This window comes from Arachis ipaensis, chromosome B8, assembly GCF_059453495.1.
Source record: "Arachis ipaensis isolate K30076 ecotype BB chromosome B8, ASM5945349v1, whole genome shotgun sequence".
Lineage (NCBI taxonomy): Eukaryota > Viridiplantae > Streptophyta > Magnoliopsida > Fabales > Fabaceae > Arachis > Arachis ipaensis.
In genome coordinates this window covers 30,305,418-30,377,506 of record NC_142443.1, presented here as the reverse complement: position 1 = coordinate 30,377,506, position 72,089 = coordinate 30,305,418, and the positions used below count along the sequence as shown (strand labels likewise).

Below are 72,089 nucleotides of genomic sequence, written 5' to 3'. Positions count from 1 at the left end.
ATGGAGGATCCTGTCAAAGATAGAGCAGAAGGAAGAGTCAAGGGGCAATGAGGTAAATGCAAAGCGCATAAGGGAATACATGCACAAGGTGGAGTTGGAGCTCTCGAAAATTTGCAGTGACATTATGATTGTCTTAGATGAGCATCTTATCCCATCCACTAATGTTGCTGAGTCCACTGTTTTTTACTATAAAATGTAATGTAATGCCTTCTTTTTAGTGTGTGTAAAATTTTTTGGCTGGTTTTCGTGTATGTTTGCGTATTAGTTTGTGATATCAATCCATGCCTCTAGAATTGATTCTGTCAGAAGTGAAAATATTTTATTTTATGTGGGAACCACTTTTTAGAGGAGCTAACAAAGTAAATCACTTTTCATCAAAATTAAAATTTTAACTAAATTGGTTCTGCCAAAACTTCTACTTAAGCAGAATTGTTTGTGGTGGAGTGGTTTTTTAAGTTGTTATGTTTTGTTATGTGTTAGATTATGGCAGTTTATGTACTGTTTTTGAGTTTTGGATTTGATGCAGGAAAGGAGACTACTATCGGTATTTAGCGGAATTTAAAGATGGTGATGAGAAAAAAGAGGTGGCAGATCAGTCACTTAAAGCATATGAGGTATTCTATTCACTTAATTAGGTTGGAATGAATTTCCGAATTTCCTTTTTTAGCACAAGATGTAAAATTGAAATGATGTTTATTAGAATATGAGTTGAAGGCAAAGCTTCATAGTCCTGAATTTATCAGAAAAATTGTCATCCTTTCACAGCTTTGTGTTAGAAGGTTAGAGAGATATGATTTCATTTGGAAATGGATTTCCTCATCTGAAAAGTTCAGATGATTTGATCATGTTTTGATTTTTATTAGATTCTCTTATCATCCCATACTTGGACTCCTCATTAATGGTTAATAGTGAACATCAAAATAGGACCAAGTCATGTGAAATCTTCACGAGAGGATCCATTTCCGATTCATCCGCATTTTGGCTCATAAGATCCTGCCACTTGGGATTACCTTGTACACCATGCTTTAATTAAGGCTTGAGTTTATCTGAACGTTTTTGTGTTTATATTGAAATATTGAATTAGGTATGATGTAATTGGCGTATGATATGAATTAATCCTCTGCAAATTTGAAGTTACTTTCAACGTTTTTATTGATCTATGCTATTTGCCTGATTAGGGAACTCCACACGTTTGTTTATTTAACTTTGCAACTAGTACTGAATTCACTTTTCTTTATGCATTATGAGGGTGTGGTCCATATGTTAATCTTTCATAATTTTCTCAAGTTGTTTGGCTGTTATGGAACTGACGCTGCCCCCTCCCCGAACAACAGCAAGAGTCAAGAGATTCTTTTGTTTCTCCCCAATGAACCTTTTGCTTAGCTAGTTGATATCTTCTAGACCGAAGTAGGACTTCACATGATACAGAAAGCTATTTGCAGTCTCAGAAAATCAAGCTCCGATTATACTGATGGAATGAGTAAACTACCTCTGTTTGGGAGGCAGATTAGGTGTAAGAGACGTGATAGTTTCTATGCCAAGTTTTCATATTTTTATGCTAATGGAAATTAATCTTCAATCCAGAAATTTTCAGGTAGAGAGTTGGCAAACATTATCAGTGGTGCACCGCTATGTTTCTAACTACCTAAGTAGAATCACTTGTAACATTATCAAACATACATTAGAAGCTCATTTTCCTCTACATCAACCTTGATTATACTTTCAATTCCCCATTCATATTTTTTGCTTATTGGAGAAGGTTGGATGTTCTTCATTTTCCTTCTGCTTAAGTTTGATCTGTTTAATTGAGTGCACTGAGCCACCATAAGATTTGCAGTTAACAGTTATAAGTTAATTTAGTATTTGGGTATATTTCTTAAATCTGTATTGGTTGGAAATATTTGCAAGTCCATTCATCAGGCTTACTTCTTGTCATAATTGTTGGAGTTTGCACCAGCTTTTCATTTCATGCTATGTTTGTCTGGGTTCTTTTCTTGTTCCCAAACAAGGTCGTATTTCAAATTATTCGTGAATAACGGAGAAAGCTTCACAACTTTCAGCACTGAAGACTGAAACTATTGAGTTAACGATTATTTGCAGGCAGCTGCTACAACTGCCGAGAGTGAATTACCACCTACGCATCCTATCCGACTGGGTCTAATTCTAAATTTCTCAGTGTTTTATTATGAGATAATGAATTCACCTGAAAGGTATAGTGAAATTGCTCTGCTTATGAGAACAAACAAAAGTAGTGGCAGATTCTTATGTTGTCTATCTTTGTTTCTCCAGGGCATGCCACCTTGCGAAACAAGCCTTTGATGATGCTGTTTTGGAGCTGGATTCCCTGAATGAGGACTCTTACAAGGACAGTACCTTGATCATGCAACTTTTAAGAGACAACCTTACTTTGTGGACTTCTGATGTCCCAGAAGATAGTGGTAAGACATATCCTTATACATACATAGGACTGTAGGAGTTGTGTTATTTGTGCCGATTCTTATCTTGTACATTGAGCTGAGTAGCTGACATACACCCTTATATGTCGGTCCCATACCCCAATTAATGGTGGAAGAGTGTGTGTTGGCTTCATATACCAGGCAAAATAAGTGCGCAAAAGATTTCTCGATACATAGCCGTAACACAGTTTCCATTTATTTACAATGTTTTGCACAACCTGTCTTTTGAGATGCAAAGGACATCTAGATTTCTAACATTGCTAAACCTATTAAATTTATATCACTTCTTGCATCATATCTGAAAATCTTTTAATTAGAAGGTAGAATCTAGTTTTGGCCTTTATCGACATTTTCAAATAAGGCCTTTTCCTTCTGAGGCTCCAGTTAGTAGAGTCAAGAGTGGATCTGGGGGAGGGTAGTCTTCTAGGTAGAGGTAGAGAGATATCCAAGAAAACTTTAGAGGAAATTATTAAAAGAGATATAAATGTGAATGATTTAAACCCATATATGATTTATGAATATGATAAAACATTTAGACATCATTCGTTTCATGTAACCAACCCCATCTATTGAGACAATGCTTAAAGAGTGATGCTGCTTTCAATACTTATTTATGTGGCCTTGATAATTTTTATTTTACGCCTTTGAAGCATAAACTTTTATCGGTGCTTAATTATAGTTACTTTGTCATAACTTTTTAAACTTGCATTTTCAGATGATCAAAAGTTGGAAAGCACAGCCAAGGGTGGTCAAGCAGAAGATGAGGTTGGCTGCTAAATAGTTTGTTCTTGTCAACTTTGGGTGATGCACCTCACAAACATTCATTGAGTTAATTGTTATTTTAGCTTGAGAGAACATTTGAATCATTGCTATTGTTGGCTAAGTCTTCTTAAGTTTCTGCAACAAACAACCCTATTGATTTGGAACACATTGTGATTCCACTTTTTTTTTTCTGCTTTGTTATAAATTAAATTGGTTGATACCACCAAAGATTAGCCCTTGAAAAATTTTATCATGATGAGCCTGTCCTAATATTCAGATAGGTAGCATAATAGTTAGACTATTAGAGCCTGTCCTAATTTGTGCAATACAGTATTAACGTAGTGAAAAAAAAAATATTTTTTAAGTTAAAAAGAAGAGTGGTGCAAGAAAAGGATTTTGAATAAACAAAAAAGAAAAGTATAACATAATTTAAGTTTAGTGCATTACAATAGGCTACTAAAAAAAAATGTTATAAATCAACTTGGATTAGTCTAGTGGTTAATTCATTAGTCTGTTTTAATAAGTGTTAGGAGTTTGAATTTTATCTTGTGCATGTACAGTGAAAAATCAAGAAAAAAAAGAATATAATCATATTTAATCACTGTGATCAAGCTTTTGCTGCTAGATTTCTCTTTTTTTTTTCTAATTGATTTTTTATGTATGAAATTTTTTTTTAAATCACAATAGAGCCTCTTTCTTTTAAAAATATTTATTTTTTCTCGCACTCAGAATGTTTCAAGTTGTAGAACCCAACAGAAATGAAAAATGGCATAAGTCTGATTTTTTCAAACTGAACAGGTCATCATAAGGTGGTAACATGGGAAAAAAAACATAAGTTGGTAATAAACCTGAAAAGTACAAGCCATATTTTAGAAATATCAAGGCCAACCAAGAAAGTGTGCAAATTTCATAGTTAATAAAAGGGCTAAATGATAAATCAGAAATTAACAATCCAGAAAAGTCTTCAATATATACGTGGTAGGCAGGGAAACTGTTGAAATTTGAAACCTCTTTATGAGAAAATGTCCTTGTAATAGAAATCATGATATTTATACTATATCATTCCTAGGATCTTAGGTGAAATTAGCTCACCCCATATTGCATTTGATCAAAAATTCATTATTAGTGAAAAATTAGGCCACGTCAGATTCCATTTTGATCAAAATAATGTCCAATAGTTACCAAAATAGAAAAATAATGATATCAAATGTCACTGCACTAATATCTTCAATAGATCTGTTGCAGCCTCAGCTATGCTAATTCGAAGCGTCGCCAATGAATTCGTCCTCATGAGGTCCTAAGCTTTTTTTCCTCACAAATTCATGGCATTAAACAACATTTCTCTTCCCAACTCAGCATTGTGATTGAAGAATTTCAAGGGCTGTCAAAGAACCAATTATATGAGGCTGCAGAGGCCTATTTAGGAAGCAAAGGCACCCTCTCAGTGTTACCATGGTACAAAGAGTTTTAGGAAAGAAACGAAGAATTATTTAGAAAAGTATTATTTTTATTATTCATATTTTTTCATCTGTGATTACAAGATTCTTACCAATATATAGACCAAGAGTACGCTAAGAGTACATTGATTTTTTTTTCTAATCTTTCTTTGATATTTTCCTGATTTTGTTTCCTAATTATGATATTCTAATAATCAGCTCATAGAGTTAAAGCAGGAAAATCTGAAGATGATAAGAGACTCGCATTCGTCATTAATAAAAACCAAGAAGTATGTGATGATTTCGATGGAGTCAAAGTGAGGTGGAAGCTTGTCTGTAATGTATACAGATACCATAATAGTATGAGCGAAAACTGAGACCAGAAATAAGGTCTTATGAGCTAAGCTTTCACAGGAAACACAAAGAGAAGATCTTGAATTCTTACTTGCCTTATGTGTTGGAAAGAGGAAAAGCCATCAAAGAAGGTAACTTGGTTGCCAAGCTTCACAAACATGAATGTGAAGGTTATTGGAAAAGAGAAGCTATGAATTTCAATCACCCCATAAGTTTCAAGACAATTGCAATTGATTCTAAGCTTAAAAAGGAAATAATTGATGATTTGGACAAGTTTTTGAATGGCAAAGAGTTCTATGAAAAAACTGGGAGAGCTTGGAAAAGAGAGTACTTGCTTTATGGTCCTCCAGGGACCGGCAAGTCTAGCCTCATCACGGCCATGGCCAATTATCTTAACTATGATATCTATGATCTAGATCTCGCTGGTGTAGATGACAATTTGGACTTGAAGAATCTAATGCTTCGGATGAATAACCTTTCCTTACTTGTTGTGGAAGATATTGATTGCAGTATAGAGCTGCAGAACAGAGAAGAAGGAGAAGAAAATAAGGTTTGCAATTTTTATTTCATTATATAATTACTCATTTTTGGTAATGAAGAATGAAATAATTGATAATTTCAACAGGTAACACTTCCAGGGCTATTGAATGCAACAGATGGTCTATGGTCATGCTGCAACGAGGAACGAATCATCGTGTTCACGACAAATCATAAAGAGAGGCTTGATCCTACTCTTCCAAGGCCTGGAAGAATGGACATGCACATTCACTTGTCATACTGCACTTTCTCTGCTTTTAAACAATTGGCATTCAACTACCTTGGAATCTCACATCACAATCTCTTTCAAGAGATTGAAGGGCTCTTAGGAGAAGTGCGGGTTACTCCAGCAGAAATTGCAGAAGAACTAACAAAAAAAGATCAATTTCAAAGAGCCCTTGCAAGAATTTGTCAATTTCTTGCATAACAAGGTACTAATGTCGGTGTCTTGGGAGAGTTCCTGTGACAGCCGATCACAAGAAAGCCAAAGCTCGTTCGCACATAAAGGCAGTAGACAGAGTTGGGTTGGCCGAGGCCGGAGGAGCAGATAGGTGTCGGTAGTGTAATTAACCTTAGTGCTAACGACCCTCTTCAAGAGCTTGTCAGCTTTCTTGAATCACAAGAAACCAATAATGCTATTCATGAATGTTGTTCATGACTTGTGTATGTAAGTTTTGATTTTGGAGGTAAAAAAATAGAGTAATGCTACACATCCAACTCTTTTTATGAATTAAGTCCAACCAAATTAAATAATAAGACTTGAAATAATGCTAACTATAAGTCTATAATTGATTTTTGTTATGTTAGACCAATTTAATTAGATTTGATTAATAAAAAGTCTTGGATATGTATTATTTAAAAAGATGAGACTTGGAGGTGTAAAGTTTTAAGTTCCTTTCAAGGATATTAAATTCATAGGAAAAGTTTAGTGTTACTTTGATTTTGCCATGTCATTACGTTTTTAACGCTTTAATTTTGCGCTACGAAAGTCACGATCTTATATATATATATATATAGTGTGTGTTGCCTTGGGATAAAATTTTCATAAATTTGATCTCTAATATGTGTAAAAATTCTTTTTATGCAATTTTTTTAAAAAAATTAGAGAAAAAGACAAATAGGTTATTGACTTTTTGTTCTGTTGATATTTAAGTCATTGACGATTTGAAAATGAATTTAAGTTCCTGACATTTTTAAAATTTGGATATATCGATCCTTTATATTTGGTCTGTTAGACCCAACGGAAAAATCAAACGTGACTCTGTTCTATTGACCTAGTTGATACGGATGCAGACGTGAAAGAGTTTTTAAAATGGGACAAATTAAACTTAGGAATCGATGTGTCCAGATTTTAAAAAAGTTAGGAACTTAAATATATTTTTAAATATTTAGGGACTTAAAAATGTCTGCAGATAAAAAAATCAGGGATCGATTTGTCATTTTCTCTTTTTAAAACGAAAACAACCTCATGTAAACCAGATATTAGAAAATTTCTTTGATACAATCATCAAATAGAAAAAAAAGTAGTCATTTGTTTAATTTGAACAATGTATTTTAATTTAAACTAGAATGAGACCCGCGCATTGTAAGATCCAGAACCTTTGAAAAGTCTTTTTATGATCAAGTCTCAAATCATATGGTTATTTATAGCCTTAATTTCAGAAATTATTTTATTAAAGATAATTAAGGCAAGTTTCGATTTATTGAATTTGAGATAAGTTATGATTATTATCCAATTTTATAATTATTGGATTATTTTCTATATTTGAATTATAAAGTTGATAGTTATGAAATAATAAGGATTTTATACGATTTGGATTAGATAAGTAATATTTTAAATATTACTTTTGCTATTTTGGAAAAATGAAGAAAGTAAGTATATTATTTCTAATTATTTGATTTGGACATTTTATTAAAAGTAATTTGTAAAAAATTGATGAGCAAGTAGTATTTTCTATATACCTCTAGTGTTGGATTTAATTTGGGTTTCAATTACCATATTATTCCCAACTTTATTTGAAATTACCAAAATGCCCCTAACCCTAATTTTATTCAAAAATCCTAACCCTAAAACCCTGACCCAGTACCCGTTTCCCCTCTCTGAACCAGCAGCAGCAGCTGCTGCCCTCTAACCTAAACACACACACAGTATCTGAAGGAAAAGAAAGGGAAGGTAGAATCAGGAAAAAGAAGAAGGGGGGAAGGGGGCTTATACCGCCGTTCAGCTTGCCGCCACTATGTCACACCTTGCCGCCGTGCCTCACGCCTCGCTGCCATCATCCTCGCGGGCATGGAGGAAGCCTTTCTACTGCCAATGCTGCCAGTGAAGGCGACGCCGTCGCGTCAGAGCTCAGGCGAGAGGGAGAAGGTCGCGAAGGAGGAGGGAACCGCGCTGTTCTGCTCCGCCGTCGCCACTGAAGCTGCACCCAGTCCCTAGTCGCCACCGCGCCAAACACAGGAGTGGCCGCCGTCGCTGCAGAGGAGTCGCGTGGCCACCGTCGCATCCTCGCACACAGAGAGAGGGATGCGCGAAAGGGGACCCTTTTTCGCCGCTGTCGTGCCGTGAGCGCCGATTCGGTGTTTGCCGCCGCCGAGCTTCCATAGCCGCCGCGTTTCACCGCGGTTGAGGGCGTTTTCATCGTCGCACCTTGGCCGACGGCATTGCCGATTTGCTGCTCCGCGGTGCCTAGCTGGAGCTCCTGTTGCTGATGCCGGAGATCGGTGGTTGCCGGAAAACACCACTATTGTTGTTGCCAAAGGAGGGAGAAGCCGTGCCGCTGTTCTGGCCGCCGGAGCTTCTGGCCGAGCCTCAACCGCCGGGAACGCCACTGCCACCACCGAGCTCCACTGCCAGTAAGGCTTTTAAGTTGAGTTTCCCTTCTGTTGAGTTTCCTGGAACTTCATCGTCGCTGCGTGTGGTCCAGATCACCGCTGCTGCTTGGGGCTGACTGCCGGGGGCCACCACCCAACCGGTTCAGAGGACGCCCCGGTTCAGTTCAGCCGTTCTCTCTTAGTTTCAGTAAGTATTCCTGTTTTGAGAGCCTCGCTTTAGTATTTTGTTGTGTATGGTTAATGAATGAGTTCTGATAGCGTGGGGTCGAGTCCTGATTATTGTATGCTGCGATTAATGTCGCTATGGTTATTGCGGATGTGGCTTGAAGCTGAGGTTGCGGTTGTTGATGATTTCGGGTTGAGGCAGAAAGGACTCTGTGACGCGTTTGAGTTATGGAATTCACGTTTTGAGTTAGGGGCGCTTTCCGAAAACTATAGTTATTATCAGAATTATTAAATATTGATACTGATGTGAGATATGGTGTATTTAGTGATTGTATCTATCTTATGTATTATTTGATTGACTCGAATGATTATGGATGTGTGTTTGGCTGAATTGTTGTGCGGCTTTGTGAAATGTAATATTTTGAAGTGATTCTTTAAAGATTTGAAATCTGAGTTTAATCCCTTGAGGATTGATTTGATTTGAGTCAATTATTTGATGATGTGAAAAGTCGAATACACTTTTGAATTCAGCCTGGTTTACTTTAATTGACTTGATCTTGGACAAATGATTTGTTACTGAACCGTTTCTTTAAAGCTTTAGAAATGAGTTAAATCAGTTGATATTGAGTTGACTTTGAAATGGTTTTCTTGAGATATGCCACTGAGGCGACTGTTGGATTTAGCTTGCTTTGAATTGATTTCTGGTTTTGAGCTGTTGAAAAGGAATGAGAAACGGTTTAGTTGGGACCTGAACCGGGTGGCAAAAGTTCAAGTTTTAGGGGAGGTGCTGCCGAAATTTTTACAAAATCCTAGTCTTGTTTAAAAAGTTATTTAAAAAGGATTGGATTTGAGAAGTTGTATTATTTGATTTATTAAGAGAATATTTATATTTTCAAGCTTAATTTATTTAGTGAACTTTATGCCTTGAGTTTGACTTATTTAGAAATGAACTATTTTTACCGTTTGAATCACTGAAGGAGAGAATGATGCTCTAATATTGATTTCAATATAAAAAGGAGCTTTTAGTGATTTCAAAGGAATCTAGACTTTTGATTGAGTAATTAAGTTTGAGGCATTTTGGAAGAGTTAGAAAAATGGATTCCAAAAAGAAACCTGAAAGTGGTTTGATTCAAATGAACCGGTTCCTTTTCAAATGAGTTGATTTTTGGACCGGGTTGGAACTTGTGATTTTGTATGGTCGGTTTCATAATAAATTCAGTTTTATTTACTTGAACCGAGAATCCATGATTTTAAGAGTTTCAATGAATTTTAAGGAATTGATATAGGTTGACCTTCCCTAAAGACTTGGGACACTGCCGAGAAACTTTTGTTATAAAATCCCATTGTTGTATGGGTGATTTTGAATACTTTGAAATAAATCCTTAAGTTGCCATGGTTTTGGAAGTTTTGGAAAGAGAATGCCGAGAGTGGCTTTGTTTTAAACAAGGAACTCATTTTGAGTAAATTTGGCTTATGAGCCTGAGATGATTTGAGAAATGAGATCTTTAAAGCCAAGGCTGAAAAGAGTTAAAATTTGATTTCAAAGTGAAATGGCTTGAGAAAAGTGATTTGTGGCTTAAATGCCGGTTTTATGAATTTGATGATGTTGAATGGTTGAAGTGTTGTTTTGTTATGGGCCGGAATGGCTGTGTATGATTATGAATATTGGCTGGTTCTGGATTGAACCGTGAGCCGAAATGGCTGTGTATGATATTGATTTATGGCTGATTGCCGAATGAGTTATGGGCCGTATGGCTGACTATGAATTATGAATTTAAGCCGTATGGCTGAGATGGATGTTGATCGATGGCTGGAACTGAATGAATATATGCTTGAGATACCTGGGTAGTAGCAAGGGTTGTGGTTCGTCCCACTTGCTCCAGGTCAGAGACTATGACGCCTGGGTAGTAGCGGTAGTAGTGGTGATTTCACTCGCTCCAGGTTGAGCTTTTAAACACCCGCCTGGGTAGTAGCCGCAGTAGTGGTTATTCCACTGGCTCTAGGTTGAGCGGGTAGTAGCAATGGGGTTGTAGCTCAAACCTACTTGCTCCGCGATGGGTGTTTCTGTCCATGGTTAGCTACCAGGACGTGTCGGGTTGGCTACATAACCGAAAGATGATATCATCAGCCACTAGGGACAGGCATGCATCATATGCATCTATGTGACATTGTTTGGGTGTGCATATTATACTTGGTTTGCCTATGTGATTAATTGCTAACCGTTCTACTTGCAATAACTGTTTGTTTGTGCTTGCATCTTTCTATTTGTGTTTGCTACTGGGACTCTGTTGGACTGTGGTGATTGGTTGTTGTTGGATTGTTTGGGCCTAGGGCCGTGGTTGGAATGAGATGAATTGATGGTTGATTTCGGTTTTGTGTTTCTGGTTTGGAATAAAATATGAAAGGCTATTTTGGTTCCGCATAGATAAACCGTTTGAAAGGCTTTTGAATTTTTGAAAATTGGACGGTTCTTCTTTCAGAAAATATTTCCGTCTTTACTTTTATTGTAAACCGTTGTTTTTGAAAAGAGGCATAAGACAGTTATTAATCACTGCTGCGGTTATCTTCACGTATCCTATTACAGTAATTCCCAAAAACCCTCTACTGAGAACCCTTTCGAGGATGATATTCTCACCCCCCTACATTTTTCCCCTTTTAGGACATGGGCACAGAAGTTACGAAGATTTTATTTAGTTGTTGTTGAGATGCTCTGTATTGCTTTAGATTATTTATTGTACCCTCGCCTGTATCTTGATATATTCTGTAAGAGGATTAGAGATTGTATTGGTTAATGCTTATAATATAATATATATATATATATATATATATATATATGGATGTATCCTTTATGAGTTTTTGTAAGTTGTATGGTATCTATGGATATATGTTATCGAACGAAAGTATTTTTGGAAGCGGTATTGCGGTTTAAAGTTTTAAACAGGCTCATATTTTAGTATTAAATAATATAAAAGTCATCGTAATGTCCGAGCTATCGGAGTCGCGCAGCCGGAAGTGTGAGCTTTGGTAGTTAGGGTGTTACATTATGGTATCAGAGCGGTCTTTCCTATAGAGCCTGAGAAATGGACCGACTATGCTTTAGTTGCATACTCTGAGTGTCTATCATGCAATAGTCTTATCGAATGACGAGAATTAGAGCTTTATACACATGACGATCTATTGATTAACACCGTTAGTCTTGCATTGCATAATTCTTGGTATTAAGTTTGGCCGGCTTAATACTAGTGAATTATGTATATGAGAGCACTAATGGGTTATCATAGATGATATACGAGTTTTGAGTAAAGCGAATTGCGAGTTTGGGAACGTTAGAAACTATTTCTCGAGGCTATTCAGTTGTGTCTTGAATTCTGTTCGAGTCGACCTGTTCCTTCATGTCCTAACTTGAAGTCCTTGTTTGCTAATCCTTTTGAAAAGTAGTTTGATTCTTCAATTCTATTCCTCTATTCCTATGCATTCTTGTTTGATCTTAATTGCATATGCTTGTTTGCAATCATTGTTACATCTATCTTTCTCTGTTTGAGTTCTTCTTGATTCACGTAATCTTTGATATAGCTTTGAACTTGTCTTAATGCGCTGTGCCTTTTAACTCCTGATTTTGAGTACATTCTTAGAGAAATTGTTGATTCAGTTTTTCTCTTATTTGATAGTGATCACAGCCAATTTTGAGATTTTTATGAAAATTGCTGTTGAATAGATGTATACTTATCTATATGTGAATCTTTGAAGATTTCTTATACAGTTTAATAACTATTTATCTCTAATACCTCGCATGTACTTTTACTGGTTTACGGAACTACACTTACTTTAAAAGTAAATTGACTTTCTAGTAATTCTACTATAGCTCCAGTGCACATCTTCATTTGGTTATGTATTTGGATATTTTTCAAAATTTTGAAAAGAAAGGATTTACCACTTTTGTCTCGGTTGAGTTTCGTTTGATAAACTTTACTTAATTCATTTTTATTTGAGTTTGATTTAGCATACTACATGGCTTATGCCATTGTTGTTCTTTTGAAAATGTTGGACTCATGGCTTTCTTCTTATGAGCGAACTTGTTCTCTCTTAAGCTTTCCATCTCCATGAATGTCATGCTTGACCTTGTTTTTAACTGATCTCTTACATCTTGTGAGCATTACTATTGATCTTGGTTTTTCCAACCTTGTGAATCTCATTCTTATGTGAGTTAGTTTGATTCGTTTCAAAATAGTGCATCGTTTATTCTCTCATTGTCTTTACAAGAGTTTTTAGTCAAAGATTTATCCTTGGGAAATTACTAATGATTGGGTTGTATTTTCCTATGACTTTCGTATTCTTTTGAATCAATTGAAATCTTGTTTGATGCCTCATGCCTAGTGGATCTTGTTTGAACTATCTTGATTTAAGATCCTTTCTGGTATGGCTTAACTCCTTTTAAGTACATTCTAATCTCCTTGAATATCCTTCTGAGATGGTGATTTCAAGAACACTTTTGGAGTCTTGTTTTGAATTTTTTAAAGAAGTTTTGAATTCTCTTTAAAGTAGTTCTAAACTAAATTTATTTTTCAACTGCTTGATTGTAATGGAAACCATCGTTCAACTTTGACAAAGTTATTTTAAAATGGCATGCGCTATTTTAAATGAGGTTTTGGAAAGCTTCCTTGTTTAGTGGAAATCGGTTCGTTTGTAACGCACTACTTATTTCCTTTACCAAATTGTAAGCAAATTTTTACTTCGGAGTTTCTTTTCTAAAAAGAGTTTAACTTCCTCTTTCGTACTTGCTATAAATGTTATACACGCTTGTTTGAATATGAAATTTTGAGAATTTTGAACAAGCATTTGATTACTTCCGAGTTTTTATGAACTGCTTTTGGTTAAGTTGTGCATCTAATTATCTTTCTAAAATATTTGAGGAAATATTTTAGCTCTTAGCCAAAGTTGTGTGCATTTGTTTTTGGAACTCTACAAAATCTACTTCAACATGAAATTGTATTGAAGTAAAGCCACATTTATGCTTTTGCTACTCTCTTGAAGAATGTTTGTTGTTTAACTTTTCTTCTAGACTGCAAAGTGGTTTTTCCGCAAGTTTTCGACTCTTTCATGAACAATGTATCCGAAAGTATTTGTAATCGTGCTCTTGAGTTCTGTGAGCTTTGTCGTGGGTTCGAGATATTCTTTCCTGTAAACCTCCTACTTCTTCGACTCAATTTGAATTTGTTTCGAACTAAGGCGCTGGTTCTCTTCTTATTGGTCCTATTGCATTTCTTGGATCCAAGGGTTATCTTTGAAGTTGTCAATTGATTTATTTATAGCAAACTTCATTGCTTGAGCGTCTTTGTTTATCTGGGAATTGGATACATTCTCTTAAATCATGAGCATTATCCTTGATATTGTTTCTCCGTTCTAAATCTTGTATCCTTCTGAGTAGACTCGAGAATTGTTTGATATCACGTGCGACTTGTAGACGTATACGTAACGCGATGCGTTAGTTCTTTAAGACGTGATATGTGTATATGGAAGGTGAAGCAGTATGTGTGTAACGTTATGATGAGTTGTGGGTATTTTGTCCCTTGCAAACGAGCTTGCGGGTGTTAGGCTTATGATTGGCTATGAGGTTGAAAAGTGCTTGACGAAGTTGGAAAGTTGAAGCCTTGAGGTTGATATGAGATTAGTGTGTGGATGTTAAGCATGCCGTTTTAACCCCATCATGTTTTATAGCCTTCGATGCCTTGCTTTACTATCACATGTTTGAACCATGTCATCTTTGCTTTGTGAACGCCTATCTTGATTTGCACCCTATTTTGGCACCTCAAGTTTTTGTGAGGCATTGAAATCATATGACCTTGTGCATTGAGCCTATCTTATAACGTTTGCTTCACAATCACACTCCTGCCTTTGTATCTTTATGCATACCACCATCCAAGTATTTGAAAACCGTATATATGTTTATATGTTGAGATATTTTTGCTTCTTCCTTAAATGTGTTCAAGGATAAACTGTTATGAGATTTCTTTCGTTTTGTATCAATTTTCGAGGACGAAAATTTTTATAAGGTGGGTAGAATGCAAGACCCAGAACCTTTGAAAAGTCTTTTTATGATCAAGTCTCAAATCATATGGTTATTTATAGCCTTAATTTCAGAAATTATTTTATTAAAGGTAATTAAGGCAAGTTTCGATTTATTGAATTTGAGATAAGTTATGATTATTATCCAATTTTATAATTATTGGATTATTTTCTATATTTGAATTATAAAGTTGATAGTTATGAAATAATAAGGATTTTATACGATTTGGATTAGATAAGTAATATTTTAAATATTACTATTGCTATTTTGGAAAAATGAAGAAAGTAAGTATATTATTTCTAATTATTTGATTTGGACATTTTATTAAAAGTAATTTGTAAAAAATTGACGAGCAAGTAGTATTTTCTATATACCTCTAGTGTTGGATTTAATTTGGGTTTCAATTACCATATTATTCCCAACTTTATTTGACATTACCAAAATGCCCCTAACCCTAATTTTATTCAAAAACTCTAACCCTAAGACCCTGACCCAGTACCCGTTTCCCCTCTCTGAACTAGCAGCAGCAGCTGCTGCCCTCTAACCTAAACACACACACACAGTATCTGAAGGAAAAGAAAGGGAAGGTAGAATCGGGAAAAAGAAGAAGGGGGGAAGGAGGCTTATACTGCCGTGCCTCACGCCTCGCCGCCATCATCCTCGCGGGCATGGAGGAAGCCTTTCTACTGCCAATGCTGCCCGTGAAGGCGACACCGTCACGTCAGAGCTCAGGCGAGAGGGAGAAGGTCGTGAAGGAGGAGGGAACCGCGCTGTTCTGCTCCGCCGTCGCCACTGAAGCTGCACCCAGTCCCTAGTCGCCGCCGCGCCAAACACAGGAGTGGCCGCCGTCGCTACAGAGGAGTCGCGTGGCCACCGTCGCATCCTCGCGCACAGAGAGAGGGATGCGCGAAAGGGGACCCTTTTCCGCCGCTGTCGTGCCGTGAGCGCCGATTCGGTGTTTGCCGCCACCGAGCTTCCATAGCCGCCGCGTTTCACCGCGGTTGAGGGCGTCTTCATCGTCGCACCTTGGCCGACGGCATTGCCGATTTGCTGCTCTGCGGTGCCTAGCTGGAGCTCCTGTTGCTGATGCCGGAGATCGGTGGTTGCCGGAAAACACCACTATTGTTGTTGCCGAAGGAGGGAGAAGCCGTGCCGCTGTTCTGGCCGCCGGAGCTTCTGGCCGAGCCTCAACCGCCGGGAACGCCGCTGCTGCCACCGAGCTCCACTGCCAGTAAGGCTTTTAAGTTGAGTTTTCCTTCTGTTGAGTTTCCTGGAACTTCATCGTCGCTGCGTGTGGTTCAGATCACCGCTGCTGCTTGGGGCTGACTGCCGGGGGCCACCACCCAACCGGTTCAGAGGGCTCTGTGGTTCAGTTCAACCGTTCTCTCTTAGTTTCAGTAAGTATTCCTGTTTTGAGAGCCTCGCGTTAGTATTTTGTTGTGTATGGTTAATGAATGAGTTCTGATAGCGTGGGATCGAGTCCTGATTATTGTATGCTGCGATTAATGTCGCTATGGTTATTGCGGATGTGGCTTGAAGCTGAGGTTGCGGTTGTTGATGATTTCGGGTTGAGGCGGAAAGGACTCTGTGACGCGTTTGAGTTATGGAATTCGCGTTTTGAGATAGGGGCACTTTTCGAAAACTATAGTTTATTATTGGAATTATTACATATGGATACTGATGTGAGATATGGTGTATTTAGTGATTTATCTGCCTTATGTATTATTTGATTGACTCGAATGATTATGGATGTTTGTTTGGTTGAATTGTTGTGCAGCTTTGTGAAATGTAATGTTTTGAAGTGATTCTTTAAAGATTTGAAATCTGAGTTTAATCCATTGAGGATTGATTTGATTTGAGTCAATTATTTGATGATGTGAAAAGTCAAATGCACTTTTAAATTCAGCCTGGTTTACTTTAATTGACTTGATCTTGGACAAATGATTTGTTACTGAACCGTTTCTTTAAAGCTTTGGAAATGAGTTAAATCGGTTGATATTGAGTTGACTTTGAAATGGTTTTCTTGAGATATGCCACTGAGGCGACTGTTGGATTTATCTTGCTTTGAATTGATTTATGGTTTTGAGCTGTTGAAAAGGAATGAGAAACGGTTTAGTTGGGACCCGAACCGGGTGGCAAAAGTTCAAGTTTTAGGGGAGGTGCTGCCGAAATTTCTACAAAATCCTAGTCTTGTTTAAAAAGTTATTTAAAAAGGATTGGATTTGAGAAGTTGTATTATTTGATTTATTAAGATAATATTTATATTTTCAAGCTTAATTTATTTAGTGAACTTTATGCCTTGAGTTTGACTTATTTAGAAATGAACTATTTTTACCGTTTGAATCACTGAAGGAGAGAATGATGCTCTAATATTGATTTCAATATAAAAAGGAGCTTTTAGTGATTTCAAAGGAATCTAGACTTTTGATTGAGTAATTAAGTTTGAGGCATTTTGGAAGAGTTAGAAAAATGGATTCCAAAAAGAAACCTGAAAGTGGTTTGATTCAAATGAACCGGTTCCTTTTCAAATGAGTTGATTTTTGGACCGGGTTGGAACTTGTGATTTTGTATGGTCGGTTTCATAATAAATTCAGTTTTATTTACTTGAACCGAGAATCCATGATTTTAAGAGTTTCAATGAATTTTAAGGAATTGATATAGGTTGACCTTCCCTAAAGACTTGGGACACTGCCGAGAAACTTTTGTTATAAAATTCCATTGTTGTATGGGTGATTTTGAATACTTTGAAATAAATCCTTAAGTTGCCATGGTTTTGGAAGTTTTGGAAAGAGAATGCCGAGAGTGGCTTTGTTTTAAACAAGGAACTCACTTTGAGTAAATTCAGCTTATGAGCCTGAGATGATTTGAGAAATGAGATCTTTAAAGCCAAGGCTGAAAAGAGTTGAAATTTGATTTCAAAGTGAAATGGCTTGAGAAAAGTGATTTGTGGCTTAAATGCCGGTTTTATGAATTTGTTGATGTTGAATGGTTGAAGTGCTGTTTTGTTATGGGCCGGAATGGCTGTGTATGATTATGAATATTGGCTGGTTTTGGATTGAACCGTGAGCCGAAATGGCTGTGTATAATATTGATTTATGGCTGATTGCTGAATGAGTTATGGGCCGTATGGCTGACTATGAATTATGAATTTAAGTCGTATGGCTGAGATGGATGTTGATCCATGGCTGGAACTGAATGAATATATGCTTGAGATACCTGGGTAGTAGCAAGGGTTGTGGTTCGTCCCACTTGCTCCAGGTCAGAGACTGTGACGCCTGGGTAGTAGCGGTAGTAGTGGTAATTCCACTCGCTCCAGGTTGAGCTTTTAAACACCCGCCTGGGTAGTAGCCGCAATAGTGGTTATTCCACTGGCTCTAGGTTGAGCGGGTAGTAGCAATGGGGTTGTAGCTCAAACCTACTTGCTCCGTGATGGGTGTTTCTGTCCATGGTTAGCTACCAGGACGTGTCGGGTTGGCTACATAACCGACAGATGATATCATCAGCCACTAGGGACAGGCATGCATCATATGCATCTATGTGACATTGTTTGGGTGTGCATATTATACTTGGTTTGCCTATGTGATTAATTGCTAACCGTTCTACTTGCAATAACTGTTTGTTTGTGCTTGCATCTTCCTATTTATGTTTGCTACTGGGACTCTGTTAGACTGTGGTGATTGGTTGTTGTTGGATTGTTTGGGCCTAGGGCCGTGGTTGGAATGAGATGAACTGATGGTTGATTTTGGTTTTGTGTTTTTGGTTTGGAATAAAATATGAAAGGCTATTTTGGTTCCGCATAGATAAACCGTTTGAAAGGCTTTTGAGTTTTTGAAAATTGGACGGTTCTTCTTTCAGAAAAGATTTCCGACTTTACTTTTATTGTAAACCGTTGTTTTTGAAAAGAGGCATAAGACGGTTATTAATCACTGGTGCGGTTATCTTCACGTATCCTATTACACTAATTTCCAAAAACCCTCTACTGAGAACCCTTTCAAGGATGATGTTCTCACCCCCTACATTTTTTCCCTTTCAGGACATGGGCGCAGAAGTTACGAAGATTTTATTTAGTTGTTGTTGAGATGCTCTGTATTGCTTTAGATTATTTATTGTACCCTCGCTTGTATCTTGATATATTCTGTAATAGGGTTAGAGATTGTATTGGTTAATGCTTGTAATATATATATATATATATATGGATGTATCCTTTATGAGTTTTTGTAAGTTGTATGGTATCTATGGATGTATGTTATCGAACGAAAGTATTTTTGGGAGCGGTATTGCGGTTTAAAGTTTTAAACAGGCTTATATTTTAGTATTAAATAATATAAAAGTCGTCGTAATGTCCGAGCTATCGGAGTCGCACAGCCGGAAGCGTGAGCTTTGGTAGTTAGGGTGTTACACGCATCGCGCGGACGACAAATTGATGATGATAATATATAATAATTATTAAAAATTGCTATGTTTTGTAAAATTAAATTAAATATATGTAAACTAAAGTTAAATTTTAAAGATGTTTTATTTAAAATAATTTGTAGTACAAAAGATTTGGATGTTGAAATTGTACAAAGTGACCTTTTTATTTGGTAATTTGATTTTTGCATTTGTTTTAGTTAATGGACTTAGTCTTCTTATGTGGCGCTCATCTTTCTTTTTCTTTATTAGTTGTTGTTAGAGTTGTTGCTTTTTTCTTTCTGTCATAGGTTCTTGGAAAGGCATGTTCTTTATGAATAGTTGAGTTGTATGCACTTTCTATTTTGTTGTTTGTTCAATCTTTATATGTATATGTTCTTCTTTCGAAGATGTGTCTTGAATTTGTATGATTTTCTTTCTCCTTAATCTCTTGATGAATATGTAATCTTCGTCTGATAATATTAGTGTTGGCGAAGTTGGTTCCTATAATCATGAATAATTTAAATTAGAAATAAAAATGATGTCTTGAATGTATTATATAAAATATAATTCTTTGAACTAAGAAAAACAATAGATTTAAATTTTTTTGAAAAAGTTCGTACCTTTGTATTCACTAACCAATGTTGATGTGAGTGCAACAATTTTTTGGCCATTTGTTTGTGTTGTAATTTCTTTGTTTATTTGACGTGAGAGATTTCTCTACAACGTGACTTTTAACACGATATTCCTAAAATTATTAGTATTTTGTTAAATGAAAAATGAATTGCTTATATATATATTTTTTACTCTTTTAAGTATCAATTCCATTCTTTGTATTTTTGTGGTTTTTTTTAACATCTATTTGTTCTTCTCCTAGTGCATGCAGTTTTTCAATGACATCTATAATAAAAAGAACAAAAATGTGTAATTTTTTTTTTGAATAAGTTAATTTTAATAAGAATAATTGAAATAGTATAAAGAAAAATTACTTGTTAATATTTTTCTTTGGCCCACTCTGTCAAATAATGTCCCAAGTGGTACAAATTCAAAATAGTGTTGGAAAATGTTTAAAACTCAATCTTTAATTTCTGTTACAACAGTTGTGAGTAAAAAATTTGTTTTCATTGTACCTTTAATTGGTCTATACAAATCATTTGCATCTTCTATTTTCAAAATTTTTATAGTATAGACTTTTTCTTCTTATAACAAATGTTTGAATTTGTTCACCATATTTTTCTTTACAACTACATGAAGAGATGTTTGATGGAGAAAAAATATCGGTAAAGATTTTCATAAAAATGATCACGTTGCAAGTATAGTTCTAAACCGACAAGTAAACCTCAATCAATGTTTAAATTATTTGTCACTTAAGCAAACCCAATAAAATTAACAGAAGTATTTAAATCTCGGGTCGTCTCTCAAAGAATTACAGGGAAGTGTACTTATAATTGGTTATGGAAAAGTATTTTTGGAGTTTTTGTGATAAAAGACAAGTAATGTAAATAACAAAGAAATAAAATAACAACTAAGAAAAGTCCTAGCAAGGATTGAGAATGGGAATTCCTATCCTCGTTATCATCATCAATTGTGATGGTAATTGCCTTTTGCTTTCACTTAGTTAACCTCTAACAATAAAAGAAAGTCAAGTGAGTAAAATCAACTTAAGTTCACAAGTCCTAATCGAAGACTAGATTTATTGAAGCCTAAGCCAACCAGCAAGTCTCAATCACCAATCAACAAAAGAATTTCGATAACTCAAGAGTCTCTAATTGATCAATCCAAGTTAAGAACATAAAAATCTAATTTAAAATCCAACCAAGCATTTTATCAAAAACTTGGAAGGTATAAAATAAAAACTTAGAAAACTAACAAGACATAGCAAAATCTAAAACTAACCAAAGCAAAGAAATAACAATAACAAAGCAATTGAACAATAAGAAACGTGAAACATAAAATGCATTAATGAAAATTGAGAGTAACACATGAACTCATAAACTAAATTAGCAAAATAAAGGAATCAGTGAGAGAAGTAAATAACTAAAGTACTAGAACAAATAAAAGTAGAAGAAAACTAAGCTAAAGTAAGATGGAAAGCTGAATTGAAGAAGAAATAAACCTAAAAATCCTAAACCTAGAGAGAGGAGAGAGCTTCTCTCTCTAGAATTCTACATCTAAACCTAAAATGTGTATGAAAGTGTGAATGATTGATTCCCCCTTCCAGCTCCACTCTGCAGCCTCTATTTTGTGTTTTTGGGTTTGAAACTGGGCCAAAAACAGTCCAAAAATTGCCCCCAGTGATTTTTGATATCTGCAGCACGTGACGCTTTGTCATGCGTACACGTCTGCCATGCGTACGCGTCACTAAACTTTTCACTGGCCACACGTAGGCGTCGGCCACGCGTGCGCGTCATCTGTCGAATGCACCAGTCACGCACGCGCGTTCTCCTATGCGTGCGCGTCACTACCAGATTCTGAAATACTTGATTTCTTGCGTTCCTTCCACTTTTGCATGCTTCCTTTCTATTCTCTAAGTCATTCCTGCTCTGTAAACCCTGAAAACACTTAACAGACATATCACGGTATCGAATGGTAATAAGAGAGGATTAAAAATTAGTAATTTAAGGCCAAAGAAACATGTTTTCAATCACAGCACAAAATTAGGAAGGAAAATGTAAAACATACGAATTCTATGAATAAGTGTGAGAATAATGGATAAAATCCACTCAATTCAGCCTAAAATATACCACGAAATAGTGGTGCATCAAATCTCCCCACACTTAAACATTAGCATGTGCTCATGCTAAGCTCAAGAGAAGCTATAAGGAGTGAAGAGGAATGGTAGAATTTATAAAATGTAACCTATCTATATGAATGCAACTAAATGAAAAATACTTTTTCCTACTTGGATAAAAGTAAATCAAATTCTCCAAAAACAAATATGAACTAGATTCCACTAATTCAAATCATAAAATAAAGTACACATAGACTTGCAAGAAGAAAGCTCGTGAAAGCCGGGAACAAAGAATCGAGCATCGAACCCTCACCGGAAGTGTATACACTCTAATTGCTCAAGTGTTTAAGGTTCGATTCTCTCAATTCTCTACTAACCTTGCTTTCTAAGGCTTGCTCTTCTTCTACCAATCAATAAAAATTTAATGCACAAATACACATATCAAGAGATCTTTTAAGGGTTGTAATGAGATTAGGGTCAAGGTAGGATTGTATTTGGTTAAGTAGACTAAAATCTGAATCCTTAATTAACCTAAACTTCTCACCTAACTTAAGACAATCCATGTAATCAACATACAAAATCTAACTATCCATTAACTATGTTTCCCATATATTCATGCATCCGAATTTGAGTACAACTCATATGCATTGCTATCACCATTTACTTTGGGGCATTTTGTCCCCTTTTATTATTTGCTCGTTTTCTTTTCTTTTTTTTTTTCTGTTTATTTATTTTTTCTTTTCTTTTATTTTTCTCAATGTATATGACTAAGGTATTGAATGTATGAACATGTCCTCAATATTTTTTTCACATTTTTATAAAAATATACAACATCTAATTCTCAAACCAAATATCTCCAAACCCAATTTTTCCACAATTAAATCATGAGCACTCTCACTAGTCTAAGCTAACCAAGGATTCAAATGAAGGACATTATTATTTTCTGCTTAGAGTTAATGATGTGCTAAAATAAAGAATAAATTGGGTTAAAAAGGCTAAACATTAGTTTGCAAAGGATAATGAAAGGTTAAGGCCATATGGGTATGTGAGCTATAGTGAAACAAATGCCTCAATCATATAAGTGTATGCATACATCAACCAATGAAAATATAGAATCAAGTAAGACAAAGATCACAATTTTAGAGAGAACAACACACACCAAAACAAAATATTGGTTGATAAGATGCAACCAATCAAATAGGTTCAAAATCTCACTGGGTTTTGTGTGTTTGAGCTCTAAACTATGTTCCAAAATAAATTTCTTCAAGCAAGTTCAACAAAAATAAAATTTTTTTTATTCAAATTAGTGAAATGCTATAAAATAGTTTCTTTGAAAAGAATTCATCACTTCAATCAAGTAGTACATACATGCAAACAATTAACTACATATACAATGTATTATGCAATGCAACAATGAACTAATAAAGAAAACTAAACATTGATGTTGAAAAGAAAGTGACTAACCCATGGAAGTCGGTATCGACCTCCCCACAATTAAAGATTGCACCGTCCTCGGTGCATGCAAAGATGTGCAAGTGGACGGGTGGCTACAACTGATGTTTTTTCTCCAAAGATTGTGTGGAGAGACTTGTTGTGGCCCAATTAGAAATTTTTCCTTCTCCCTCTTGGTGGCCAGCCTGAAAGGAGAGACGAAGAAAGAAGAAGAAGAACCCACAAAAAAAGATATGCAAATAAATAAAATATGGGTGCGCTAATGCCAAGTAATAATGAGGTTCTCAACTACATGGTAAAAACAATGCAAGAAATATGCAACAGTTGAGTAAAAACAATCAACACCAATAGTATAATATCAAACTTAGAAAAGGAAATAAAAACATGCACAAAGTAAAAATGCAACGAATGATGGTATGCAAATGCAATTTGTAAAAGAAAATGAAGGATAAGAAAAATGATAAGTGAACTTTTGAAAAGTGAGAGAAGAAGAATGTAAGAAGGAAAGAAGAAAGGAGAAAGAAAAAAAAAGAAAGGCATAAACAAGGCGCGAACGCGACACGTGCGCATAGGTCACGCGTGCGCGTGAAAACAGAAACAGGCATGCGACGTGTAAGCGTCGTCCACGCGTACGCGTGGATGGCCCAAAATGAAAAGTGACGCGTGAGCGTCGGACACACATACGCGTGATTACTCGTTGTGCTAGCCGCACGATTCCAGCATTATACCAGCACAACTCTCTGTTCAATGTATCAAAGTGTGCCGAATTTGCATACCACGCGTACGCTTCACGGACGTACACGCGTGGAGTGGCAAAATAGCTAGTGATGCGTACGCGTGGGGTGGGTTGTGCGCCAGGCACCCCTTGCGCACAGTTCCAACGTAACTCTCTGTTCACTATACTAGAGAGCGAACCTACATATGACGCGTGCGCGTCATTGACACTTACGCGTCAGCCACAATTTTTTTTTAATTTATTTTTATAAACTAACAAGCTACCAGAGTAAAGACAAACTTTATTAAATAAGTAAAACCACAGCTTAAACTCAATAATCCTAACTGTTACGGATCCAACCCACGGATCCCACATACCCGATTACCCGGGGACAACCCGTTTCGACCCGAAGGCCCAGAACCGGCCCTTCAAAGCTCCTAACCAACTTTCGAATTCAAATCTCTCTCTTATCTTAATCAAACAAGATAAGATAAGATAACGACCATCACCTATAAAAGGAGGACCCAAGTCCCCTCAGGTATGATTCATTCCACACACCTCATACCTCTCAGATCCATTCTGACTTGAGCGTCGGAGTGTCTTTGCAGGTACCACCCCCCCACCGCTCCAGTCAAGCAATCCGGTTCCAGCCTTGCCCGCGGGTTCCCGATCCACCCTTCAAACCGTACCGGAGACATCTCTACCGGAGACATCTCGTACATTGGCGCCGTCTGTGGGGACCCTGCACCAGCTGGGCCCGATGGGGGACGTCCTGGAGGAAACCCCCTCAAGCCAGGACGACTCTCAACCGATTAACCCAACCCCCGAGCACCGAGAGGTCACGAACCAAGCGAGAATAGCGAGTACTGTCCAAAACGCGAACGACCACGACGTCACGGACCGACGACATCCTGAGAAAGCCAGGGACAAAGCGGCGCAGATCATCCAGGATCTCTGCCTCCGGGTTCAGGAACTCGAAGGCAAGATAACCAACAAAGAAAAATACAACAACGAACACGGAAGCCATGCAACCTCCAGATCAAGGTCTCGCCGCGGTAGGTCGCCAACCCGACGACACGACAGAAGAGACGGTCGCAGCTCCTCACGCGACCACAGACACGAGAAATCGCCAGAACGGCGATACAACAAGAAACATAACCGTAGCGCTTCTCGAGATCTGAGTTATCAACACTACTCAGACGAAGATCGGAGGGACCGAAACACCAAACGCACGAAAAATGACCATATAATAATGGGAGCTACACCCTTTACAGAAAGAATCCTAAGAGCAAAACTCCCCAAAGGCTTCGACAAACCTACCGATATGAAGTACGATGGAACTAAAGATCCCCAAGAACATCTAACGGCTTTTGAAGCCAGAATGAACCTAGAAGGAGCGGTCGACGCGGTCCGATGCAGAGCCTTCCCGGTAACCCTCGCCGGGCCAGCGATCAAATGGTTCAACGCCCTCCCAAATGGATCCATAGCCAGTTTCCACGATATTACACGAAAGTTCATGGCCCAGTTCACTACTAGGATTACTAAAGCTAAACACCCCATCAGCTTACTAGGGGTCACACAAAAACAAGAGGAATCCACAAGAAAATACCTCGACCGCTTCAACGACGAATGCCTAACGGTCGACGGACTCACGGATTCCGTCGCAAGCCTTTGCCTGACCAATGGGCTAATGAACGAAGATTTTCGCAAACACCTCACCACCAGACCGGTATGGACCATGCATGAGATCCAGAACCGCCAAAGACTACATCAACGACGAAGAAGTCAGCCAGGTCGTCGCGGCCAACAAGCGGCAGCACGGCAACACCCAACGCGGCAATTTGGCTTCTCTCCATAACCCAACACCCAAAGAGAATCAACGGGACCACCCCAGGCCAACCAGCCGACCACCGAGAATAGGCAAATTCTCTAATTACACGCCCCTGACAACACCAATTACCGAGATATACCACCAAATAGCAAATCGAGGCATCATTCCGAAAGCCCGACAACTCAAAGAAAGGACAGGAGGCAACAAAACCCTCTACTGCGAATACCACCAAGGTTACGGTCACAAAACACAAGATTATTTCGACCTTAAAGACACCCTTGAACAAGCCATACGAGACGGCAAACTCCCAGAATTTGCCAAAATCATCAGAGAACTGAGACGCACGGAGAGAGACAGGTCGTCGGAAAGAGAAGGACGCAACCCGAGAACCCAAAAGCAACCCCCCAGGGAAAGCCCAGAGGAAGATCCGACCATCATAGTAAACGTCATCACAGGCAAGGACGTATCGAGCAAGTCAAAACTAACAATGAAGAAAGACCTCAAGGTAATGGCTGTAAGGAACCAAGCCCCAATCTCCGCGGCCGACAATACGATAACGTTCTTACCAGAGGACTGCCAACACGGCACCTCAGCCGAGGATGCCCCTTTCGTCATCTCAGCTAGAATCGGAACAGGACTAGTACGAAGGATACTGGTAGACACCGGGGCAGACTCAAACATCCTTTTTCGAGGAGCCTTCGATAAACTCGGACTCCACAACGACAACCTCCAAACACACCGCCACGGCGTCACGGGACTCGGAGACAACTTTCTCAAACCAGATGGCTCAATCACACTTCCCATCACCATAGGAACGAGCAGCCAGAAGAAGACAATCCTATCTGAATTCGTAGTCCTAAAAGACTCCGCAGCCTATAACGTGATCCTCGGAAGGAAAACAATCAATGACTTCTCCGCAGTCATCTTTACCAAATACCTCCTTATGAAATTCAGAACCGACGAAGGCTCCGTCGGTACCATCCACGGGGACCGAGAAGTCGCAGCCGAATGCGACAACACCAGCCTAGCCCTAAGGAAGAAATCCCGAGATGTGGCCGAAGTATTCCTAGCCGATCTGGATGCCCGACAAAACGGCCAACTCAGGCCAGAGCCAGAAGGAGATATGGAAAAACTACAAATAGGGCCAACCAAAGATGAATACACCTTTATTAACAGGAACCTCCCATATGACCTCAAAGAGGAACTCTCTCAACTCCTGAAACAAAATAAAGACCTGTTTGCATTCACACCAGCCGACATGCCGGGAATAAACCCCGACCTAATGTCCCACCGTCTAGCCGTGGACCCCAAAGCTAAACCAGTAGCACAAAGGAGAAGAAAAATGTCATCAGACCGAGCCACCGAAGTCAAAAAACAAGTTAAAGCCCTACTCGAGGCCAACTTCATCCGGGAACTCCCCTACACGACCTGGCTAGCCAACATCGTACTAGTGAAAAAATCTAACGGGAAATGGCGAATGTGCATCGACTACACGGACCTCAACAAAGCTTGTCCGAAGGACGCCTTTCCCCTACCAAACATCGACGGATTAGTAGACGCTGCATCCGGTCACCGATACCTCAGCTTCATGGACGCATATTCCGGATACAACCAGATTCCGATGCACCGTCCAGACGAAGAGAAAACAACGTTCATCACCCTGGACGGGACGTACTGCTACACAGTAATGCCCTTCGGCTTGAAAAATGCTGGAGCAACCTATCAAAGACTTGTTAACAAGATATTTCGAGACCTGTCCGGTAACAAATTAGAAGTCTACATAGACGACATGCTCGCCAAGACCGAATCCGGCGAACAACTAACCGACGACCTCAAAGTCATAATGAACACCCTACGAAAGCACCAAATGCGACTCAACCCGGCAAAATGTGCCTTCGGAATGGAGGCAGGGAAGTTCCTCGGCTTCATGATTACGCAACGCGGAGTTGAAGCAAACCCAGAGAAATGTCGCACCGTCCTCGAGATGACAAGCCCCAAAAACCTTAAAGACATCCAAAAGCTTACCGGCCGACTGACGGCATTATCGCGCTTTCTCGGGGCATCGGCTCAAAAAGCGACCCCTTTCTTCAAACTAATGAAAAAAGGAGCCCCTTTCAAATGGGAGACGGAATGTGAAGAAGCATTCCAACACTTCAAGAGGGTCCTAGCGGAACCACCAATCCTCGCCAAACCCCAAATAGGGGAAACACTTTACTTATACCTCTCCATAACGGAAGAGGCACTCGCAGCAGCACTCGTCCGTGAAAACGAGAAAAAGGAACAAAAACCCGTATACTTCATAAGCAAAGTCCTACAAGATGCGGAAGCTCGCTACTCACGCTTAGAAAAGCTAGTTTTCACACTCCTTACAGCCTCCCGACGCCTACGACAATACTTCCAAGCTCATCCCATGACGGTTCGAACCGACCAGGCGGTCAAGCAGGTGTTGCAGAAACCCGATCTAGCGGGAAGAATGCTAGCGTGGTCCATCGAACTATCTCAATTCCAGATCAAATTCGAACCCCGAAATGCGATCAAAGCACAAGCTATGGCCGACTTCATCGCCGAGATGACTCCGGGAAAGCTCACCCCCGAATCATGGAAACTACATGTCGACGGCTCATCAAACTCCACCTACGGAGGCGCCGGAGTCATACTCGAAAACCAAGACGGGATCACGATCGAACAGTCGATACGATATGAATTTCCAGTATCAAACAACCAAGCAGAATACGAGGCCCTCTTGGCAGGCCTATCCTTAGCCCGGGAAGTCGGAGCAAAGGTCCTAGAAGTAAATACCGATTCACAGGTAGTCAGTTCCCAAATTAACGGAGACTACCAGACACGAGATCCCCTACTCCAACAATACCTCGCCAAGGTAAACAAACTAAAAGAAGGATTCGAACACGTCACCATACAGCACATCCCTAGAGAACGAAATGCCAGAGCAGACCTACTCTCCAAGCTAGCCAGTACCAAACCTGGACACGGTAACAAATCGCTAATCCAGGAAGTCGTTAAGACACCCTCCGTGTCAACAACAAACAACGCTCACCTGACAATCTCAAACCAGGGTTCTTGGACCTACCCTATCCTGCAATACCTCCTCGATGGAACACTGCCACCAGACCCCAAAGAGGAAAAACGAAAAAAAGGGGAAGCCACCAACTATACCATTGTCGCAGGACAGCTATACAAACGCGGATTCTCGCAACCCCTGCTCAAATACATCGAACCCGAGAACACGGAGTACATACTCCGTGAAATCCACGAAGGCTGCTGCGGTCACCACGTCGGAGGCAAAACATTAGCCCAAAAAGTCATCAGAGCAGGCTACTTCTGGCCCACGGTTATCCGGGATTCCATACAAATAGTTAAAAACTGCGACAAATGCCAAAGGCACGCCAATATCCACCAAGCCGCGCCGCACCAGCTCAGCACCATATCGGCAGAGCGGCCGTTCGGCACTTGGGGCATCGACCTCGTCGGACCCTTCCCTACGGCACCCGGCCAGCTTAGATACCTCATCGTCGCCATAGACTACTACACTAAATGGATCGAAGCCGAACCCCTGTCCTCCATAACGGCAACCCAATGCCGAAAGTTCCTCTGGCGACAGATCATCACCCGATTCGGGATCCCCGAGATCGTTATCTCGGACAACGGAACCCAATTTACCGACAAAAAATTCAGAGAATTTTTAGAGGGGCTACGTGTATCTCACCGTTTCAGCTCGGTAGAACACCCTCAGACAAACGGACAGGTGGAATCCGCAAACAAAATAATCGTCAAAGGACTTAAAAAGCGGCTCGACGAAGCCAAAGGACTATGGGCCGACGAACTCGGGTCGGTCCTATGGTTGTACCGAACCACACCTCAAACGACAACGGGAGAAACACCTTTCCGACTAACATACGGTGTTGAGGCGGTCATCCCGGTAGAGATCGGAGACCCAAGCCCCAGAAAAATGGTCGGAGGTAACGACGAGGAAGCAGAACGAGACCTCATTGACGAAACAAGAAGCATAACCCATCTCAGGGAGCTAGCCCTAAAGCAAAGAATCAACCTGAGATACAATCACGGAGTCATCCGGCGAGAATTCGCAGCCGACGATCTCGTCTTACGACGAAACGATATCGGTCCCCCGACCCCAGGAGAAGGGAAGCTCACCCCCAACTGGGAAGGACCATACAGAATCAAGGCTGTAATCGAAAAAGGAGCGTACAAACTCGAACGGCTCAACGGCGACGAAGTCCCGAGAACATGGAACGCCGCCAACTTGCGACGATACTACGCCTAAACCAACCTACAAAGGTCGCACCCTTGTCCTCATTTCTGTTTTTGTACTTCTCCTACCAGTTTACAAATTCTAAGGTTTTATTTCTCATCTAAGTTTTAAACTCGGCTACTCTTTCCCGCCACCAACGGAGGGTTTTAACGAGGCCCAACCATCAATAAAAATTCCATTAAAACAAGCTATTTCTATTTTCCTAAGTGTCCCAAATACGGAACAAAAACACGGCCGCAACTGGGGGACTGATCACCCCCCAGGCCCAAACACGCGGATATCCACAAAAGAACCCGACCAAACGACGGTCCGAGGAAACAAACGGAATACACACGGAATACACACGGAATAGCCTAAAACGGAATGTATGATAGGCCCGGACGGCCCAAAAACAACGTAACAACGAAATATACAAAACTCCCGAACGGCCAATAAGCACTATTAAAACGAAAATAAAGTGTTCCGAAATCAAAATACACGGCCCTTGGCCATCCGAAAATATCCAAAACACAGTTCAAAGAAAAATCCAAAGAGATAAAGGTAAAAGCTACTCGAGGTCAACGATCTGGCCATCACGAACAGTCTTGAAGGCCCCCATCACGGACATATCCACACCAGGAGCTAGCACTGAAGCTTGAGCCCTCATCGTTTCCTCGGTAGCCGCAATTGCATCCTTCGCATCAGCTAGCAACTCCGTCTTCTCCCTCTTCAAGGCAGCAACCTCAGCCTTTAGAGCCTCCGACTCGGCGAGAAGCATGGCAGCCTGAGAACCCACATCTGAAGCCCGCTGCCGCTCCTCTGCCAACTGAGAGAGAAGAGAAGTTTCAACCTCGGTAAGTCGGAGAATCTCTGCCCCGGCCTCCTCAGAAGACTTCACAGCCCTCTCCCTCGCAGCTTCGGCAGCCTCAAGTTCCCCCTTCAACTTGGCTACCTCAGCATGAGAATGACGAAGCTTCTTATCCAGCAAACCAACCTGAGCCATCACAGGCTCATCCTTCCGAACAACAACGGCAGACCGGAGGAGAGCACGATACACCGACTTGGCCTGGAACGAAACATCGCAGCCATAAAAAAACGGCTCCGTTCCAGGCATCAAGTGTTGATCAATAAACCCTGGGGCATCGAAGCGTCGATCCATCACGCTGGGCACAAGACCCTCATCCTCAAAAGTCTCACTGCTCGGGTCCTCAGGCCTCTTTCTCTTCCGAGAAGCCTCAGCAGCCGTCACCACGACGACTTCAGGAGAGTTCGCAGGGCCAGGAGAAACTTGAGCATCGGCCCGCGCACCCGAGGAAATCACCTCCTAAGAAACCGGCTGAGAATCCACGGTAGGATTAGAAACAGGAGTAGCCGGGGACGACGACCCCTCCTCCTGGGCCATCGCCGCCTTCAGACGCGCCAAGGATGTCAAGCCACCAGCCATTTCAACTGCAAGGAAACAAGAAACAAAAATCCCAAGTTACGAAAATGGGAAACAAAACATAAAAACCAAGAAAAGAACAGACACACACGACACACACCAACATACGACCAGCAAGCAACCGGATCACCCATCACGTCCCGAGGATTAAGAGGACGCTCCCCAAATAACTGCCACAGAACAAGAGCGATATCCCGCTCCTCCGAGGACAGGAACTCCTTCGAAACCCGAGTAAACACGGACGGACCAGCCTTAAAGTTCCAGTAAGTAAGGAACCGATGTTCACCCTCCAGCGTCAACCAAAAAGGGTGATGCCCCCTCGCGGGACGAACTTTAAAGTAACCACTTTTAAAACCATGGAAGGAGTCTTCATACAAACCAAAAACCCGACGGTGGGGCTGAGCTCGGAAAGATACATACCCCTTCTTATGCTTCCCCTCCTTAGTCGGAAGAGTACACAAGAAAAGGAAGAGAAAAACATTTACTGAGGCAGGTAGCTCTAAAAAATCACAAACAAGTTCAAAAGACCGTATCGCCGCCCAGCTGTTCAGATGTAGCTGGGACGGTGCCACGGAGCACCGATTCAACAACTGCTGAACAAACTGAGAAAAGGGAAGCCGAACACCAAGCCGGGTAAACATCGCCTCATACACCCACATCCAATCCGGCACTATCGGGGAGTCGAGATTGGTATAGCAAACCCTCTCGTCAACCCAGGGAGGGCAAGCTCGTAGTGGCGTTCGGCATCGCCACCCCCACAAACAGCCTCTTCATCACGGAGCCGTTGGAGGTCCGCCTCCGTCATCCCTGACGGCGTCCCCCAAACATCACTGGTGACCCAAGAAAAAAGGTCAGGGACACCCCCCGCCGGGGCCACCGGAGCCCTCACACCCTCCGTCCGTCGGCGAGCCATACCTAAAATATCGACGAGCACCACCGTCAGCCAAACCTCACGGCAGAAAACGACGGCGAGTAAAAAACCAAAAACAAACACCGCCACCGCACACCACCAATTATACGGTGGCACTCGCCCCAACCCTTTTCTAGAAACCCAACAGAACTATCTAACCACCATACAAACACCACAAAACTACTCTAAAACTACACTTAGCAAAAACAAAAACAAAATACTGCAGAAAACAAAGCAGAAGAAGCAAAAAGAAACAAGAGAAATGCTAACCTGATAAATCAGAGGAAGAAAATCCGAAGGAAAGATGCCGCAGAAGAAGACCAACCGAAACCACAGAAAGCAAAAATGGAGAATGGGAAATGCTCTGGTTGGAAAAAGAAGCAATAGAGAAGTAAAAGCAGAACGAGGGAACTGAAGGAGGAAAGCCAAAATGATTTTTGAAAAATGCAAAATGACAAAAATACCCTCAGAAAGCAAAGCAAACGCAAGGACAAAAAAGGAAAAGCACAGCTTGCAATAAATACCCCATCGAAAGAAGGTAACGCCTCAAAGAACGCAACAGACGCGACTGATACGGAAGAGTCACGTCAGACCTAAACGGTCAGACGAATCTTCCACGATACGAAAACCGAGGCACCGACCTCATCTCAAAGAAATCAAACGGGCACCCGAGAAAAAATCGAGCCCATAACAAACGTCTCCCAACGACAGACCGAACTCGCTCGCTCTCCCGCTGCGGGGGCAACTGTTACGGATCCAACCCACGGATCCCACATACCCGATTACCCGGGGACAACCCGTTTCGACCCGAAGGCCCAGAACCGGCCCTTCAAAGCTCCTAACCAACTTTCGAATTCAAATATCTCTCTTATCTTAATCAAACAAGATAAGATAAGATAACGACCATCACCTATAAAAGGAGGACCCAAGTCCCCTCAGGTATGATTCATTCCACACACCTCATACCTCTCAGATCCATTCTGACTTGAGCGTCGGAGTGTCTTTGCAGGTACCACCCCCCACCGCTCTAGTCAAGCAATCCGGTTCCAGCCTTGCCCGCAGGTTTCCGATCCACCCTTCAAACCGTACCGGAGACATCTCGTACACTAACTAAAAATAAAAATTCAAATTATTACCAATATAAATAAAAGAGAAAATAGGAAGAATTTACCATGGTGTGGTGTCTCCCACCTAGCACTTTTAGTTAAAGTCCTTAAGTTGGACATTTGGTGAGCTCTTTGTCATGGTGGCTTGTGCTTGAACTCATCTTGAAACTTCCACCAACGCTTGGACTTCCAATAAGCTTCAACATTTTCAAGTGAATTCACCAAGCCTTGATGAAGGTCTTCATAAGTTTTGAGCTCTCAAAGTTGATCCTCTTGTATCCCGGGATCCCAAATCTTGTTTCTACACCCGTCTTTAAGTTGATCATCATTGTTCCAACCGGGTGGTAAGCTATCTGAATTCTCAATGATGTACCAAACTCTTCTTTTAGATCCAACCAAATTATCACCAGTCCAGCCCTTGCATCTAGCTCTTTAAATCTCAACCTTGATGAGCCTTGATTTGCAACTCCAACCACTAAACATCCTTCTCTTACGCTTAATGCCATAAAGCCTCCTAAGTTGGCCATCCGTTTCAAGCATACCATACTCAAGTGGGACAATAAAGCTAATAGAGATAAGTTTTACCCACTCAAATGACGGAGTAGACGGTAGCCTAGGTAGAGAAGTCTCCAACGTTCTTGACAAAGCATATTCAACTCTCGTCCACCTTTGCCGAAAGACTTCCACCTTTTGAAAAGATTCTTCACTTTCAAGCTCTTCCTCACCAAATTTATCCAACTCTTCTCCGTCACTCACATCATAACTATAAGGTTGAGAGGAATCTACTTCAACGTCGCTTCCAATGTTATTGGGAGAAGGCTCTTCTAACTCAAGGGGTTCGCTTGTGGATGCAAATTCATTACTAGGATGGCTTGATTCATGATCATCATCACCAAGGGAGCTTGCCTCTTGATCTATCATGTCCAATTCTTCATAAGGAATATGCCTTGGAGGTTGTGCACTACCCTCCTCAACATCAATTTCAAGCTTCTTGGAGGAATACTCTACAACTCTAGATTCCCATGGAGGTTCAGCATCTCCTAACTCTTCAACCACTTCTTCCTCTGCAACAATTACAGCTTCCTCTAATTGTTCCAGTACAAATTAAGTCACATTCCTTACTTTCCACCGGCATTCCTAGTCTCTCCTTCATGCTATGTTCTTCATTAGATTTCCCACATGTAGCCATTGGAGTGCCTTGAGTATTGATGTGCAGTGAGGCTAAATTACTAGTGTCATCCTTTGCATCTCTCTTTGCCCTTGAAGAAGAACACCAAGAGTGTCATCCATTAAAGAGTGGAGTAGATATGAGGGTTCATTGCTTGGGAGGAAGGGTTCATGATAGGAGGGTGGTTCATCATGATATGGATGTGGCGGTTTAACACTCTCCATCTTTTTTACTTGTTGTACAACATACTGCAGTCCCTTGTTCTCAAGTTGAGATTTGTTAGCCATGAGAGTTTCGTGTACTTTTCAACTTTTCTCTCGCTCTATTTGGTGGATGGTTTCTTGAAGTCAATCCATTGCTTCCTTAAAATGATCCTGTGGCACTTGTTCCACTTGGCTAACATAATTGGATCATATTGTGGTTGAAAGCTCGCATACATTGGAGGTGGTGGTTCTTGGGGATAATTATATTGGAATTGGGGTGGTTTTGTGTATGGTTTATAGGGCTCATAGGGTGGTTGGTATGGTGGATATGGGTTAGGGTCATAAGGAAGTGTTTGATTGTAGGTGGCTTGTGAGTATGGTGGTTCAAAGCTATGTTGAGGAGGGGTTCATAGGCATATAGTGGGACTTGTTCGTAACTACAAGGGGGTCCACCATAGCTATTGGATTGATATGCATCCTAGAATGGCTCTTACTCATAGTATGTTGGTGGAGGTTGTTGCCAAAAAGGTTGATCATATGCTCGAGGCTCCTCCCACCCTTGATGGTTCCATCCTTGATGCATATCCTCATTGTAGCTTTCATTCCCTATAACTTAGTTGTAACCACTCTCATAGCCAAAGGGATGAGAATTCATAATAGCAAATAAAAATAAAAACTAATAAAAATAAGCAACAAAGTCCTAAACTAACAAAAACTAACAAACAAGTAAAAGGTAAATATATACAATAACAAATAATAAGGCACACGTTTGCAATTCCCCGGCAACAGCGCCAAAAACTTGATGGAGGAAAATGTCGGTAAAGATTTTTACAAAAATGATCACGTTGCAAGTATAGTTCTAAACCGATAAGTAAACCTCAATCAATGTTTAAATTGTTTGTCACTTAAGCAAACCCAATAAAATTAACCGAAGTATTTAAACCTCGAGTCGTCTCTCAAGGAATTGTAGGGAAGTGTACTTATAATTGGTTATGGAAAAGTATTTTTGGGGTCTTTGTGATAAAAGACAAGTAATGTAAATAACAAGGAAATAAAATAACAACTAAGAAAAGTCCTAGCAAGGATTGAGAATTGGAATTCCTATCCTCATTATCATCATCAATTGTGATGGTAATTGCCTTTTGCTTTCTCTTAGTTAACTTCTAACAATGAAAGAAAGTCAAGTGAGCAAAATCAACTTAAGTTCACAAGTCCTAATCGAAGACTAGATATAGTGAAGCCTAAGCCAACCAGCAAGTCTCAATCACCAATCAACAAAATAATTTTGATAACTCAGGAGTCTCTAATTGATCAATCCAAGTTAAGAACATAAAAATCTAATTTAAAATCCAACCAAGCATTTTATCAAATACTTGGAAGTAGGGGTGGCAAGCGAGGAAGCCCGCCCCGCCCCACCTAGTGACGCGGTCCCAGAATCCCAGCCTGCCCCGCCTAATGGTGGGCTGGCGGGTCCGCGGGCTAAGCCCGCCAAATATTCTCTTTTTTTTTTACTTTTAACTATTAAATAATATATATAAAAGCATAACAAAATTTCTTTTGTTTTTTACTTTTAACTATTACAATTTCTAAAAGTATAAACAAATTATAATTTTTATATTCACAAACATTAAAGTCTTTATAATTATAAATATTGTTCCCAAAGCAAAATAAACATAATTCAAAACATAATTATAAATATTGTCTCTAAAATAAAATAAACATAATCCAAAACACTCAATTTTCATCTTCATTCTCTTGTAAGTTGGGTTGGGGGAAGTTGGGTTTTGGCAAAAAAATTGTAAAAATACCTCTTGCCAAAAAAATACTAAGCTCGGCGGGGAAGTCAGCTCCGCCCCGCCAAAGCCCGCAGTTTAAGAGGTGCGGGTTAGGCGGGCTTTTGCTATTTGGCGGTTTCAATTTTCCAGCCCAACCTGCCTTTTTTGGCGGGTTACGCGGGCTGACCCGGCGGGTTTATGTCCGTTTGCCACCCCTACTTGGAAGGCATAAAATAAAAACTTAGAAAACTAACAAGACATAGCAAAATTTTAAACTAACCAAAGCAAAGAAATAACAATAACAAAGCAATTGAACAATAAGAAATGTGAAACATAAATTGCATTAATGAAAATTGAGAGTAACACATGAACTCATAAACTAAATTAGCAAAATAAAAGAATTAGTGAGAGAAGTAAATAACTAAAGTACTAGAACAAATAAAAGTAGAAGAAAACTAAGTTAAAATAAGATGAAAAGTTGAATTGGAGAAGAAATAAACCTAAAAATCCTAAACCTAGAGAGAGGAGAGGAGGAGAGAGCCTCTCCCTCTCTCTAGAATTCTACATCTAAACCTAAAATGTGTATGAAAGTGTGAATGATTGATTCCCCCTTCCAGCTCCACTCTGCAGCCTCTATTCTGTGTTTTCGGGCTTGAAACTGGGCCAAAAATAGCCCAGCAATCGTCCCCAGTGATTTCTGATATCTGCAGCACGTGATGCTTTGTCATGCGTACGCGTCGGCCATGCATATGCGTCGCTGAACTTTTCACTGGCCACGCGTAGGCGTCGGCCACGCGTGCGCGTCATCTGTCGAATGCACTAGTCACGCGCGCGCGTCGCCCATTCGTGCATGTCGCTACCAGATTCTGAAATACTTGATTTTTATGTTCCTTCCACTTTTGCATACTTCCTTTCTATCCTCTAAGTCATTCATGTCCTGTAAACCCTGAAAACACTTAACAAACATATCACGGCATCGAATGGTAATAAGAGAGGATTAAAAATTAGTAATTTAAGGTCAAAGAAACATGTTTTCAATCACAGAACAAAATTAGGAAGGAAAATGTAAAACATGCGAATTCTATGAATAAGTGTGAGAATAATGGATAAAATCCACTCAATTCAGCCTAAAATGTACCACGAAATAGTGTTGCATCATTGTTCCCTACAGTGTTAGTAAATCATAGTTAATAATTAGTTAAACAAATTTATTACATTTATTTTTTTAAGTTATTAAAAAAAGAACAATGAATAATATATTGAAAGAAGTATAATTTTAATGATATTAAAATACAATTAGATATAAAGTATTATAAAATAATATAAAAAGTATAAAAATCAAAAACAATTAAAGTATTTTTTTCGTAAATTCAATTTAAAAATACAATAAATATGTTTGTTTTGTATATTTTCATCTAATATAATCATTTCTAAGCAAAGAGACTCCTTTTCATTTGTGGGTGTTAATGTTTTTCAAAGACGAACCACGCGAACTTTGATAAACCAATTGTCTGTGTGTTTGGTGATATTGTCCAAAAAATGATGTTCCATTGAGTAAGTTTGAGATGTTGTATAGTTCAGAAATAATTTTTTTGTGCTAAATTTGATGTTATTTGAAGGAATAGTGATAAGAAACTTATATAAGTAGTTCAAATAGTATGGAATTTGAATATTTGTAACGTAAAATTTATTATAATTAATAATATTATCATGACATTTGTAATATGGATGTTTATTATATTTAATAAGTTATTTATAGAAATTAATAAATTAATTATTGGGGTTATAAATTTATTGTATTGTTTATAATTGTAAGATATAATAAATATAAGGATATGAATTTAGTGTCTTTGTAGATTACAAATTTGGTTAGACATTATTAATTTCTAATTATTGTCATTGGTAATTTGCTGATTTAGAAATAATAGTTGATTCGGCAAAATTTGAGTAGTTGATTTTAAAATTTTGCCAAATAAGTGATGTTGCTGACATAACATTAATAGAAGAAGAGATATATCTTAAAAATAACGTGGGTAAACTTATTCATTTATTTTTATATATTAAGAATAGATGTGACCAAGACTTTTATTGCAATATATTTTTTCTCATTGGTCAAGGTATAAATTAAGTTGGTAAAAATTCAGTAGGATTTTTCCCATGGCTTTTAACCAAGAAGATACAAGTTCCAAACCTATAGAATAGGACTGGAAAAAAAAAAAGGAAGAAAAAACTGAAATAAATATGAACTTCTCTAACTTAACGGTTCACCATGCATAATTGCATATGCAGTTATGCATGGTAACCAGGAACGTATTATACTTTAGAAACGTCAATACTCAACACTCGGTAGGATACTGCGACGGAGACTGGTGACCAACAAATGGTCAAATATAATGCATCAACTTTCCTAAAGACCTTTTACATTAGGCACAAGAAAAATAAAAGTCACATAACATTGAATTCAAACGTGGTATTACAAGGAAATTCTTCTTTGTGTTCTCTAATATTTGAGTTAAATTTTAATTTTAAATGATTAAAATATTTATAGTAAATATTTTATTTTATTTTATTTTAGTCTATTTTTTTTAAATATTATTTTTTTTTCTTATTATTCTAACACTTTTATTCTCAAATTACTACGATGACCATCATGTGACTACTATAATTTTTGTTGTTATTTAAAAAAATCATAACACAAGAAAATATATTTTTTTTAAAAAATAAAGAATTAAAATATAACAAAATACGACAGTTGAGATAAAAGTAGAATATTTCAAAATATTAAAAGACGAAATTAGAAATTAGCCCAAACTCTAAGAATTAAATCAGCACTTTAATTTTTTTTTTTCTTTTACAAGGTTCAAATGAGAAAAGTCTTCATATATACTTGGTATGCAAGGAAACGTTGAATTTTCATTCTTTGTAGAAGTTATCTCAACAAAAACTCAAAAGTGAAAATAATACACAAATCATCATCCCTATCACTATTTGTTAGTCCTAAACTCCTAAGCTATTATAATAAGCATATTAAGATTCCTTAGAAAAAATGTCCAATAATTACCACAAAGGAAAAATGATATCAACAGTGGCATCCATTGCAGCCACGGCTATGCTAATTAGAAGCATTGCCCATGATTTCATTCCTCATGAAATCCTAGACTTTTTCTCCTCACAAATTCATGGTATTAGACTTCACTTCTCTTCCCAATTCACCATTGTCATTGAAGAATTTCATGGGGTCACAAGGAACCAAGCGTATGAAGCTGCAGAGGCCTATTTGGGCAGCAAAGGCACTCTCTCAGCTCTAAAAGTTAAAGCAGGCAAATCCAAAGACCATAAGAAACTCTTATTTTTCGTAGATAAAAACCAAGAAGTCTGCGATGAATTCGAAGGGATCAAGGTTAGATGGAGAGTTTGTTGTGAATTTGTTGAATCTTCTGGCAATGGATATGGAAATCGGAGCTATATAAATGCGTCTTTGAGATCTGAAGTAAGATCCTATGAGTTAAGCTTTCACAAGAAACACAAAGAAAAGATCTTGAATTCTTACTTGCCTTATGTGTTGGACAGAGGAAAAGCCATCAAAGAAGGTAACTTGGCTGTCAAGCTACACACAGGTGAGCATAGAAATTGGAATGGCGACGCTTTTAAATTTGGCCATCCAATGACTTTCAAGACTCTCACGATTGAAGCCGAGCTCAAGAAGGAGATAATGGAGGATTTGGACAAGTTCTTGAATGGGAAAGAGTTCTAATAAGAGAACAGGGAAAGCTTGGAAAAGGGGTTACCTTCTGTATGGTCTTCCTGGGACCGGCAAGTCAAGCCTTATCGCGGCCATGGCGAATTATCTCAACTATGATATCTATGATTTAGATCTCACTGGTATATATAACAATATGAACTTGAAGGATTTGGTTCTTGGCATGTCTAACCGTTCCATACTTGTCATAGAGGATATTGATTGTACTATAGAGTTGGAAAACAGAGAGGGAGATAAAGAAGCACACAGAAAGCAAGAGCCTAAGGTTTGAGATTTTGTTTTCATTGCATCATTCAACTTCTAAAGTTAAGTCCATCAAAACCTTCAGTTCATGATAACTGAAAGAAGTTGATAACTTTAATCTTTTCTATTGATTTTTGAACAGGTGACACTTTCAGGACTATTCAATGCAATAGATGGTCTATGGTCAAGCTGTGGCGAGGAACGAATTATTGTGTTCACGACGAATCACAAAGAGAGGCTTGATCCTGCTCTTCTAAGGCCTGGAAGAATGGACATGCACATTCACTTGTCCTATTGCACCTTTTCTGCTTTTCAATAATTGGTATTCAACTACTTTGGAATCTCAGATCACAATCTCTTTCAAGAGATTGAAAGGCTCTTGGGAGAAGTGCAGGTTACTCCAGCAGAGATTGCAGGAGAGCTAACAAAGACAAGAAGTTCCAGTGACTCCCTTCAAGACCTTGTTAAGTTCCTTCATAGCAAGAAAATTTTGCAATAGCCAAACTTGATCATGATTGTGTAGATGAAAAATACTTATTGTTGGATCTATTTAGAAACAAGGTCAAAATGATTGACATAGTAAAAACCAACCTTGTATCTAACAAGCACCCAAATTTGATTTCTGTTATCGATATGGGCTCGCCACTTTGTCAAATGATATAAGTACATGACTTGAAAAAATGATTTAATCTCATCTTAGGTGATTTAGACGATGTGAGGAAAAGACTAGTAGAGCATTCAATTAAGATAGTAGATCAAATGTAAACACAGATCAGTGGTTAGAGGTCGAGGAATTCCTAAAAGGACTCTGTTAGGAGCTGGTCAAGTGAGGTCGTTATTCAAGATATGATCCATGTTAGGACGCAATGGTATTGTTTGATCTATATAACCGACTTCACCTACTAGGATAATGCTTTATTGTTGAATCTAAGACTTGATATCAATTGTCAATTCTACATAAACTTTTTACAAGAATAAACAACTTTTTAGTCCTTTAAATATCAATTTCTGATTAACTTCTCCAGCTTTTTTTATGAGGATTCATATGATAACTAGAGGCAATAACAACTCAGTTCCTGTAACCGAGAACCAATAACTGCAAAGAGAAGCAAATCCTGTGAATGAATTCCGTTAACTTACCATTATGGAAAAAGAAATAGAAGCTTTAAAAAATTATTGAGGCTTATCTGATACAAAGATCTTCCAAATATGAAATAATAAATCCATAAAAGTAAAGAGAAATTCTCCATTAAAATGATAGTTGTGCATATTTCTAAAGTACGTATTAAATGTGCTTCAAGAACATACGGAAATTTCTTGTGGTTCTTGCACCATATCCTTGCTGTGCAAGAATCTCACAAGTTCTTGTAAGGGTTCTTTGGAATTGATGTTCTTTGTTAGCTCTCCTGAGATTTCTGCAGGGGTAACCTGGACTTTTCCTAGCAGCCCTTGAATCTCTTCAAAAAGTTTGTGTTGTGAGATGCCAAGGTAGTTGAATGCCAATTGCTGAAAGGCAGAAAAGGTACAGTATGACAAGTGAATGTGCATGTCCATTCTTCCAGCTCTTATAAGAGCAGGATCAAGCTTCTCTTTGTGATTTGTTGTCAATACTATGATTCTTTCCTCACCGCAGCATGACCATAGACCATCTATTGCATTCAACAGCCCTGAAAGTGTCACCTGTTCGAAAAGAGAAGGAAAAGAGTCGACCTTGAACTTTAAAATTGATCGTTTGTTAATGAGTCAAGTCGTGGCCAACCCTAGTCAAGTTCGTCTCAGCTTGCCTCGCTTCCATCACTAATTAAGACATATCTAAATTCAATTCATGTATGATCTATGTAATTAACTCCTAAATCATGTCGATTTTAATGAATCATAAAATGCAACAAATCAATGAGACAAACCTTGCTATCTTCACTTTTATCTGCTTCCTTATTATTATTATTATTATCTTCTTTTTCTTCTTCTCTGTTGGGAAGCTTTATAGTGCAATCAATATCCTCCATTACAAGTATGGAACGGTTGGACATGCCAAGGATCAGATTCTTCAAGTCCTTATTAGTACTAACAGCAGTGAGATCTAAGTCATAGATGTCATAATTAAGATAATTCGCCATGGCGGCAATGAGACTCGATTTGCCAGTCCCCGGAGGACCATACAGCAGGTAGCCTCTTTTCCAAGCTTTCCCAATCCTCTTATAAAACTCTTTCCCATTCACAAACTTTTCCAAATCATCAACTATCTCCTTCTTGAGTTCATCATCAATTGCAAGTGTCTTGAAACTCATGGGGTGACAAAACTTGACTTCTCCAACCCAATAATGATCATAGTCAATTGTGTGAAGCTTCAAAGCCATGTTCCCTTCTCTAATAGCCTTTGCTCTTTCCAACACAAAGGGCAAATATGAATTGAAGATCTTGTCTCTGTGTTTCATGTGAAAGGTGAGTTCATAGGATCTTACCTCTGATTTCAAAGAAGCATTGATATCATCAGGGTGTTCTTTGTTACCTGCTGAAGCAACATATTCACAGCATAGCTTCCACCTCACCATAACTCCTTCATAATCATCACAAACTTCTTGGTTCTTGTCCATAACAAATGCAAGATTCTTGTCCTCCATTGATTTGCTTGCTTTAACTCTAACCGCAGAGAGTGTGCCTTTGCTTCCTAAATAGACCTCTGCAGCCTCATAAACTTGGTTCTTTGAAACTCCTTTGAACTCTTCGATCACAATGGTGAGTTGGGAGGAGAAGAAACGCTTCATGTCATGAAACTTTAAGTTGAAAAAGTTTATGATCTCATGAGGAACGTAATCGTAGACAATTGTTCGAATTAGCATAGCCGAGGCTGCAATGGAAGCCACTGTGGATATAACTGCAGTGCCATTGTTGTTGTTTCCATGATCTTGGAAACAGTTGTCCATGATTTTGATGAGAAGAAGCAAGATATGGGAGGAGAAGATAGAGAAGAGGGTCTTGTTGACCAAAACAAGTTTAGGCTTTATTATTGTGAAAACTCATATCTAAGTGCAGAGGTGGTGATGGTGATAGAGTAGAGTTGAGAGAGAGAAAGGCTAGAGCATGCAAAGATCAGAAAATGAGAGAATGGAATTAATAATGAATCACATCTGATTCAGTTACACAAGGTATTCAGAACAAAAAACAGTAACTAACTTCTAATTATGGCTAACAAACTCTGGTTAGCTTCTAACTCAAGTTAAGTTAATTAACACTTAAATATCTAGCTGCAACAAACTAATAGCTTGTTTGGGTGGGCTTTTAAAAAAATATCTTTTTTTGAATTATCTTTTTTTAAAAGATCTTTTTTCAAAACATAAAATTACTTTTTATTTTCTATAAGATCTTTTAAAAAAAATAATTTAAAAAAAGATCTTTTTTTAGAAGTTCACTCAAACAAGTCCATTTGGATATAATAATATAAAAGTACTTTTTTATTTATTTATTACATGAAAAACATCTTTTTTTAATAAAAAAATATCTTTTAAAAAAAATGTAAATTTGAGATTCTCAGAAAATATATTTTTTTAATTTTTTATTTTTACTATTAAAAATTTACCAAAAACATTATAAATAAAAAAAATCTTTTTTATTAATAAAAATTTTTTTTTATCAAAATAATAATAGCCAAACAAGCACTAAGTGAACCAGCAGCTAGTTGCAGCATAACTAACTCCGCACACACAGTAGTTAGTTATGCATGCATCAAATCAACTCCTCTATCACTACTGGCTGAGTTCTATTGTCCACAATTATTACAAGTTTAAATTCGATGGAAGACTATTTATTTTTAATATATAAAAGTAAATGAACAAGTTTATCACGTTACTTTTAAAATATTTTTCCCCTTTTATTAATGTCATGTAAGCAACATTGCTTAGTTGGTAAAATTTTAAAATAAACCACTCAATTTTACCAAATCAATTATTATTTTCAAATAAAAAAATTACCAATGACAATAATTAGAAATTAATAGTGTCTAACCAAATTTGTAATCTACAAAGACACTGAATTCATATTCTTATATTTATTATATCTTACCGTTATAAATAATACAGTAAATTTATAACCTCAATAATTAATTTATTAATTTCTATAAATAACTCATTAAATATAATAAACATCCATATTACAAATGTCATAATAATATTATTAATTATAATAAATTTTACGTTACAAATATTCAAATTTCATACTATTTGAACTACTTCTATAAGTTTTTTATCACTATTCCTTCAAATAACATCAAATTTAGCACAAAAAAATTATTTTCGAACTACACAACATCTCAAACTTACTCAGTGGAGCATCATTCTTTGGACAATATCACCAAACAAACAGACAATTGGTTTATCAAAGTTCGCGTGGTTCGTCTATGGAAAACAATAACACCCACAAATGAAGAGGAGTCTCTTTGCTTAGAAATGATTATATTAGATGAAAATGTACAAAACAAACATATTTATTGTATTTTTAAATTGAATTTACAAAAAATACTTTAATTATTTTTGCTTTTAATACTTTTTATATTATTTTATAATACTTTATATCTAATTGTATTTTAATATCATTAAAATTATACTTCTTTCAATATGTTATTCATTGTTCTTTTTTTAATAACTTAAAAAAATAAATGTAATCACTTTTTTTAACTAATTATTAACTATGATTTACTAACACTGCAGAGAACATCTCTTCATGTAGTTGTGAAGAAAAATATGATGAATAAATTCAAACATTTGTTACAAGAAGGAAAAGTCTATACTATAAAAATTTTGAAAATAGAAGATGCAAACACTACAACAAACAAGGCTTTTCGCAACGGTCAAAAACCGTTACCGTAGATTGAAAAACCGTCTCCAAAATTTTAGGCAACGCTTTGGCAACGGTTTTTGACCTGTGGTATATGCGGCCGTTACCAATACTCAAACGCAACGGTTTTTTACCTAAGGCAACGGTAACAGAAAAACCGTTGCCACAGTTAGTGGCATAGACAACGGTTTTGACGAAAAATTTTAAACAACGGTTTTGATCCGTTACTCAATAAGCAACAGTTTCGAACCGTTCCTATTAACATGACAACGGTTTAAAATCGTAACTGGATAGGCAACAGAAATCAGAAAAGAAGACCACTTACCACAGATGACAACCCACAAACGGCCAATGCAGCGAAGCAGCAGCAGCAGCAAAGCAACAACAGCGAAGCACAATCACAATCATCCAAGACAGTGACGCAGAAGCAGCGAGGTAGAAACAGAACAGGGGAGAAGCAAAGACGCCGTAGAGAAGCAGTGAAGCCTCGGAGAGGGGAGAAGCAACGACGCCGCGGAAAGACTCAGCGACGCCGGGAAGAAGGAGGCAGCGACGATGATGGTGCGACGATGGTGAGTGGCGATTTGGGGCTTCCTGGTGACTTGCGATGATGGTGCGATTTACGGTTTCATGGAGAGCTGCGGTGCGATGACTTCTCTGATTCTGAGGCGTGGGTTAGGGTTCGGTACGGTGGAGGGAGGAAGAGTAGCATTCTCTTTGGTTTCGAAGAGAAGGAGGGAGCTTTCTTAGTAAATTTTGCTGTTATGTATTCCTTTATTAATTAGGAAAAAATTACTAATCAATAATAGATATATAATATTTATTTTAAAATTATTTTAATTTTATTTCTTTATATTAATATTTATTATAAATTTATTTTAGCTATATGTGTTAAAAATATAATATTTTTTATATATTTATAATAATATATAATGTTAATAATAAATTTATTTCAATTTTATTTTTTTAAAATAATATTTATAGAAAAAATAGTTTCAATTTATATAATTATCTGAAATTATTTTTATTAGTATTGTTTAATTTGTATAATTATTTAAATAATATTAGAAAATGGTTGTTTCATAAATAATTGTTGTAATAATTGTAAAACCATTCTTTAAAATAGTTAAAGAGAACGATTTTATTTTATTACTATAGCATAATGAAAAAATGAATTTCAACAGTAACACTGTAAAAATTGTTGTCTAAGACCATCTAATGGAACGGTTTTAAAGTGTAGCATTTCGGCAACGGTTTTAATGCGTTTTCTTTGTGCAATTCTTTAAACAACAATAAAAAATCGTTGCTTAAAGCCAAATCATGGTAACGGTTATAAAACCGTTCTTTAAAGTAGTCAAACAGAACGGTTTTAATTTATTGCTAGAAATTGATGAAAAATTGAATTCAACAGTAACACTTTAAAAAACCGTTGTCTAAACCTATCTAAGAGAACGGTTTTAAGGCATTGTAAACTTTGGCGTTGCTAAAGGCCATATTTGTTGTAGTGAAGTGATTTGTATAGACCAATTAAAGGTACAATGAAAACAAATTTTTTACTCACAACTGTTGTGAAAGAAATTAAAGATCCAGTTTTGAACATTTTCCAACACTATTTTGAATTTCTATCACTTGAGACATTATCTATCAGAGTGGGTCAAAAATAATATTAACAAGTAATTTTATTTTATACTATTTCAATTATTCTTATTAAAAGTAACTTATTAAAAAAAAATTTACACATTTTTGTTCTTTTTATTGTAAATGTCATTGAAAAACTGCATACACTAAGAGAAGAAGAACAAATAGATGTTAAAAAAAATCCACAAAAATACAAAGAATGGAATTGATACTTAAAAGAGTAAAAAAGTATACAAGCAATTCATTTTTCATTTATATATAGTTATTAACAAAATACTAATAATTTTAGGAATATCGTGTTAAAAGTCACGTTGTAGAGAAATCTCTCACGTCAGATAAACAAAAAAATTACAACACAAATAAAGGGCCAAAAAATTGTTGCACTCATATCAATATTGGTTAGTGAATACAAAGGTACGATCTTTTTCAAAAAATTTTAAATCTATTGTTTTTCTTAGTTTAAAGAATTATATTTTATATAATACATTCAAGACATCATTTTTATTTCTAATTTAAATTATTCATTGATTATAAGAACCAATTTCACCAACACTAATATTATCAAACGAAAATTACATATTCATCAAGAGATTAAGGAGAAAGAAAATCATACAAATTCACGACACATCTTCGAAAGAAGAACATACATATAAAGATGGAACAAACAACACAATAGAAAGTGCATACAACTCAACAATTCATAAAGAACATACCTTCACAAGAACCTACGACAGAAAGAAAAAAGCAACAACTCTAACAACAACCAATAAAAAGAAAGGAAGATGAGCGCCACATAAGAAGATTAAGCCCATTAACTAAAACAAATGTGAAAATCAAACTACCAAATAAAAATGTCACTTTGTACAATTCTAATATCCAAATCTTTTGTAGTACAAATTATTTTAAATAAAACATCTTTTAAATTTAACTTTAATTTATATATATTTAATTTAATTTTACAAAACATAGCAATTTTTAATATTTATTATATACTATCATTAATTTGTCGTTCTGCGCATCGCGCGAGTCTCATTCTAGTGTATTTAAAAAGTAGGTAATTTTGATGATATGATATTATTAGATTATATGTATGTGTAATACTAGTTTATATCGACAATATTAAATTCTATTATTATACTCAAAATATATCAATATTTTTTTAATTTAAAATTTTCAAATTTTCTAATTTTAGTTATTTGTTATTATACGGTTATATTATACCACAAAAAGGAATTCAAACACATATATAGAAACATATCTAGCAACTTGGAAAATGGAGAGTTCATTTGTAGTATCTAGCAATATATCTATTATGTGGCAGCAAATCAGCAAAGTATAATTTGCCTCTTAAATTATAGTGCATAAGCATACAACTAATCGTCCAAATAAGGTGGGAAATTGCTTCTTGAATTTATTTTTCTTGTCATGTGCCGGCCATAAATGTGAATGAAATGGCAGCATCACTGCTTCACAAAAAAAAAATTTAAAATTTACTTAAGTGAGTTTTTAAGAAAAAAAATATTTTTTTAAAATTTTTAAAAAAATAAAAATAATTTTATATTTAAATATTTATATAATTTTTTTTATTTATCAATTATGTTTAGATATAATAATATAAAAATATTTTTTATAAAATAAAAAATATTTTTTTATAAAAAAAACTTTTTTAAAAAAATATAAATTATAATTTAAAAAAATATATTTTTATTTTTTAGTACTTTTATTTTTATTATTAAAAATTTGTCAAATATACTAAAAATTAAAAAAAAATCTTTTTTTAATAACTTAATGACACACTCAAACAAATTCTTAGTCTATGGATACCAAATGAAGGTAAAATATTCTTCTTTAGAGTACAGCAACATATTCTTTAGAGTAAATATATCATTAAATATAAACCCTTTTTTATTTAAAATTCAAAATGCTATGATTTGAGTTTGTCAGTTTATTTGATTTTGAAAAAAAAAAACTTAAAGAAATGAATAATTAAACAAAAATTCTTTCTTAACAAAAGGGGTGAAATTAATTTTATTTAAAAACATTTGAGGTAATTGAAACGATAATTTTTTAGGACTAAATTCGCATAATTCAGTAACATCAAGAGTAAAAAATTCATGTAAAAATGAACCTACCAATATCTATTAATTATTTATAAATTTGTATTCTTTTAATTTAATTATCTTCTACTATTGTTGAAATGAGTTTTTAATTATTTGAATAAATATTTAAAAATATTTCTTCCTAAAATAATAAAAAAGCGACTGATCATGTTGAGTACTAGTGTAAATAATATGAATAAATTTGGCACAAAAATAACTTATAAGAGATATTATTTAATATGGTGAGATATTAACTATATCAAACAAAACTTTCCTAAACATTAAGCTTGTTACAATAATATCGCGAAAAAATAAAGGAGGCCACTCAGATAAACACGCCTAAAACGTCTTTTTTTAAAGATGTCTTTATGTTGTGTTTTAATTGGTTTTGGTATAATTTATTCGGTATTCCTCATCACATATTATTAAATTCCTCAAAAGATTTTCTTTCCAAAAACAATAAAAAATATTTAATTTGGACTAAAACAAAAAGGTAATAGATTAACTATTAGATTTTTTTTTAAAAGATTATTTACATAAAAAAATATATCACATTCATCAAAATATATATATATATATATATATATATATATATATATATATATATATATAACAATTAATTAATTATTTTATACATATAAGCTCTTAAAAAATTTTATAAATAAAAAAATAATTAATTTTTATTCGTATAATATATAAAATAATTACTATATTATTATTATATTATAGATTAAAATTTACTAATTTAAATTTTGTTTTTATTTTTAATATAAGCATTAAAAATAAATAATTTTTTTATAACAAGATATATTGTAATAAAATATATATAATATTAATTAGTTTTTAAAAAATTCTGAAAAGATAGTTTTTTCTAATAAATTGTTATTAAAAAATTAACATTATAAAAACTAATTTCAACCAATATGATATAATATGATATAATAGGTTATTAAATATATTTAATACAAAATACATTGAATATAAATTTTTATTGAGTTTAAATTTTAAATAATTTTTAATTAAATTTCGAATATTTTTATTTTAAAGAGTTAGAATATTTTAACATCATTTTTTTCGTATCTTTTTAATTGAGTCTTTGATTTTTTAAATTATAAACCTTATTTATAATTAAGAGTAATGTTTTAACACCACCAATTAGTCACACATATAAAAATACAAGAACAATTCTATTGTCATAATTATAATCTAACTTTATAAGCAATACAATACAATGAAACTATATATAAGTAATATAACTAAATTTTATCTACATCTATAGTCACATTTTATAAATAATATAATTAAATTATATTTATGTTTATAATTAAAATATGAATAAAAATACAAAAAAGTATCAGGATGGTTAATTTTTTTCATTCATAATTTTTTATTATTTTTGTTGTGAAAATTTTAATTATTTTAATAATTAATTATTTTTTAAAAAAAGATAATTGAATAACACAAAAAAGTCTTATTAAGAGTAATTTATTTATATATGATTAAAAAATAATTGAATAATTATATACAGTAAAAAATTAATATTATTAAAAAATAAAAATAAAATTTATTTTAAAATTAAAAATAAAGTTTATTTAAAAATAAAATTAAAAATCATGGTTTTTTTTCTTTTTTCCAAAATTTATCTACGAGTAATTCTATAAATATTTTATGATGAATAAAAATATTAAACTCATACTAAAATTTATTCTAATAAAATTTATTTTTATTCTACTAAACGTTAAATAAATTATTGAAAAGAATTTTGTTTCCTCCATTAGAGAAGAATGATAAACTTCCATACTTCTATTATGTTATGGCAATAATTTGGCCTGTTATTTTTTAATGTACATAATAATAATAATAATAATAATAATAATAATAATAATAATAATAATAATAATAATAATAATAATAATAAAAAAACAAGTATATCACAGTAAAAAAGAAAGCACGTCACCAAATAATTTATCATCCGAATTATATACGAATCAAATTGATAATATGAGAGCTAACACTACAAAAATCGACAACAAAGTTAGAGACTTACAAAACCTTTCTTAAGATCATAGAAAAAAAAAGTTTATATTTGTGTGATATACAAAGCAATTATTATTATTATTATTATTATTATTATTATTATTATTATTATTATTATTATTATTATTATATGAGCAAAAAAAATCCAACTGTATGTTTTAAAGTAAAATTTTTTTTAATATTTGATTAAATGTTCTTGTATTTAGTACTTTTTTTTGCACTTCCTCTTAGTTAAAAATATAATCATTATAATTTTTTAGTTATTATTGCTAGGGGTGTTTACAGATGGGATATGGCTGAAATTTCGATCCAATCCGCACTAAACTCATTAGATCAAATTCGATATTCGCACTTTTTATGTTTGGATCAGATATCAAATATATCCATAAAATAAAAATATAAAAAAAATTATTTTTATAAAAAAAAGTCAATAATTTTTTTTGTTTACTTTTTTAAACATATTTACTTCTATCTGATTAGAGTGTGGATCCGATTCGATCCAATCCGATCATCTTACAGATCAGATCATATTCTCAAATTACAGATCAGATACGGATAAATACTGTGGATTTATATGGATATGATCTAATCTATGAACACCCCTAACTATTACTATAGGTTCATTGTTGCAAAAGAATGTTTCTTTTATTATAAACTATTATTAGATTTTAATTACCATTAAAACAACTAAATGGTCAACTTAATTACCATTATTATATCCATAGTTGTAAAAATCGAACTGGATCGGTTGGTTCGACCAAAAAACTAGTGAACCGGACTAGAACTGGATTATAGTCCAGTTCGGTTTACTCTTTAGACCGTTTAAGGAATAAAATCGGTGTGAACTGGTAAGAACCGGTGCAAACTGGTCTGCTTGAAAAAAATTTTAAAATGTCTCCACAAGGTCTCGAACCAAAAACCTTGGAGCAAAAGTAACCTCTACTTGCCACTTAACCATTACACTTCTAAGTACTATATTTGACAAATACTAATTATATAGTATACATAAATATCTAATTTAATTTAATTTTTGTTTTTTCTATTTTTAAAATTAATTATATTTTAATTATATACCATTATTAATATAAATATAAATTTCACTAAAAATTTATTAATTTACTTGATCTATTTTATTGCTAGTATTGTGATTAAGGTTATTTGTTTTGATGTTAGTGTTAAAATCTACTGATATTATAGTTAGATGATAGGCTTTGTGAATTAATTATTTTTTTATTGTGTCAAAATAAGATACTATTGTAGTATTAAAATTTTATGATTTTTTTTATATTAGTTATTTTTAGAAGTTGAGACTTGATTCTTCATAAAATGTTAGTGAAGATATGCATTTCAAATTTTAATTTTAAATTTTTAACTATTTTATATTTTATATTTACGTGAGACCAGTTTTATCGGTTCAACCAGTGATTTATCAGTTGAACCAATAAACCAGTGAACCAGTAGCTTGATCGGTTCAATCACTGATTCAGTTCTAACAATTATATTTCAATCTAATTTCAAAAATTTCGATTTACTCAATTCTTCATAAAATGTTAGTGAAGATATGCATTTCAAATTTTAATTTTAAATTTTTAACTATTTTATATTTTATATTTACGTGAGACCAGTTTTATCGGTTCAACCAGTAATTTATCAGTTGAACTAATAAACCAGTGAACCAGTAGCTTGATCGGTTCGATCACTGATTCAGTTCTAACAATTATATTTCAATCTAATTTCAAAAATTTCGATTTACTCAATTTAATAGTTATGACTCACAATTGGTTCCTAATCAAGCAACAACAAATTATGTCTCCCAATTGGTTCCTAATCAGTTCTAACAATTATGTCTCCCAACTTAATAGTTATGACTCACATTGGTTCCTAATCTTATTTTTGTCACTGTCTCACAAAATCGTTAACGACATGCTGAAATGGACTAACGACTGCTACATTATACATTCTAGCGACTATTTGATGTGACAATTGAAATTTTTTTACCTTATTTTTTATTTTCAACTAAACACTTAAAACCCTAATATGAGTCACGGATACCTAAGTTAAAAAATCAAACTAAGTAAATTGAAACTTTAAAAATCAGATTAAGGCTCGAATATAACTTCAAAACAGAACTTTAACTTATGTAGTGATTAATTTAAATGAAAATCAAATAAATCAAAATTCAACATAATTTTTATCAATGTTTTTAAATTCGAAATTTCTATACCAAAATTAACTAGGATTTTTCTTTAAATTAAAAATTTAATGAAATAGTGACTTTAATTATCTTAACCAATGTCCTAATTAATTGCTTTTATGTCTTAAAAAAACCGTATATGAAAAAAAAATAATTAATTTGTCTACTTTAATAAATAGTTATTTTACTAAAATGAGAAACTATTTTTTTAAAATTTTTAAGAACTAATTAATATTATATATATTTTGTTACACTACATTTAATTATAAAAATTTTATTTATTTCTAATACTTATATTAAAAATAAAAAAAATTAAATTAATGAATCTTAATCTATAATATAATAATAATATAGTAATTATTTTATATATTGTACGAATATAAATTAATTATTTTTTTTATTTATAAAAATTTTTAAACGCTTGAGCTTGTTATATATATATATATATATATATATATATTTATGAATGTGATATATTTTTTATGTAAATAATCTTTTAAAAAAATCTAATAGTTAATCTATTATTTTTTTTGTTTTAGTCCAAATTAAATATTTTTTAGTGTTTTTGGAAAGAAAATCTTTTGAGGAATTTAATAATATGTGATGAGGAACACCGAATAAATTATACCAAAACTAATTAAAACACAACATAAAGACATCTTTAAAAAAAGACGTTTTAGGCGTGTTTATCTGAGTGACCTCCAAAAATAAAATATGTTGAAGAGTGAAGACTAAAAAAAGGTGTAACTGTTTAAGGCGGAGTTAACCCTCAAACTGATCTTTTTGAAGTTAATAATTACTTAATTTTATTTTTGAAATTGCACTCTAAGACTAATAATAATCTCAGTTTTTCATCCAACACTCGCCATCAAAACATTAAGGTGGATTGATTCCTGCCACAATTTAGTCTCTTTCTCCCTTTAAAATCCCTAACCCCCAATTTATGTTCGCTAATTATATTGCAGACCTTCTCTTCTCTTCTCTTTTCATCTGGTTTATTGGCTGAGCTATAGAAGATGAATTCATTATGATGATGGGTAGCGGTAGTAACGGTGTTGGAAGTTTGAACAAGCATCACTCCAATGGAAGTGCCACCAGGAGAAGCAGTAGAAGCTGATAATCATGTTTGTCAAACTAGTGTGGTTGTGGTTTGCAACCGGTTCTTCAATGGTCAGGAACTGGACTTGGATTTGGAGTTGATGTTGGTAATGTAGTGAGATTTGGTGTTGGGGTGCATATGGTGTTTTTGGTTGGTAATGTGGTGGGAGTTGGGGTTGGATTTGGAGTTTAAGTGGTTGTTGGATTGATGAAAAGTGTTGGAGATGCTGCTAGTTTAGTAATCTGAGGGCCTTTAGTCTTCTCTCCCTGAACTGGGTTATTCTTGGGGTATGAAAACACATTTCCATACGCTTTGTATCAGGGATGAGAGTTTGGAGACCAGTCTTTAGAGGCCTATTCAGAGCCAACCACCAACATTGACTCACTTTATCATATCCGATTTGCTTGTGGTAGTCCTGAATTGTGAAGATATCAAGAGTGTCTACATCCAACCCAGACAACTCAGAATATGCCAAACTTCCACCAGGATTTGGTGTAAAAGAACCCATAGTGATATATAATGGTAATCAGATCATCATCCATCTACAATCCAACAAAGGGCATGATTAGTATCTATATGATCAACCACATCTAATAAAACTGAATCACCAACATTTACTAACCTTGATCTTATACCATATAGTTACACTAAATCCTAACAAACAGTGCAAATCAAAATAAAATAAATGCCACTATTCAACAGAGATGAATCATAAAATACCACCCTTAATCAAACGAAAAATTATACCCTAATAATAAAAAAATTAGTTTGCATCAAACCTTAGCACATAATTTAAAGAAATCAGCACAAATGTCCTAACAAAAACAAGAAGCAAGACCAGATTAAAGTGCTAAAACAGATGGAGTCAAGGAACTGAAGAAAAAATAAAGCACATTGAACTGCATCTTTCTCTTTTTCAAATCTTTACCTTAACAAAGAGACAATACGTGTCAACAGACCAGCACAGCAACGATGACGTTTATGTACACCATGATCGACTCGATTTCTTCATGAGAAAAATCGTACCACATAGCAGCTCAATTCAGCGCAATTGAAAAGTAGGAGAAGAAGAAGAGTCTTTATTTGTCAGTGAAGGGAAGAGGGGTAGAAGTTGGTATTTTAACGTTATGGAGTGAAATTATATCAAACACACGGTGTCGTTTTAATCAAAAGCGTGCGAAATCCAATACGTCAATTTTTGAGTGTCAGCGTAGCAGAGATTAGTCCACCTCAACTTTTTTATGATCGGCGCTGGACAGAAACTTATGAGTAATGTAACACCTAACCTTCGTCACGTCATCAACTCATGATTGCACTAAAAGTGAGACGTTACCAACCTATTTTTCTTATTTACTATTTAATATTGGCCTTTAGTTCAATGTCTCATTTCAACTTTTAAAAAAATGTTGAAAAATTTTGTTTTTCATCAGTCAAAATTATTCATCAACAAACACAAGTAATAATAATCACATAATTATTAATAATAATAAATATTATACAAAAGAATTTAAATAAGACTCAAATACAAATCCTATCACTCTGTATAAAATAAAATCTTAAATGACAACGGCAAGGGTATTTTATGAAAGCAACTCAACACATAACTTAATTCAAATAAGATTAATAATTGCCCGCAGCTTCAAACTGAGTCTTCGAACATATGTCACTGAAAGGTAAACAGCTGGGGGCTACGTGTGTGTGAATTGAGTAATAGGGGTTAGGGTTAGTGAAATTAGGGTTTGAGTAGAGTTCTAATTTAAAACCAAATTTAATCAATATAATTAATTTTAAGAATACTACTTATTTTTCAAATTACAAATTATTTTTAATTAAATACTTCTAATTTAAAATTATAGATAAATAAATAAATTTTTCTTTTAGTTTATAATATTAATCAAAACTTTAAATTATTTTAATTTAAATTATATAAAATTTTCGTTATTTAATTTTAAAAATTCGGGTTGTTATATCCTACCCACCTTACAAAAATTTTTACTCTCGAAAATTGATATAAGATGAAAAAGATTTATATCAATTCCATTCTCAAAAATATCGAAGAAAAGAAATAGAAAGGTGTGGTACGTAAGTACGTTCAATTTTGCAAATGTGAAAGAAACCATATCTCATAAAAGTCACAGAAAAAGTGTAATGTGTTGCAAGGATTTAGAAAGATGCTTAAAATTAAGCTCTAACAAGGATATGCATGAATGGTAAGATATGGTTAGAATATAAATCAATCATATGTCAAGAAAGAAGTTTGAAACAAGGAGTTTTACGGCAAGCAACCAAGGAAAAGATTCACATTTATCTATTAACTCTATTTCGTCTATAATAACCCGTTAGTACTCTCATATACATAAATCATTAGTATTAAGTTAGCCAGATTTAACACCATGAGATATGTAATGGTAAGCTAACAGCATTATTCAACAGACAGTCACTCATCTTAAAACTCAAACTCTTGTCATTAGAACAAGTCCTATTGCATGACAGACACTCAGAGTATGCAGTGAAGCATAATCAGTCCATTCCCAAGGCTCTAATAGGAATATGAGGGAGTCCGCATGGGTGGTAAATAGGGGTGGCAAGCGGGGAAGCCCGCGCCGCCCTACCAATTTTAAAGGGAGATGCTGTCCAAATTTTTGTAAAAGGTATACGAAAAAGTGCTTTTGTTTTGAAAATCTGATTTACAGGTTTATTTTGAGAAATGATTTTGAAATTGAACCTGGTTAGCTTTCATATTTATAAAATGATTTGGCGTTGGATTTGGATTGTCGGATTTATCAGGAATGATCTTTGAGGATCGAAAATGATTTGGTTGGGACTCTTGAAGGGTGACAAAGTCCGAATTTTAGAGAAAATACTGCAGAAATTTTTATAAAACTTCGAGGCTTTGCTTAAAGCGTTAATCAAAGGAGAATTTGATTTAAAACTCATTCTATTTGGCTTTCAATTTATCAGGAAAAGAGTTATGTTTTAAGTTTATTTTATTGAGAAAAGTTTCTTGTTTAAGTAATAACTTGAGTCCAATTTATTAAGGAAAGGAATTTTTATTAAACGTTAAAGAAGTTTGGCTGCCTAAAAACTAATATTTTAAAGTATGGTAAGTAAAGGAATATGTGGTGATGCGAAGGTGTGAATAATAATAAGGTGATGCGGAGGTATGAGTATGTAATTGGCGATGTGGAGGAATAATGAAAAGTCATGAATGAAATAAATAATTGAAGTAGATTATGATTCATGAAAATGAAATGTGAATGGGCCTTGTGCCAAATTGCTAATGCGGGAATGTTCGCCTAATTGATAGTACTGTTCCTTACTGTGATACACATTAAAATGTTTTTATAATGAGGCCTAATTGACACGGGTAACCATGATGCCAAGGTGTCTAATTGACACAGTAAAGGGACCATATTCGGGGTTCACTCCGAGTAACGTCGGGTTACGGGTAGACAACCGACGCATGAGCTCATGACCTGCTTAGGATAGACATGCATCATATTGATTGCGCATTTGCATTTGGTCTTATTTTGCTTGTTGTATTTTCTCTGTGATTATGCTGTTTGACTTGTTTGTCTTTTTGCAATTTGTTTGTTTGTTGATCTGTTCCTTGTGCTATTGTTTCTCTGTGATTGGGAACTAAGGTTGTGATTGAGGTTGGTTTAAGTTCGGAAATTTAAAGAAGGTAATAAGTTAATAAAGTAAAAATAAAAAAGTATTTCCAAAAGTTTAACAAAATAGTTTTATTGAGTAAAGTTAGTTATTTGCATTTTATTTCATTACTTTTACGGCATTCCTATTCCCTATTGAGAACTAGTGGTTTGTTCTCACCCCAAAATCTTTCACTCTTTTAGCGACACAGGTTCAGGGACTTAGTTTGAAGCTGCAGGCGATTATTAGTTTTATTTAAGTTAAGTTTGTGTGTTGAGTTGTTTTCATAGAATTTCCTCGCCTTTGTTATTTAAGATTTTATTTTATACAGAGGGATATGAATTGTATTCAAGTTTCTTATTGAATTCATTTGTATAGTATTTATTATTATTAATAACTATGTGATTATTATTATTTGAATATCTTTGATACGTGACTTTAAATACTAAAAACAATTTTCTGTAATTTTCTCAAAAACTGAAACGCGATATCAACGTAAAGGCTCAACAGTAAATTTATAACGATGTAAGATCCCAGATTTTGAAACGCGGTATCGAACTAAAGGCTCAATATTAAATAGTAAATAAAAAAAACAGGTTGGTAACGCCTTGCTTTTGTGAGAGACTTAAGGCTTGGGTTGTGTGTGGTGGTGTCTAGCTTGTCTTTGGTGGGGTTTGGATGCTTGGGTGCTGAGTTGGGACACACACATAAGGTTAAGTCCTCTATCAGGATCCTTATTGGGGGCTTGTTGGCTATGGCTATCACTTTTGGGTTAACCAAATTAGTAGGCTTTAGTGCTAATTTGGAATTGTGAATCTATCTTTGAAGAATCAACCATGTTATGCTGTTGTTGTTGTTCCTCCTTGTCTTTATTCAATAATAAGGTATGCATTGGAGAATGAAATGTTTCAATTTGGTTAATTACTTTGCCTTATTCACTTTTCTAGCTACAAGCTTCTACTTTTACATTTGTTGTTTTCAGAAAGAGGAGTCAAGTCAAGGCTAAGCGAATATACTTGTCATATTCACTTCTTCTAGTTATTACTTGTTAACATGTTATGATGTTGTAAAAGTAATTTATTTTATTGATATATTAATGAGGGTATGACAATCAAGATTATATGTTTTATAACGTTTATATATAAAGAGAAACAAGAAAACATGGTGATAATAAACACTTTAATTAAAAACCTTGGCAAACGGCTAAAGATGCAGGCACCTATAGCTTATTAAGGGTAATAATATCACACCCTTCTCCCAACACACACATCCCACTCATTTATATAAAAAGACCAAAGAAAAAACTCAGGTGCAGTCAATTTCACGAAAAGTTGATAGTTGAGAGCCGTTAAATGATTTGTTTAATTTGATTAAATTTTTATTTAACGACTCTCAGTTATCAATTTCACGTGAAGTTGACTGCACTTGAGTTTCCAACAAAGACTGATAATAAAGAAGTATGCATTAGTTTAATATAGGAGATAAAATAAGTACACATAAGAAGGAATGATATTCTAAAATGAAACAGAGCCTAAAATAATAAAAAAACGACTGATCATGTTGAGCTACTAGTGTAAATAATATGAATAAAATTTGGCACAAAAATAACTTATAAGAGATATTATTTAATATGGTGAGATATTAACTATATCAAACAAAAGTTTCCTAAACATTAAGCTTGTTACAATAATATCGTGAAAAAATAAAATATGTTAAAGAGTGAAGGCTAAAGAAAGGTGTAACTGTTTAAAGTGGAGTTAAATTTTAAAGTAATCTTTGAAATTAATAATTATTTAATTTTATTTTTGAAATTACACTCTAAGACTCGTAATAATCTCAGTTTTTCATCCAACCATAAAAAAATTAAGGTGGATTGATTCCTGCCGCAATTTAGTCTCTTTCTCCCTTTAAAATCCCTAACCCCCAATTTATGTTCGCTAATTATATTGCAGACCTTCCCTTCTCTTCTCTTTTCATCTGGTTTATTGGCTGAGCTATAGAAGATGAATTCATTATGATGATGGGTAGCGGTAATAACGGTGTTGGAAGTTTGAACAAGCATCACTCCAATGGAAGTGCCACCAGGAGAAGCAGTAGAAGCTGATAATCATGTTTGTCAGACTAGTGTGGTTGTGGTTTGCAACCGGTTCTTCAATGGTCAGGAACTGGACTTGGATTTGGAGTTGATGTTGGTAATGTAGTGAGATTTGGTGTTGGGGTGCATATGGTGTTTTTGGTTGGTAATGTGGTGGGAGTTGGGGTTGGATTTGGAGTTTAAGTGGTTGTTGGATTGATGAACAGTGTTGGAGATGCTGCTAGCTTAGTAATCTAAGGGCCTTTAGTCTTCTCTCCCTGAACTGGGTTATTCTTGGGGTATGAAAACACATTTCCATAAGCTTTGTATCAGGGATGAGAGTTTGGAGACCAGTCTTTAGAGGCCTATTCAGAGCCAACCACCAACATTGACTCACTTTATCATATCCAATTTGCTTGTGGTAGTCCTGAATTGTGAAGATATCAAGAGTGTCTACATCCAACCCAGACAACTCAGAATATGCCAAACTTCCACCAGGATTTGGTGTAAAAGAATCCATAGTGATATATAATGGTAATCAGATCATCATCCATCTACAATCCAACAAAGGGCATGATTAGTATCTATATGATCAACCACATCTAATAAAACTGAATCACCAACATTTACTAACCTTGATCTTATACCATATAGTTACACTAAATCCTAACAAACAGTGCAAATCAAAATAAAATAAATGCCACTATTCAACAGAGATGAATCATAAAATACCACCCTTAATCAAACGAAAAATTATATCCTAATAATAAAAAAATTAGTTCGCATCAAACCTTAGCACATAATTTAAAGAAATCAGCACACATGTCCTAACAAAAACAAGAAGCAAGACCAGATTAAAATGCTAAAACAGATGGAGTCAAGGAACTGAAGAAAAAATAAAGCACATTGAACTGCATCTTTCTCTTTTCCAAATCCTTACCTTAACAAAGAGACAATACGTGTCAACAGACCAGCACAGCAACGTACACCATGATCGACTCGATTTCTTCATGAGAAAAATCGTACCACATAGCAGCTCAATTCAGCGCAATTGAAAAGTAGGAGAGTCTTTATTTGTCAGTGAAGGGAAGAGGGGTAGAAATTAGTATTTTAACGTTATGGAGTGAAATTATATCAAACAAAACACACGGCATTGTTTTAATCAAAAGCGTGCGAAATCCAATACAACGTCATTTTTGGAGTGTCAGCTCAACTTTTTTATGGTCAGCTTTGGACAGAAATTGATTGAAAAACTGTTATGAATGTTGGAGTGTAATTTTGAGGTTAATTTTTTTTGTATATTAAAAAAATTTTGGTGTAATACTTAATTATTGGATTTTATGGTGTTTTTTAAAATTGTGGGAACAGTACAATACGCCCCCTTGTATTATATATTTTAATTAAAATATATAATACAGGAGGCGTATTGTCAATACAAGAGGGCGTATTGTACTGTTCGTATAATTTTAAAAAACACCGTAAAATTCAATAATTGAGTATTACACCAATGATATACCAATATGTAAAAAAATAAATGTAATTTTGAGTGCTTTTTATTTTTCATGTGATATAGGGAGGTGTATCACAAGATGTTGTGAGGAGAGAAGTGTTTTACATTGTTGTGGGTTACACAAATTGGAGGTATTGATTTGTTTATATTGTGTTGTGTTTTAAACAAACAATCACAAATCGGACGGTCCAATTTGTGTCTTTGAAAATTAAAAAAAAAATTATAAAATCGGACCCTCCAATTTATAATTTATTTTTTTCTTCAAATAAATCGGACCATCCGATTTAAATATTATCAATTAAAAAAACGTTATATCAAAGAAAAACACCTAATCTTCCAATAATAACGTATTACACATATATTTAATCAATATAAAAAAAATTAATCTAATTTTGAGGACAAAATTAAGTAGGGGAGTGCTAGGTAAATAATGACTATTTTGAACAACATAAACAACCACTAATCAAATAAAAACACATTACACTTCCAAATTAACCATTTAAATCTTAATATTAAAATAATCATCTATACATCTAGTAAAATAAACATCCAATATATCTATTATTTACATTATTTAATATTTTCTTTGTCTATCTATACTTTTCTAATTAAGTAACTCTTAATTTGAGAGACACTTTAAGCTTTGAATACAATTTCAAAAACTATTTTAAAACTTAACTCCTCAGTGATGTAAGGTAGGTGTGGTCGTTGGTTGGACTAGAGTGTTAGACAATAATAAAAGGCATGATAATGTCGAATTAGTTTTGAAAGTAGACAAAATTATTTTTTTTTTAAAATAAAAAAATAATGTCTAACACATATAAACTTTCTAAAAGTTATATCTTTAAAAGATATATAATTTATAATGTATTCTTTTCATGCTTAGATATAAATATTTAGAACGTAAAATTTGCAGATATGATTTTTTGTAGATAGCTTATCTAACTACATTAGATCACATCAATTTTGATATTAAATGTTAAGATTCGTAATTATTGAGCAGAAATATTAGAGTAAATAAATAGAACGATAATATATTACTAGTGTATAGATATGTGTGTGTTACACGGAGAAGACCAAACATATAATCATATGTAGAGTACCTACTCAATCATTCTCTATAAAATATAAATAATAAATGCATCATCTAAAATCTAAACTACTAATGATTATCTACCAAAATAATATCCTCATATTTCAACGGTTACACATACAGAAAAAAAAAAACGAAAAAAAGAAAAATACACCGCCATAGGATATATGTGCCTGTGGCACCTCTCTACCATGAGTAAATGATTCATTTCCAAAGTCTGATCTGAACCATTTTGACAATATTGTCTCCATATCAATACTTTATAATTAAGTTTAACCAAACTTAATTATTCCATGATTACGCTCAACTTTGGCTCATTTTGCTCCACCATTTTCTTGTTGTGCAAGAATTTAACAATATCTGGCAGGCAATTTTCAGCATTAATTTTTTTTTGCAGCTCTCCTGCAATTTCTGCTGGAGTAACCTGCACTTCTCTTAAGAGCCCTTCAATCTCTTGAAAGAGATTGTGATCTGAGATTTTAAGGTAGTTGCATGCCAATTGTTTAAAAGCAGAGAAAGTGCAGTATGACAAGTGAATGTGCATGTCCATTCTTCCAGGCCTTAGAAGAGCAGGATCAAGCTTCTCTTTGTGATTTGTCGTGAACACGATGATTCGTTCCTCGCCGCAGCATGACCATAAACCATCTATTGCATTCAATAGCCCTGATAGTGTTACCTGTTTAGAGAATCATAAACAAAGATGAGAAAAATTAATATGTTTTTTAGTTTGACATGAGCTAGAGATTCTGATGGACATGAATAGATGCATATGTTTTCAGTTTAGCATGAAAATTTGGACTGAACTTTTAACATTTATTAAGTGTACTACTCTAAATTACTCTCTAAAATTTAGTCAGACACTTTAAAAATTTTTAGTCAAATATTTTAATCCTCAATAAATTTTAATTATCAAATTAATCTCTAACATATTAGTAAAAAATTAGACAAATCAGTTTCTGTTATTATTTAATAAAGATATAAAATAATCCTTAAAAGCTTGTGAAATTCTCATCCTAATTTTGTATATAGACAAACAATTTGATAGGAGAATTGATTTGTCTAATAAAAGTTGGAGAGACTGATACAGCTATTAAAATTTATTGAGTATTAAAGTGTCTAACTAAAAATTTCTTAGGCACTGATTTGATGTTAGGAAACAAAAACACAAACCTTGCTTTCTTTCTTATCTCTTTCCATGTTGTCCTCCTCCTCTTCTTCTTCTCTGTTCTGCAGCTTTATAGTGCAATCAATATCTTCCATAACAAGAATGGAACGGTTCGACATGTTAAGGACCAGATTCTTCAACTCCCTATTGGTAGGAACAGCACTGAGATCTAAGTCATAGAGATCATAATTGAGATAATTTGCCATGGCCGCGATAAGACTCGACTTGCCAGTTCCAGGAGGACCATACAATAAGTAACCCCTTTTCCAAGCTTTGCCAGTTCTGTTATAGAACTCTTTTCCTTTCACAAACTTGTCCAAATCATCAGTGATCTTGTTTTTGAGATCCGCATCGATCGCGAGAGTCTTGAAACTCATGGGGTGGGCAAATTCCACACCTCCAATCCATTCATTCTCACTGCCAACGGTGTAAAGATTCAAAGCCATGTTTGCTTCTTCAATTGCCTTTGCTCTTTCCAACACAAATGGAAGATATGAATTGAAGATCTTGTCTTTGTGTTTCTTGTGAAAGCTTAGTTCATAGGACTTTACTTCTCTCTTGGAAGAACCATTGAAATCATTAATATAATGATTTCTATTAGTACGTTGCTCAAAATAACGGAAAAATCTCCAAGTTACCTTAACTCCTTCAAAATCATCCAAAATTTCTTCATCTTTGTCTATGCTGAATGCTGGACTCTTATCATTCCCTGATTTGCTTGCTCGAACTCTGTGCCTCGCGAGAGCGGCTTTGGTGCCTAAATAGACCTCTGCAGCCTCATACATGTGGTTGCACATCATTCCCTGATACTCCTCGATCGCAATGGTGAATCGCGACGAGAAGTGGTGCCTGAGATTGAAAAATTTTGAAGAAAAGTACTCTAGAACCTCAGAAGGAACCAATTCGTTCGCGGCGCTTCGAATTAGCATAGCTGAGGCTGCAGCAGATGCAACTGCAGATACAATTACAGTGCTATTTGTGTTATTTGACATGATTTTGGAATTTGAACTGGAAAATTTGGAGATGAGATAGTTCTCACAGGATTATTGGAGATGGACAATGGTGTTAGTTTAAGACTAATTGATGATTAGCTTAGCTTAATTGTTTTGTTAATCACACAGAACTATATAAGCATAGATGAGGATTTGTATTCACACTTCTTTTAGTTTGTTTAATTGGAGTTTATTGCTTAAGAATGTTTCAGAAAAAGAGCTTCAGCATTTTTCTTTGCCTACTAATGAAGACTTCCATGGAGATCACTAATATGAAGACTTGTATTCAAAATATTCACACTTCTTTTAGGCTGTTTTAGACACATGTTCTAGGATGTTTCTGAGAAAGAAACCAGTTATGCTTTATATTCTTATTGCACGTTGTCTTCTAAGAAAATCACGAGTCACAACTTCAAATTTTTTAATTAACTTGTTGGCCAAGAATAAAGTTAGGGATTGTATTCCTACCGTATTTTATTCATATGCTTAATTATTAAGAAAAATGTGGAGCATAGATAATCATAACTTGTGTATTTTGGCTTTTGTTTATATTTATTAATTACATGTTTAAATAAAATGGGATTTAAAATTATCCAAACACAATAAATAAGAATTGGTTACATCTGGGTCCTATAATAATTCTATGTAAAACGTTATAATTTAAAGAGGTTTAGCAATTTTTACTTAAATCTTTCTAACCAATAACAGATTACGTTGAAGTATGAAGAACTGATAAACCGCTATACATTAGCGCGGTTTATGAAGGAAAAAAAATAAAGAATAAATAAACTTATTTGTAAGAAAAATGAGTGGCATTATCAAATTTTTTTCTATAAACAAACTAATTTGTTTTTCTTTTAGCTGTAATTTGGAGATCAAAAAGTATTCGTGCATAAACAGCGCTAACGTTTTATGAGTTATTCATGCTTCAACTAATCTGCTATTGGTTAGAGAGGTTTACATAAAAATTATTATACCTTTTAAGTTATAGTTGTTTACATAAAATTGTTATAGAATCTAAACATAACTAATTTTCTTTAAATTAAATAAGATAATTTTGTATTATTGTCTCTCCAGCATTGCTTGTTATTAATATTAAAAAGTATAAGTGTGTGTTTGGTTCCCATACTTTTGGTACCTCAAACGTGCATGGATTTAGAAAAACAATTAATCAAGCTTTTAATTTGCTCGTTTTGGTGCTTTTTAGTTTTCTTTTGCTTCTCTTCAGAAGTGCTTTTGAATACATAATATATAGATTACAACTACAAGCAAGATTTTCTTAATTACTTGTGCAATGGGTTTACGACAAACATGCTATGCTTCTTTTAATTAGTATATTATTTTAACATTAATTTGTATCATGATGGGTACTAACTAAGGCATTATGGATCTTCTAACAAAGATTCTTTTACTTTCTACTTTCTAGAGCTAAAGCTTTTAGTTAAGAAAGTACAATATTTAAATTACATTTGTCATTTGTGGTCATATACATTAACTTTCAACCGGTGATATTGGCGACAGTTTTAGAGCTATAGATGGTGTGTGGTCATGCTGCGGCGAGAAACGAGATCGTGTTCACGGCGAAGCATAGCATGCATCAGACTATCAGAGAGAGAGAGAGAGAGAGATATCACTTTATATAAGATTAAAGGCTAAATTAAAAAAAAAAAAATGAATACTTCAATAAAAATTTTATAATTATCACTATGTAAAGATATTTCATTTTCACCTTTAGATAATAGATTTTAAAACTTGATTTTTGTATGTTATAAAAGATGACAAAATAAAAAATCACATTTTTTAAATTAAAATTATTATGAAAAGATATTTTTGACATCTTTATAATTATTAGAATAATTGTCTTAAAAAAATATATAGTTTAAATTTAAATATTGATAAAATATTTTTAAAACAACTATTTTATATATACTGTGTATTAAAAATTAGTTACTAAATTAGTAATATATATTTATATAATACATATTAAAATATAAAATATATATTAAAATTAAATTTAACAACATATAATTATACATAAATATATAATAGTTAATTTAGTGTTTGATTTTGTGTAGGTAAAACTGTACATGATACTTTTTGTTTTTAAAATATCAAAATAACAAAAATATTATTTTGAAAGAGTAACAAAAATATATAAATATTATATGTATTTTTGGAGAATGTTAGGAGTTACTACTTTTAATGGAAAAAATACAAAGTTGCCTAGAGTTGGCTTAAGTGTAAGATAAATATAAGGAAAAAATATTTATCCCTAACGTTTGTCTTTTCATCCAGAATTCTAGTGATTGAATTTTGATCGAATTTTATTTTTCTATTTTTATTTTAAAATTGAATATGTTTTTCTTATTTGAATTAGTAATGGATCATAAACGCCCAAATTAAGTAATTGTATAGCGAAATGTTATTAAGGAGATATATAATTGTTCCTTAACATAGTGCTACACATGGATCGGATAATATCCGCATATTGGCGGTAATTATTCGCATTCAATCCGAATTTTGTGGATATCGGATCTGATCCACATTATGATAGGATCGGATTGCGGATTTGACAGTGATATCCGCGGATCTGATCCGCAAATCCGCATATCCGTACATCACATATAAATAGCATAGTTTAAGAAAATAAATCCTAATGTGATATGAATTTTAGTGTGTTGTTTTATGAATATTATGATATCTTGTTTTTTATTTTTTATATTGTACTCCGACTTAGAATAATTAAACTTAAATCTTGTGTTATTATTTTTTTAATTATTAAAGAGAACTTTTATTGATAATATTTTAGAATTAAATATGCTTAAACAGGTGAAAAATGAATTTTTTTTGTTGTAAAAACAGCCAAATGGGATTTGAAAATAATTTTTTTAATTATGCGGATATACCTGATATCCGATCCGCATACTTGCGGATCGGATCGGATCGGATCCGGCCTGAAAAATTGCGGATATTGTATCCGATCTAATCCAATGAGTGCAGTGTGAATCGAATAGAATTTTAGGCTATATCCGATCCGATCCGATCCGTGTGCAGCCCTACCTTAATAAATAATTTTTATTACAAACTAAAATCTTATTAAGGAGAGATATTATATTCAAGTTTTTAATTAGATAATTCTTTTGGTTAAAGTAATGGGTTTATTTGTTTAAGTTTTGAAAAAAATAATTATTTTTTAAAAAATATAAATATTTATTTTGAGAAGAAAAGTAGAAATATTTTTTTTTGAGAAGACCGATAGTAGAAATAGGTGAAGAGAGAAAATGTAAATATGTTTGATTATTAATATTGATAACCAATATTTTTCAAATTATATTTTCAAAAATAAATATATATTTTAGTCAAATTTACTTTTGAAAATTACTTATTTTTTAAATTGGTTTCCAAAAGATTAAATTCATTATATTAAAATTTGAAAGATAAAATATAAGTTAAATTGGTCTTTCTATGAATTAGATAATGACATATCACATAACATAATCACGTGATAAGTTAATACCACGTATTACAAGATAATTAATTAATATGTCAGTGATACGTGACTGTCAAATTAGTCCCTAAAATTACGTTTTATTTATAAGGACAAGACACTAAAATATGGAGGAACATGGACAGAGACACAAAATTGTATTTGATAGGAGGGATATGGACAGAAGTATTATGTCATGAGATACTGAACTAGTATATTTTATATCTTTCTGAATAGAAAGGATACAGTGACATTAGATAGAAATACAACTTATTTTTTTATTTTTATTATTCTTACAAATTTTTTATAATTATATCTTTTATTATTCTATTTGTCATTCTAAATTTTGTTTGAAAGAAAAAATAAACGTAACATTGGACTTTTTATTGTTTGTTTTATCTTATATTCAATTTATTACTAAAATAAAATATAAAAATACTAATCTTTATGTTTCTGTTCATTGTGTCCTATTTTTAGTGTACTGTCTTATCCTGTTCTCAAAATCAAATACAGTCTGAAGGTATATATATATATATATATATATATTATTTTTATCCCTAAAATTTTAAAAATTAATCAAATTGGTCCTTATATAAATCTCTCTTATTTTTTCACAATATTATATTTTTTATATTTTTAATACTACTAATTGTAATATTATTTTTTAGACATTAATAAATAATTTTTTTTGCTTAAAATAATAAAAATAATTAAATTATTACAAAATTATTTTGTCATTTGTATTTTAAAATTGGGTAAAATATACTCTTTGTCCCTGAAGTTTCACAAAAATTTTTAAAATATCCCTAAATTTTATTTTGTTTCAATTTTATCCCAAAAGTTTTCGATTTGCATCAAATATGCCCCTAACGACTAATTTTTCAAAAAATTTAAGACCAATTCAACAACAATTTCATAAGAACAACCCTCAACACAAGCGAATCAAGCATAATTTTCATGCATTATTGTTAGATTGGTCTTAATTTTTTTGAAAATTTAGCCAGTAGGGGTATATTTGATGCAAATCGAAAACTTCTGGGACAAAATTGAAATAAAATAAACTTAGGAGTATTTTTGAAATTTTTGTTAAACTTCAAGGACAAAAAATATACTTTACCCTTTAAAATTTTACATTTTCAAATTTTAGTTTTTTTTAGTGAAATGTTTTTATTTAGATAATTTATCAAAGTATTATTATTAGTTATATACTTAAAAATTTAATTTTTTTAAATTTTATTAAATAAATATGGTAATTATTTTAAAATTTAAATCTTTTAGATTTTTTAAATTCAAAATTTTTGTTATTGTTTAGTTTATACGATAGAATTCAATAATTAAAAAATCAATTTGTGGGATCACTCAATGAATTTTAACATCTTAATATAATTTTTTTAATATTATTACTATTTAGTTATCACCATTTTTCTGTGTATTTTCAATTGTCATATTTTTTCTTTTTTTTTTAAAGTTGATTTATTGAAAAAATTTTGAACTAAAACAAATATAAAAAGATAAAATTGGCAACTAGTGATAGTTAGACTAAATTTTGGGTGAGATTCAAAAATTTAAAATTTAAAATAACTATTATATTTATTTAATGAGATTAAATGATTAAAACTTTTAGTATATAATTAATAATAATATGATAAAATTATTTGTATAAAAAATTTAACTATAAATAATTAGAATTTGAAAATGTAAAATTTAAAAATACAAATAAGAAAATAACTTTGTAATAATTTGATTATTTTTATTATTTTATCTGAAAAAAAAATTTGTTGATTAAGGCGTAAAAAATGGGATTAAAATTAGAAGGATTAAAAAATATTAAAAATTTAATATTATAAAAAATTAAGAAAAATTTATATAAAGATTAATTTGATCAATTTTTAAAATTTTAAGGATGAAAATAACTTATGAATATACTTTTAGAGATTAATTTGATTTTAAATAAATTTATGACATGTGACACACATGGCATGTCACGTCTCTAACCTGACACGTCAACCAATTATTTTATGACATGTAGCATTAATCTACCACATTATCATGTTACGTGGCACTTAACATGAAATGTTCTCATCTAACTAACGAAAAAATTAATTTGACTTACGTTTTATTTTTCAGGGATTAATATGATGAATTTTTTAGAGAATAATTTGAAAAATGATTCATCTTTCAAGAACGAATTTGACTATATATATATATATATAAAATAATAATAATAATAATAATAATAATAATAATAATAATAATAATAATAATAATAATAATAATAAAGCTTATCTTGAAATAAATATTTTGATCTTATTAAAAATATTTTTATTTAACTACTTAATATTATTTTGAATGATTATCAAATTTTTAACTAAAACTAGTGTATATTCCTGTATTCTGTACGGGATAATAGATAAAATTATATAAAATTTTTAATTAAAAAATTAAATAAAAAATATATAGTAATTATTATTATAAATATTTTACAACTTAAAAATATTAAAAATAATTAATATTTGTCTTAACCATTTTAGGTTGGTTGAATGATCATCTCATTTGTCCGCTTAAGCAAGTATTTGGAATTTGAATCTCGCCTTATGTGTGTAACAATCTATTAGTTAGCGGCAGACCCTTAATAAATAGAATATCAATACGTGGTGAATTAGTCATCGACCTGCCGAGTTAGAAAATATGTAAAAAAAAATTGTATTTGTCTTTAAAATAGAACAATTTCTCATTAATAGCAAAACTTATGGAGTTTTGTCTTTGTTAAAATTTATGTGGGACAATTTTATTTGTTGGTATTGTATTTATTCTTGAAGTCAAAACAATATAATGAACGTTGTTATTTGTTAAAACTTTGCATTTTATGACATGATTTTTAAATTTTCAAACTTATATAGACTTATGTCATTATAGTTATTAGATTGATTAATATATTTCTTAGTAACATGGTGTACCAAAACACTATCGTTGAGTATTAGTTAGTGTGAAGAGAAATCAATAACAACTTTTGTTATTCAATATATAATTTATTCTATCGACAAATAAATTAGTATTTTCTTCATTAATAAATATATTTATTTTCTTCTAATTTCTTACACTATTTTATTTGATAATATTTGCCATAAAAGAATAGTAAATGACCACATTATCCTACAATATGATGTACAAAGGATTTTCTAATCATAAAATTAATTTTGGTTAGTGAGATAAAATTTAAAATATTTTTTATCTTCTTATTCAAATTTAAATTTAAATTTAGAATTGATTAATAGCTCATCTTTTTTTAATTTCAATAACAAAAATAAAATTGGTTAAGTGCAAAATATTAAGCATTTTTCAATAATTTAAATTTTAGTTTCCAAAAAGTGGGTTAAAAATTAATTATAAACTAAATAATCAATAATATATATATATATATATATATATATATATATATATATATATATATATATATACACACGTAAATAATAATATTTAATATATTAATTATTTATTTGAGTAAAGTATTGTTTTTGTCCTTAACGTTTGGGATAAGTCTCAAAGTTATCTCTAACGTTTAAATTGTCCTATTTAAATTCCTAACATTTTAAAATTGGCTCAGTGTTGTCATGCCGTTAGGG

General features: G+C 34.1%; 5 protein-coding genes, 1 long non-coding RNA gene and 1 pseudogene across 7 annotated transcripts in view; 4 read left to right on the top strand and 3 right to left on the bottom strand.

Annotated features, from left to right (window-relative positions):
* LOC107612575 (14-3-3-like protein D) overlaps positions 1 to 3,446 on the top strand; it is a 4,191-nt gene extending 745 nt beyond the window's left edge. Inside the window, exons 2-6 of the mRNA XM_016314264.3 lie at positions 1 to 195; positions 527 to 614; positions 2,101 to 2,210; positions 2,290 to 2,438; positions 3,172 to 3,446. The exon at positions 1 to 195 is cut by the window's left edge and continues 112 nt beyond it. Coding sequence (XP_016169750.1) covers positions 1 to 195; positions 527 to 614; positions 2,101 to 2,210; positions 2,290 to 2,438; positions 3,172 to 3,233 — 604 coding nt within the window. The 3' untranslated portion in view covers positions 3,234 to 3,446. The remainder of the gene's footprint in view (positions 196 to 526; positions 615 to 2,100; positions 2,211 to 2,289; positions 2,439 to 3,171) is intronic.
* A 1,586-nt stretch (positions 3,447 to 5,032) lies between these two features.
* Positions 5,033 to 6,095, top strand: LOC107610828 (AAA-ATPase At3g50940-like). Its single transcript, XM_016312823.3, has 2 exons — positions 5,033 to 5,558; positions 5,634 to 6,095. Exons 1-2 carry the CDS (start codon positions 5,199 to 5,201, stop codon positions 5,970 to 5,972), a joined length of 699 nt encoding a protein of 232 aa, XP_016168309.2. The 5' UTR covers positions 5,033 to 5,198; the 3' UTR covers positions 5,973 to 6,095.
* Positions 6,096 to 27,411: 21,316 nt separating this feature from the next.
* LOC148547578 (uncharacterized) lies at positions 27,412 to 29,263 on the top strand. Its single transcript, XM_088495501.1, has 3 exons — positions 27,412 to 27,963; positions 28,234 to 29,023; positions 29,124 to 29,263. The coding sequence occupies exons 1-3, from the start codon at positions 27,412 to 27,414 to the stop codon at positions 29,261 to 29,263; spliced, it is 1,482 nt and encodes a 493-aa protein (XP_088351627.1).
* Positions 29,264 to 39,612: 10,349 nt separating this feature from the next.
* LOC107610826 (AAA-ATPase At3g50940-like) lies at positions 39,613 to 41,451 on the top strand (annotated as a pseudogene). The gene is made up of 2 exons (XR_015896811.1): positions 39,613 to 40,619; positions 40,740 to 41,451. The product of XR_015896811.1 is annotated as an AAA-ATPase At3g50940-like (transcript).
* A 435-nt stretch (positions 41,452 to 41,886) lies between these two features.
* LOC107610825 (AAA-ATPase At3g50940-like) lies at positions 41,887 to 43,521 on the bottom strand. The gene is made up of 2 exons (XM_021109203.2): positions 42,502 to 43,521; positions 41,887 to 42,277 (listed from the first exon to the last, which is right to left on the bottom strand). The coding sequence occupies exons 1-2, from the start codon at positions 43,519 to 43,521 to the stop codon at positions 41,894 to 41,896; spliced, it is 1,404 nt and encodes a 467-aa protein (XP_020964862.2). The 3' UTR covers positions 41,887 to 41,893.
* Positions 43,522 to 54,170: 10,649 nt separating this feature from the next.
* On the bottom strand, positions 54,171 to 55,577 carry LOC148547577 (uncharacterized). Its single transcript, XR_015896804.1, has 2 exons — positions 55,423 to 55,577; positions 54,171 to 55,036 (listed from the first exon to the last, which is right to left on the bottom strand). It is a non-coding gene; the product is annotated as an uncharacterized LOC148547577 (long non-coding RNA).
* Positions 55,578 to 62,801: 7,224 nt separating this feature from the next.
* LOC107610824 (AAA-ATPase At3g50940-like) lies at positions 62,802 to 65,151 on the bottom strand. Its single transcript, XM_016312821.3, has 2 exons — positions 63,993 to 65,151; positions 62,802 to 63,498 (listed from the first exon to the last, which is right to left on the bottom strand). The coding sequence occupies exons 1-2, from the start codon at positions 64,977 to 64,979 to the stop codon at positions 63,109 to 63,111; spliced, it is 1,377 nt and encodes a 458-aa protein (XP_016168307.1). The 5' UTR covers positions 64,980 to 65,151; the 3' UTR covers positions 62,802 to 63,108.
* Between the last annotated feature and the right edge of the window lie 6,938 nt (positions 65,152 to 72,089).

Excerpts from the sequence above, each read along its gene's own strand:
- LOC107610828 (XM_016312823.3), top strand. The coding sequence starts at position 5,199 with ATGAATTTCAATCACCCCATAAGTTTCAAGACAATTGCAATTGATTCT. Across the intron at positions 5,559-5,633 it reads AAGAAGGAGAAGAAAATAAG|GTAACACTTCCAGGGCTATT; the intron begins GTTTGCAATTTT and ends TAATTTCAACAG.
- LOC148547578 (XM_088495501.1), top strand. The coding sequence starts at position 27,412 with ATGCCCTTCGGCTTGAAAAATGCTGGAGCAACCTATCAAAGACTTGTT. Across the intron at positions 27,964-28,233 it reads ACCTCTCCATAACGGAAGAG|ATCAAATTCGAACCCCGAAA; the intron begins GCACTCGCAGCA and ends TCTCAATTCCAG. Across the intron at positions 29,024-29,123 it reads CTGCGGTCACCACGTCGGAG|GCACGCCAATATCCACCAAG; the intron begins GCAAAACATTAG and ends CAAATGCCAAAG.
- LOC107610825 (XM_021109203.2), bottom strand. The coding sequence starts at position 43,521 with ATGGACAACTGTTTCCAAGATCATGGAAACAACAACAATGGCACTGCA. Across the intron at positions 42,278-42,501 it reads ATAAAAGTGAAGATAGCAAG|GTGACACTTTCAGGGCTGTT; the intron begins GTTTGTCTCATT and ends CTTTTCGAACAG.
- LOC107610824 (XM_016312821.3), bottom strand. The coding sequence starts at position 64,979 with ATGTCAAATAACACAAATAGCACTGTAATTGTATCTGCAGTTGCATCT. Across the intron at positions 63,499-63,992 it reads GAGATAAGAAAGAAAGCAAG|GTAACACTATCAGGGCTATT; the intron begins GTTTGTGTTTTT and ends TTCTCTAAACAG.